General features: G+C 46.8%; 1 protein-coding gene across 9 annotated transcripts; it reads right to left on the reverse strand.

Moving 5' to 3' along the window:
- Window positions 1-1098: 1098 nt before the first annotated feature.
- On the reverse strand, window positions 1099-43049 carry ASCC2 (activating signal cointegrator 1 complex subunit 2). 9 transcript variants are annotated; one of them, XM_025474501.3, is made up of 20 exons: window positions 42894-43049; window positions 37853-37950; window positions 31981-32139; window positions 31437-31607; window positions 29613-29742; window positions 24872-24939; window positions 23499-23609; window positions 22281-22393; window positions 18249-18323; window positions 17757-17864; window positions 17495-17563; window positions 17258-17332; window positions 15712-15892; window positions 14035-14249; window positions 13032-13151; window positions 7245-7338; window positions 7007-7137; window positions 6348-6450; window positions 4398-4477; window positions 1099-3941 (listed from the first exon to the last, which is right to left on the reverse strand). In XM_025474501.3, exons 2-20 carry the CDS (start codon window positions 37931-37933, stop codon window positions 3770-3772), a joined length of 2256 nt encoding a protein of 751 aa, XP_025330286.1. In that variant the 5' UTR covers window positions 37934-37950; window positions 42894-43049; the 3' UTR covers window positions 1099-3769. The 9 variants fall into 9 exon arrangements, with proteins under 9 accessions (XP_025330286.1, XP_025330284.1, XP_025330285.1 ...); XM_025474499.3 differs by having other exon boundaries at window positions 14035-14261; XM_025474500.3 differs by having other exon boundaries at window positions 17258-17335.
- Between the last annotated feature and the right edge of the window lie 15997 nt (window positions 43050-59046).

Genomic DNA, 59046 nt, shown 5'->3' on the forward strand with positions numbered 1-59046 from the left:
TGTCTCCATCTTGGCTGAGAGAGCTCTAGCCTTGTCTTTTCTCTGCTTCCCCTGGACAGGGACTGGATATAAAAATGAAGAACCAGAAGCGCCTAGGGGGCTCAATCAATTAAGTGTCTCACTCTTGATTTCAGCTCAGGTCATGATCTCAGGGTCGTGAGATCAAGCCCCATGTTGGGCTCTGTGCTCAGCACAGAGTCTGCTTGAGATTCTCTCTCCCTCTCCCTCTGCCCCTCCTGCTTGTGCTCTCTCTCATTTATAAATACATAAGTAAATCTTTAAAAAAAAAAAGAAGAATCATTCAATGGGTTTCATGGCAAACTGGACAAACAGAAAGATGAATGAATCTGAAAACAAAGTGAAAATAAAAAAACAAGGGCATCTGAGATCTATGGGACAGTATCCAATAGTGCAACATACATACAAGGTGGGGAGGGTCCCATCAACCTGGTCTGATTTACTAGGATTTCCCATCCCCCTGCCCTACAGCTATGTGACTTGTATTTTCTCCTTTCTTTGTTAAGAACAGTCGTGACAAAGATGCAGATGTGGGGGAAAGAAAGGAATAGCATATGGTGTAGGGGCTAAGGGCGTGGGCTTTAGGAGATGAGCCTGGGACTGAATCCCTCCTTGGCCATATGCTAAGTGTGTGACCTTAGGTCGCCTATCCTCTCTGACCTTGGTTTTCTCATCTGTTCCTACCTGGTGAGAATTAGACAAGGTAAATGCAAGGAAAGAGCCCACCAGAACCCCTGACCATGGTAAGTACTTAGCAAGTGCTTTTACTCTCATTACAAATACGATCTTACTGTCATTTTTGTTTATGCACAGTCCTTTTCAGACTTGGTCTGTATGCAAATTAAAAAAATATTTTCACAGGGGCGCCTAGGTGGCTCAGTCTGTTAAGTGTCTGCCTTTGCCTCAGGTCATGATCTTAGGGTCCCAGGATTGAGCCCCACATTGGGCTCCCTGCTCAATGGGGAGTCTGCTTCTCCCTTTGCCCCTTACCCAACTCATGCTCTCTCTCAAATAAATAAAATCTTAAAAAAAAAAAAAAAAAAGACTACAGATCGAAAAAAAAATTTTTTCACAATCATGGAGCATTAACATCCAATTTATTCTCTTAAAAACAACAACAACAACAAATTTATTCTTCAATATTTAGTTTCTCACATTGCTACCAAGTAAGTATTCATTGACATCATTTTAAAGCAGGGGGGTTCCACAACCACTCCCTGCATTTTTGGTGGGTTTACTTTTGTGTTTTGTTTCCCTCCCCGCATTGCTTAACCCAAGCTCCCAGTGTGACAGGGACAGGCAGGTTCCTGTTATTCACTTACTTTTTCAGACTACACCTGGAATTAAGAAAGATCTGTATCCAGGCTCTGCTGCTGACTTGCCATGGGCTTTGGGCAAGTTACTTGCCCTCCCTGGGCTCCTGGGTCCCTTTTTTATCAATGACAGGCTCTGCCCTACCCACCTCTCAGAGGCACAGAAGCACTGTTCAAACAAACACGTCCACCATCATTGCCACTCATGAGCTAGGAAGAAAGACACTCAAAGTCCTAAGTCCTCTTGGAGGCACTAGGTTGTAAAAGCTTCTTGGGAAATGCCTGTGATAGTCATGTTCTCTAACAGGGTGCAGAGAAGGCACTTAGAAATTCCTGCTTAGGAGTAGTAGTGGGGTGGTGGGGCCCAGTGATCAAGTGAACAGGGCTCAGGTCTCCCACCCATTTCACTTGTAACACTTCTGCCATTGCCCATCTTAAACCTTGAGGCCTCCTCAGAGGATCTAATTGGCACTGAGTGGAAAGGAACCACTCACCCGGCCCAATATACCCACTTTGCAGATGGGAAAACTGAGGCCCCAAGAGGTGAAGAGGTATGCCTACCAGCACTGTTCTGGATGACTCCTGAGTGAGGCGTTTGCAAAGCATCCCTGAAAGGGTGCCCTCAAGATCTGAAATGAGAAAGAACATAGTTCTTCTAGGGAGATCAAGTATGACCTGGGAGTACATTCTGGAAAGTCTGAAAAATCGTTTATCTTCTCCAATCCTTTAAACCAGGATGCCAATGTGAGGCCTAAACACCACTCCCAGTAGTCAGGAGGTATACATATGACAAAATGAAGGTGAGAGGGGATGTGTGAACAGTAACAAGTAAGGTAGGTAAAGCCCAGAGCTCCCCCAACTCACCTCCCCTTGCTCCAGGGCCAAGAGCTGGGTCTGAGGTGTTCAGGGAGAGAGAAAAGAAATGACCCTCCCTGGCAAATGCCTCTAGGAGGAAACAGAGTCTTCCTGCTGCCTGTCAGAATGGCTGATCCTGAGCCTGATCTCAGCTAATTCGGCAGCTCAAGGGGAAGACACCACTCCTGTATCTGCTCTGCATCTCAAATGTACCAAGAGAACCGGCATGACTCAAAGGAATTGTTATTGATTTTCACTTGTGCAGCTGACCTAACAAAACCAATTCGTCAAGTGCCTGTCTGCCTCGCTGCTCCAGACACTCATCCTAACCTCGTGCAAATAAATTACACAAGCATCTAGGGTGATTTGTCAAGGTCCAGATGGGCAGGGGCCCTGGCTCTCATGGAAGGACTCCAGGCTACGCTGGGTAGGATCAGGCCAGCAAATACCCCACAATCGATCCTCTGTTGATCATTCTGGGGGGGCCCAGGAATCAGGATACCTCGCATCTGCTGCTACACTGCAAACCAACTGGCTGTGCCCAGGAGGGGGTTTTAAGGAACAAGGCCCAAGTCCTTCAACAGGGCTTAGCAGTGACATTCTCACTAGTGTCTTCTGGTTTCTGACTCCTTGATTCTGGAGGATTTGATGGAGCGTACACACAATCAGGAGGCACCGAGCTCTGGTCCTGGCTCTGCTACTGGAAAAGTATCCTTGGGTCAGCTATGAGATGGCGATGATACCACCAATGGGAATCTAGGACTCTATAAAGGCCAGGGGTTAGACTGAGGGTCTAATCCTTGTTCTCCCACTTCCTGGATGTTGCCAGGGCAGGCACCTTCACCTTCAGTTTACAGCGCTTCACCTATAGCATAGGGCCTGGAAAAAGTACCTACCTCCTAGGGTGGAGGTCGTACAGACAGAAAGAGAACATGGAAAGGACCATAGGGCCTCACACCCTTATCTCTTCCTTCTGCAGGCAGGGACTAAAGGTTCACAGAAGGAAGTAATGTGCTTAGGGCCACACAGCAAAGTAGGGCAATATCAGGAGGGGTTAAAATGAGAGGCAAGTATGACAGGCTGATGAGCAGGGCAGCGATCACCCTGCTCTCTTGCTCTCCTGATGGTGGCTGTCGCTGAAGGGAGACAGGCGGAGCAGCCAGGGGCACATCATGGATCACTGCTTGAAAGGGTCAAAAACTTTATTTGCAGGCCTTGTCTTTGTTTTTGAATTTAGAGGTTTCCTGCCATCTAGGGTAAAATGGTAGTTGGTGTCTTGCTGCATGAGGTTTGTGGGGCTTGCCTTGGGGCTCTGTCCCCATCCCTTTTGCCTGCTCTCTGGGCCCAGGGGTTCCTCCACTGTGGGATAAGGCACTGTGTGTTCTGCAAGAAGGCGCTCACGGCTGGCTGGTAGACGACGACGAGGCGGCCTTCTCAGGGGCTGCAAAGCTGAGGCTGTTGAGGGGTGGAGTTGAATTTGGGACCCTGGCAGGAGGCCAAGTGGTGAGGAGACCCAAGGCTATGGTAACTCAGCCTGGCAAGTCTGGTGCTGCTGCCTCCCGGCTGGCCCTGACATGACAGCCTCAGGATGGAATCATGCCTTTGCTTCTTTTGCGGTCAGCCATGGTTCTCCGGTTGTGGTTGGCTCGTGTGGCCTTGTTGGCTTCCTTCTTCCTGCGTTCCTGGGTAGTCTCACGGCTCTGCCCGTGGCCCCGGGGGCTGCCGGCCACTGCAGTCGAGCTGTCATGCCGGTACCTGAGGGAGGAACAACCCACCCCAACATATGGGAAGAGCCCGCCACCTTTCTCAGAGGACCCATGGGAGAGGACATGCCACCTGGACCAGGACACCCATGTCCCCACTTCCAGTGGGAGAAGAAATGGAGCCCAGCAAGGGCAGGGCTCTGGGGGCTCTGGCTGGTCCTGTGTCTGGTGAATTCTCTTCCCTAAGCCCTGCCTCCAGGGGGTCCCTGGCCTAGCTGTGGGCTAACCATAGCCTGCAGCAAGGAGAGGAGGGCCTGGGTACAGGGATGGGCCCGTTTCTTCCTCTGTAAGAGGATGATGATAAAGTGGCTACTTCATAGGGTCCTCCTGCGGGTTACATTAATACATGTAATACACTTGGAGTTTAGGTGTGGGGTTCCTAGGTGGTTGACTGAGCCGTCTCCAGATGGGTCCCCTCCCACCAGAAACAACTCTTTGAAATGCTCACCCCTTCCTGGCAAGGAAGGCCATCCGCCTGGCTTCTGCTTTCTCCCGCAGCACTGCAGGGTCCTGTACAAAATGGTCGGGCTGTGGACGGGAAGGGGGAAAAATAGTCTAGAGTCATGAGCCTCCCCATGTCCTGAAGCTGTGGTAAGGCTGCGCCTGACTGAATCTTGCTGACGCCTCCAGGCCAGGAGTGGGAGAAGCCACAGTGTGGCAGGGTGATGCCCTAGAAGGGAGCTGCCCTTGTTTGGGTACAAGGTTCCCATCAGAAGCCTCTCTCCTCTGTCCCTCCCACCTCTCTCGTGATGGGAAGGCAGCTAAAGGGACTAAGGCTTCCTGCACAGACATGGTGGGGCAGGTGGATCACAGTTGGAACATGGATGACAAATGGGGGACAGGCCAGGATGGCCACCATGAGAGGCCATCTTGAAGGCCCAGATAGCTGCCCATGGGAGTTGACTCATCCTTACTCTAGTGCTGTGGGAGTTCCCAGTCTTTTTTTTTTTTTGTAAGATTTAATTTCTTGGGGCACCTGGGTAGCTCTGTTAAGCATCTGTCTTCGACTCAGGTAATGATCCCGGGGTCCTGGGATCAAGTCCTATGTTGGGCTCATGCTCAGCGGGGAGTCTGCTTCTCCCTCTGCCTCTCTCCCCTGCTTGTGCTCTCTCTCATTCTCTCACAAATCAATAAATTAAATCTTAAAAAAAAGATTTAATTTATTGATTTGAGGGACGACTGGGTGGCTCAGTGGTTGAGCATCTGCCTTCAACTCAGGTCATGATCCTAGGGTCCTGGGATCAAATCCCGCATGGGAGCCTTACATGGGGCTCAACCCCAGGACCCTGAGACCATGATCTGAGCTAAAGTCAGATCCTTAACCAACTGAGACACCCAGGTGCCCTGGGACTATTCACTCCTGAAGACCATTTTTTTTTGCCAGTAAGCAAAGGAGCCTGGACTAGCGGCTGTGACTTAAGGATCACAGACAGCTCTTAATGGCCTATACTGTTTAAAAAAACACAAAGAAAACAAGTACAACTGGTAACATTTAAAAACTGGAAGATTTTACATAAAAATCTGGGCTATAACTCTGGGATATGAACTAGGGGTGGTGGAAGGGGAGGTGGGTGTGACTAGGTGACGGGCACTGAGGTGGGCACTTGACGTGATGAGCACTGGGTGTTATTCTATATGTTGGCAAATTGAACACCAATAAAAAATAAATTTATATATAAAAAAAAAATCTGGGCTAATCCTGTGCCTGGGAAGAAGAGAAAGCCCTGAAGTTTTGGGCCTATGTTTATGCTGAGAAGCCCCTTGGGCAGGTTGTATGTGTGCTTCTACCACACTGACCATAGTCTCCATCAGTTTCTGCTACTCATTTACATTGGGTAGCCTGCATTTGTCTGGACACATCTGAATTTGTCACTCTGGTGGGAGGGTACGAGGGGATCCAGGGGTCCCAGGGTGCCACTCTGTTCAACCTGAGCAACACTGCCCTTATCTGTTTTATATGCTGAGGTTCTAGTTAAGGCTTTATTTGAAGAAAAAGTTCAGCTGCTAAAAAATAGAAGTTTCAAACCCACCAGCTCAGATGACCTCCAAGGGCCCGTGGGCTCTAACATCTCTGAGTTTCAGAATTGCTATCCTAAGCATGGTGGCAAAGAGCTACCCTTCTCTCAGCCCTCAGGCTCCTGGGCCTAATGAATCCAGCAGCTCAAAGGCTTGGCCTCTAATCCATCCCCTAAGCCCTCACTAGGTAGTGGAGGGGAGTTCTAAGCCAGCAGCTCTTCAAAAAGGCATCCTAGGCTCAAAGGAGCCCCTCTTCTTCCTGGGTAGTGATCCAAGGGCCGCCTTAAAGCCAGATGCAGGCAAGCAGGGGCGTGGTGGTCCTCCTAATCTGCTCCTTGGGAACTACACCCTCCCCTTCATCTTCCACCTGCAAAGGAAGTACCTTTGGAGCCTCGTCTTCAGCCTCCTCCTCTTCCTCCTCCTCATCCTCTTCCTGCCCTTCTCCAGGCACTTTGGTTCTCAGCACCTGAGGGATGGTGAAGGGCCTGAGGGTTTAGAGAGAAAGTGAGATCAAAGACTAGATTAAACTTGGAGAGGGAGCCTCGGGGAGGAGGGCATTGGGCTGGGTGGGAGGGGGTCATCAGGATGGGGATGGGCTCAGGCAGCTGGACAAAAAACCAAAGTGCTTTTCAAGCCAGCTTTGCTCCAGCCCCCTGACGCTCTGAGGGTACCAGAGTCTGATGTGGGGGCTTAGGGGAAGTTGAGCTGGGGCAGCTCTGCTTTTATCTGCATTGGGAAATCTGAGATCCCACTTCAGAGAGTTTTCTGCAGTTAAGAAGAACAATGTAAAAGGACTGTGAGAAACCAAAGAAATGCCTCCCCATTCAGCATGGGTTGGACCAACTAGTTGGCCAAGGGGCTGGCTGATGGTGGAGGGAGCACTGGACTAGGAGTCAAGAGGCTTCAGTTTGGGCCCTGGCCCTACCTCTGACTTGCTCCCATGATCAGGGCCTTGGCCTCCCCATCTGTATAAACAAGAGGGTTCAGGAGTGCCGCTGTGCCCCCCCAGAACTCTGCCCTCTTAGGGCCCTGCAGCCTCACCTGCGGCTGATGAGCTCATCATCTGAGTCAGCATCATTGGCGCCCACCTGGTTGCCGTCATATGTGTCATCATACTCATCCTCATAGTCGTCACCACGGTAGGGCAGGCCCTCGCCAGGCTGCAGTGGCACCTGCAATGGCAGAAGTGTGGGGCAGAAGGACCCTGAGCTGGTTGGTCCTGCACAACCTGCCCCCACCCCCACTGCCCCCAGCAAAGGCCTGGCTTGGAACCTCCTACCTCCTCCACCACCACGCTGTACTGCTCGTAGCGCTGCCGCTGTGCCACCACCTCCCGCTTGTCGTTTAGCAAGCTCCGAGTGTTCTCCTCCTTCCTGGTGTTGAGAGAGGCAGGGGACAGGGAGGAAGGAAAACCATCAGACTTTGAAGGCTGTGAGGGCAAGGGTCCAAAGCACCACAGGCTCAGGCTGGCACAAACTGTGACATATAGTGTCAAACACCAGCGTGGGGGTGGGAAGGTGGGACTTGCCACTGCCAGTGTCCATATGACTGGGTCTAGCCACTCTGGAAGGCCTTCCAAAGGAGTTGTTGCATGGTAAAACGTGCCCATCCTTTGGCCAGGAAATTCCTCTTTGAGGCGCCCACTCTGGGGAAACGCTGGCTGTGTGCATAAAGAGGTCTGAGGGGGAATGTTCTTTTCAACATTGTTTGTGACAGTGAGAAATGGAAAACAACTAATGTCCATCACAAGGGAAATGGCCAAATGATGTCCCACATCTATATTACAGAACGCCAGGCGGCTGTTATCAAGAATGACATTCGTCTATTTGTGCTGATGCAGAAAGAATTCTAAGACTTATTCCTGAGGAAGAAAGCAAGCTACAGAAACATGTATACAGTAGGATCCCATCTGTAATAAAAAGCATAAAGCAAATCAGACAATCTGTTCCCATGAAAACACAGATTATAGTCTACATATATCAATGCACAGAAAGAGCTAGTAAGTCCCTGCCAAATGACAATGGTTACTCCTGGGTAGGGCCTGAGATTATTTGAACCTTTTAAGAAACACAAATTTATGGCAGCCCTGGTGGCGTAGCGGTTTAGTGCCGCCTGTAGCCCAGGGTGTGATCCTGGGGACCTGGGATCGAGTCCCACATCGGGCTCCCTGCATGGGGCCTGCTTCTCCCTCTGCCTGGGTCTCTGCCTCTTTCTCTCTCGCTCTGTGTCTCTCATGAATAAATAAAAAATAAAATCTAAAAAAAAAAAAAAAAAAAAAGGAAACAAAAATTTAGGGGCTCCTGGGTGGCATAGTCAGTTAAGCCTCACACTCTTGGTTTCGGCTCAGGTCAAGACCTCAGGGTCCTGGGATCGAGCCCCTCATCGGGCTCCTTGCTCAATGTGGAGTTTGCTTGAAATTCTTTCCCTCTGCCCTTCCTGCTCATGCTGTCTCTTTCCCTCTCTCTAAAATAAATAAATTATTAAATAAAAAATTAAAAACAAAAATTTAAGAAAGAGCAAGGTCCCATGTGGCCCTCTTCCTGAACTCAAGGGAACCACAGGGGACTTCAGGGGTATGTGGAGTGAGTAGGGGTAGCTAGCTGTCTTCTTCCTCCCATCCCTGCTTTCATCATGGTGGCCTTCTGTCTGTTCTACAGTTCAATCCTCCATGTCAGATTGCACTGGAAGAAAAGGTCCAAAAGTTCAACTCCTATTATATATCACAGGTGAAGATATTCGGGTGCAGTACAGGGAAGGAGAGGGACGTGCTTGGGATCGGTGATCCGTAGCACAGCCTCAGTGGGGACTCAGGCCTCTTGACTGTGGCTTTGCAAATCTGTAGAAAAACCTGGCTTGTCAGACACATAGACAGGCCTGTGGAATGTAGTTTCTAGCCCTGCAGGGGAAAATCAATATGAGATGCCAGGCAAGAAAATCCAGCTTAGCTGTGAAATCAGTTTTCTGGAATGTATCAAGGGTAGGGGAAAAAAAAGAAGAAGAAGAAGAGATACAAAGTCATATACAACTTCCACAAAAATCTTCTATTAACTGGCTTTTGGTGCAGGGAGAGACAGGGGCCTGAGTGTCTCAGGCTGTCTGCCTGGAAGCCTGGGGGCAGCTCAGGATTTGGCTTCCTTTGACAGTTTTTACTAAGGGCCTACTATGTGCCAGAGAGGGTACTAAGGCTGAGTTGTGGGAGAGATTGAAAAAAGAAGATCTTGATCTGTCCTCGTGGAACTCACAGTCTAATGAGGGTTACAGGCAAATGGCGGCTTATGTGAAATATGCTGAATGGAGGTAAGCATGCCCTGGGAACATAGAAAAAGGAAACTTTAAAAAAAAGAAAAAGGAAACGTGAACTCTGGCTCAGGGGGTCTACTGGGAGGGTGGGGAGGAAATGGAGGCACTGTGGGGTAGGGGGCATTTGATCTAGACCTGGGAAATTTCTTGGTCCACAGGAAAATTTTATATCATGCCAGGAAAGGGGGCCTGTGACTGCAGCCCCGGCCCTTACCTGGCTCTCTTCACTAGGCTAGGGGCTGAAGAGGAAAGAGGCCAAGAGCAAGGCAAAGTTGCAGGAGCTCGTGCAGGTGGTTGGTGCCACTGAAAGGAGCACATCTGCCCTTTCCACACATATTTCCTGAGGGCCTAGTAAGTGCTAGGACCTGTGCTGAGCCAGGCATCCAAGGATGAATGAGAGATGTCACTGTCCTTTCTGTCACACCCCACAGCTCCTGGTCCATCTGATCCCTGATTCTGGTGAGTAAGGTCCTGCTGTGGGTCTCTGGTTTATGTGGATCCCTGGCAGGGCCAGAGAAGCCCTGCAAACTTTACCCACCCAGGGTCCTGGGAGGTCACACAGGCAGGGATAGTGGAGCCTAGTGCCCTGGGCATCCCACCCAAGGAGGGGCAGCCTTGGCCCCATGACCCCATTCAGAACCAAGAAGGAAAAGAAAGTCAGGGGCAAAGCCAGCCAGGAAGCCATGTGAGGGCCAGAACTCCAGTCAAGTCTGGAACACAGGTAACCATGGCCTCAGAGACTTTGGAGCAAGTCCTTCCTTGGCCCCCTACAAGATGACAGGGGGCCCCCTGAAGGCTCCCCTAAAGCCCAGACACTCTTCCCCCTCCTCACTTCTTCCACCCTATCCTTTGAGTTCCAACTCAAACTGACCATTGGGGGGTGACTACCACCTTTAAACTTCTAAAGGACTAGTAGGGCAATAGGCCCCTCCTTTTCCAGGTGAGGAAAGGGAGATTCCAAGAGGCAGGGTGACTTTCCAAGGTCACCCAGCTTCTACCAGCCGAGCCAGGGCCAGAACATAGGTCTACTGGCTCAAGTCTGCTCAGGGTCTTCCTGAGTGGTGTGACCGATCACAAGCAAGCCTCTTATCCTTGCCAAGTCTTAATTCTACATCCCAGGAATGAAGTAAGGTATGACTAAAAGTGAACCTGGCACCTGCTGAGCTCAACAAAGTGAATCCTGTTTCTTTTTTACTACAGGACTTGTCAGAACCATTAATGAGCTAATGTGTTCTGTGACTCTCCAAGAAGCAAAGTGCATTGACATTTTCTTGGCCATGGACACTCTGCTGAGGGAGAACAGTCATAATCTTCCAGGGTGTCACGGTTCACTCCAAACGAGTTCTGGGACCCCACCTATACACACTGCCTCCTTCAACTAAGTATGATATCCCTATAGCACATGTGCTTGGCATCTACCCAAGACCCACCCTCCATCTCACCCCCATTCCTAACAGATTCTCATTTGGTTCAGGTCTTTCCATCTTTCCCCCTTCTCCTGGAGCCTGGGCCTCAGCCCTGTGACCCAGTTCACCACTGAGATATGAGTGGAGTCTGGAGACTTCTGGGAAAGGCTTCCTGGCCTCTAAGAGAGATATAGGAAGATCTGGTCCAGACTTCCTCTTGGCACTGTCATTTCTGCAAGTCCTAGCTGAAATAGCTGCAGTGACCCAGTGGCTTCAAAGGAACCAGCTCCGAGAGACGGCAAAGATGTGTCCTTGATGATGAGGCTGAACCACAGGTTAACCAAGCCTAGATTGTCCTACCTTGCAACTTCCTGTCGTGCAAGGAACAGATTTCCCTGTTACTTGAGCCACTGAGTGCATCCTATTTGATTTAACCACACACATACATTTTAACCCAAGCATGACCTGCCTTGTGCTACTTTTCTCATGTGCCTGCTGACTGTCCTGCCCAGATTAGGACAAGTGTCCCCACTGAGGTCCCTGTAGGCCCCACCCCAGCACCTCTCCCACTCTGTCACTGCTTGTTTAATGGTCTAAGTCTTTCCCACGGTCTCTGTGCTGAGAGCAAGGCCCGGGTGCCCTGCTCACCTTGTCTCTCTGGTGTCTAGCACAGAATCTGGAGCTAGTAAATCACTTAATAAATATTTGCTGAATGAATAAATAAATAATGAACACATGAATGGAGGCTTTGCCTCTTTGCAATCCACAGCCCCCAGGCTACCCAGCACGAGTTCAGTAAACATTTGCCGCCCAGTCTCTCTGCCTGGCAACTTGGAATGCCCTAAGAGCAGGCACAGCCCTCCTCATCTGCCCGTCTCCATAGCCAAAGCTGCAGAGGGTCATTCCAGTCTGGAACAGTGGCCACTGATGCAGGATAACATCTCTAGCCTGGGATCTGGGGATGTCGCAATGTGTGTGACTAAGCAGTTTACAATTGCTTCCTGTCCAGCCAGCCAGATGGCTTTATAGCTGCCCTGTGCCCACTCCCCCAAGCCCTTGGCCAGCCAAGCTTCCAGCATCGGATGGCCCTGGGGTGGGGAAGCAGCACAGGGCCCTCACTTGAAGCAGTAGCTTGCAATTCTGCCACTGGGGCTCCTATCACAAGAACAAGGCAGGTCCCCCACTGCCCCTCTCCGAACTTCCGTCTTTTGTATACATGATGGGGGAGAGGGCAGACTGTACTCGTCTAACAGTTCCCAGATTTCCGGATTTCATGAACCAGTACCATTTAGGGGAACTCTGGGGCTAGCACAGTGTTGTCAACATCTTATTTTGCCTTTTATATTAAACCTCATATTACAACTATTGGCTCATGGTCCCTCCAATGGGCCTCTATTCCAAAGCCAGGTCATCTTTCCAAAGCATAAAATGTGTCAGCTCATGGGACCCTCACCATGTTCTCCACAACCTCAGGGTCACTGCCCATTGTTGTTCACTCTGCCTGGAAGGTTTCTTCTTCCCTGCTCTTTGCAGAATTGGCCCTTTAGCCCTTCCTCATCCTTCCATCCACTCTTGGTTCCATGTCATTTCCTCAGAGTAGCCTTCCTGCTCAGATCGAACCCCCTACCAGAGGCTCAGAAGTCTGCACACCTTCACCTTATAGTCCCTGTTAGATCTGCAATTTTACTTTACTTGTTTGCTGAACTGATTAGTGCAAATTCCACAGGGCCAGGGGCCGTGTCTGTTTCATTGTCCACTACACTTCTAGCACCTCATAAATCCAGGGCCTAGTATGCTGTAAGCATCAGGCAAATATTTGTTGAATGAATGAATAAATCATAAATGGACTTTTCAATGCCAAAAAAGTAGAAAGGACATAACCTAAAAATAAGGAGAAAGATCTTAAAACAGAATATATTCACCTTCTGAAAAGCTTACTTAGTACAGATCCTTAATTTTCTCATTTTGTCACAGAATGGAGAAAATCATGTGGAGTAGCAGCTTCTGGGAAGTACTGCTTAGATTTATTGCCCAGAGATTTGATGGTTGACACATCCGAAGATATAAGAAGGGAAGAGGGGGACAGTTTAGTTCTCTCTGGCCTTTTGCTATCAACAAGGGGATTCATTAAAAAACCATACGGTGCAGAGTCAGAGCCTAATGCATAAGCATTAGAGAACCTGCCCCTGCCTGCTGGGAGCACACAGGTCCTGAATTGCTGGGGTGGGGAGAAGGGGGCGGGGACCCAAGTCAAAACTCAGGCCAGTTCCTTAAAGATGGAGCCCTTATTTTTCTTCCATTTTTTTTCACTGCACTTATGGAGTTGGGGTCCCTGGCACCCCACAGCCCCCTGTACTCACCTCCTGCCCTTGTGCACCCGGCTCAGGTCCACTGAATCTCTGCTAAATACATCAAACTCGTCATTCTGGAAGATGTTGTGACGAGATGTCAGCAGGGGTGTCGGGTCTGGCTTCACCTGCCTGGTTGGGGGGAGAGGGGGTGACATAGAATCAGTTTCAGGGGGATTGGTCGGCTAATGCCCACCTGTGCCCTATGGATCCCTACAATGTTACATTCATTAGATTCTCCATTCCCCTTCAACAGCCACATGAGATACGATCTAAAAACCTGCCCTGTCTGGCTCCTACCTGGGTATGCCACATCCCTCCCCCCTGGTCCCACATGCCATCCACACAGATTTTCTTAAAGGTTCCCTCCCTCACTCAACACTCACAACAGTCCAATGAGATAGGGAGCTAAGATCACTTAATCTTTCTGTGCCTCAGTACCCTCCTCTGTAAAATGGGCATGAAGTGGCTAAGAACTTATCCAAAGACAGAGCTAACTTCATTCATTTAAGAAACATAATTTGTTCATGGAAGAAAGACCCATTTGTAAACTCATTCCTGTGAGCCCCATGGGCCTTCAGGGAAGCAGTGGGCCAAACTCCGAAACGTAGGTGTGAGAAAAGTGAGAAGCTCTGGCCATCCTCCTTCAGCAATCTACTGGAAAGGTGATGATGACAGGGGCAAGCCAGAAACTTCCGAGCTCTGAAAGGCTCAGTAATCCCTTTGTCACATCCTACGTTTCTAATCTCCTCCGATAAGGTGTTTTAGGGCTGTCCAGCTGTGCACACTCTCTGCCCTGCAGGGGGCATGTGAGGACCTCCTGGATGGCCTAAAGTTTTGATGTTTTCCCAAGGAGGGCATTCAATTATATGGTTGGCAAACACTACCGTGGAGAAGAGACAAAGGGCTAAGTTTTGGCATAAGAGTGGGAAGCAGGGGAGCTAAGAAGTGCTTCTGGCCAGGGCCCTGACACAGCCCGGGCGCCCTGAGCCCAGCTCCCACCTATCTCTCCTACCTGTCCAGGCTGCGGTCCAGCTGGCTGAGGGCAGGGGCCAACCGCTCCTCCAGGATGTTGTTGATCACCTGCTCCGGGTTATAGCTGTACTGCTCCAGGCAGGCCAGGATGAAGCCCTCGCCAAGGTCTGGCAGCAGATCCTTCACTTGAGAGATGAGGGAGTCTAGCTCCACACCACACACAGGGGGACCTAGGGCAGCAGCTGCCCCCATACACTGCAGAGAGAGCTGGAGTGAAGGAGGGGAAGGCCAGGCTAGGTGGGTGATAGGGCAAAGGGCCCTGAAATGCACAGGATGGGGAATCAGGGGACCTAGTATGAGTCCTGGCCCTGGCACTCCTGGGTCTAGGAACTCAGCCAAGTGACTCAGGTCTCTTGAGTCTTCATTTCCTCCCCTGGGAAAAAGGGGATTCTATGACTTACTGGTGGAGGTACTTCAAGCTGTGTGACTTTGGGCAGGGCACCTCTCTTCTCTGAACCCCAGCTCCCTCCATATAAAATGAGCATACTACCATCCACCTCATGGGATTGTTTCAGATGGTTCAGAGAGAATCTTGCACCTGAAGCGCCAAGCACAGGGCCTGGAGAAGACTATGAGCTCCATAAATGACTGTGGCTTCTACTAATCCTTCTCCAGCTCTAACAAGTTGATGGCTGACACTGGAGAGGAACAGCTATCACCAGCCCAGGCTGGTGAGCTGCTCCCCTTTGATTATATTCATTTTAATAAGGGGGGATTCAGCTCATATCTTGCTCGATGTGACTTAATTCTGCTAGGTTTTTCATTTAAGGAAATTCACAAATCAAACAAACAACAATAAAAATCATCCAAAAAAAAAAAAAAAACATCCAAGTGTCCAATAAGAAGCCAAATGGGGAAGGGGGTGAGAAAGGTGGGGAGGACTGTCATTTTCCAAGGCCCTGTGACAGTCATGGGCCTGAGTCTAACCAGAAGGAGATTAGAAACTGTTAACAGAGCATAGAGGGCCAGCTGGGCTCCGGCCGCTCCACACAACAGCTCTGGGAATCCCAACAAACTTGTGGAGGCAAGGATGGCGACTGTCCCCACCTTATAGATGGGGAACAGAGGCTAGATGTGAGTGATGTATCTATGGCCGCACAGCTGGTGAGTGGCAGAAACAGGGTACGCCCCTGAGCTGCCTGACCCCAGAAACCATGTGGTCTAACCCTAACCCTATATCATGCTGCCTCCTAGCATGCAGAGAGGAGTCCTGAACTCAGTGGCCAATCTGTACAGCTGGAGACTTGGCAAGTTCTGGAAAAGCCCGGGGGAAAGTACTAGATCAGAGGCTTCCAAACGTGCTCAGAGGAGCCCTGCAGTCCCATGGCAGGGCATCTAGGCTGGCTGAGCAGTGAGACCAGGCACTGCTCTCCACTGCATCCAAAGCAGCTCCATGGTGACTTGTTTAGAGGAGAGCACCAAAGGATTTCATTTGGAAAAAGCTCCACTGCTTCATTATATACAGGAGAAACTGGGGTTTTGGCCACCGAAGCAACTTGACTCTATTAAAGGCAGCACGGAGCAGACCAGCAGCTCCAGCAGCCTGAGGCTGTCAATTCCAAAAGCAACCTTTTTCTCTGAGAGCAGAAACCAAGAAAGGAGAGGTTTCCTGGAAGGAGCAGGAGAAGCAGGGGAAAACATTTCTCCAGACACACACCTCCTCTTCCTCTGCATTTTCCAGATGTGAGGACGGTCCACTGATTGGCTCCACTGTCGCAATGACCCCATTAGGATCCTCGGCCACCGGTGGATCTTTAGCATCTGTGGTTTTCCGTCGGTCCACCCCTTCCCATGCACTCTCGACTGCCTGGAGGATATAGGCAGTCCGAGTCTCATCCCTATGACACGTGTTAAGTTGTCTCCCTCTTCGGTGCCAGAGCCTTTTCTGCCTCCCTTGCTCTGAGGCAACATAATTTCTCAATCCCTTCCCAGCATCTGACCCCAAGACTTGTGTTAGGAGCAATGTGGGCTGTACCCAGTGGGCATCATGGGCACCCAGGCTGCATGGAGAAACAGGCCAGACTATGACCACACTGGCCTTGAAACCTAGTACCTGCCACTCAGCAGAAAGCAGCTCTGGATGAAGACAGGGCCAGAGGTATCCTGGGACATGATATTTAGATGAGCCAGCAACTCCTCCTCTGCACTGACCCCTAGGAGGAGGGCCTGATCGGGGCACTGCCACTGGGCTTCCTGTCCAACTAGCTGAGGGCTTCCTACAAAAGCTGGGGACCCATACAGTATCCCTGAGGCAAGACTGAGAAACCTGGCTGAGCCTCTAAAATGGCCCGCAGGCCCTCCTCTCTGTCCTTCCTCCCTCTCTACCACCCTGGACATTGCCAAGCCAGACATCTGGGAGTTGCCCTAGACTCTTTCCCTCCCCTTCTAATCCAAACCCCCACTAGGCATGCCTGAATGCCAGTACCAGCATCCTCACCAGCCCCTGGGCCTCAAAGAGGTCCCAGGCCAGGCTGTTCTCCTCCCTGTGCCAGATAGAGCTTTTCCAAAGTATAAAACTGACCCTGTTACTCCTTGTTTTGCACCTTTCCATGACACCCAGTGCTCGCAGGACAGAGTCCAAACTTCTTAGTGGGAGTGAGAGCTGTGCTGGTCTGCTCACCCCCGGCTCATCTGCAGTACCATAGCCTCCTTCCACAAGACCTCAGCCCCACTCTGTGATCTACACAAAATGTCTGTGGGCTCCCCAGATGGGCCTCTCTGTCCTCCATCCACTGGGAACACTCAGCTCTGGGCTTGGCCTCCTCCACTTTCTTCTGCTGTTCTCAGCTTGGACATCACTTCTGTCTCACAGCCTTATCCTGAGCTTGCTGGGTGAGGTGCTTTCCTTGGCTTTCCTGTCCTCTGAATTTCTCCCATATGACACTCTAACTGCTTGTTTACTTGTCTGTGTCCCCTCCTGCAATGAGGTCTGTGAGAACAGGGCCAAGTCCACGTTAGTCGCACAGGCCCAGACACTCAGTAAACACCTCCAGAATGCAGGACTCCTACCCCACCCAGCTCTGAGAATTAGAGTAGTCAACTCATCCAGGAACAGGGACTGGGGCTTTGGTGGGCACTCTGGGGAAAGCTGGCTGACCCATGCGTTCTGGAGCCAAACCACTCTCTGCTCCACTGGGTCCTAGCAGCCCATCTCAAACCTGGTCAGGCCAGGTCCTGTCCCAGTGGCTGTGGAAGAAGGATACAAGACCGCTGAGGCCTGCTGTAGCAAGCTGACATCATCAGCCACCGGGAAGAGTGTGTCGTAGTCCCGGAGGAACCTGCTGGGCAGAGAGTAGATGGAAGGGACAAGGCTGGGGCAACAGGAGTACTGGTCTGCTGCCCAACCACAAAGCCCAGAACCTTAGACTATGGTGAGCATACGGCAGAGGCTCTGGTATGTAAGGCCTTGTGTGGACTGGTCCCAGCTTGGCCACACTCACCTCTTCTCCTGCAGCAAGGAGCTGAAGATCTGAAGGAACTCTTCAATGAAGCCCTGAATGTTGTCACAGCTGGAACAGACAACAGGGAAGATGAGCTCACTCTATGTAAATGATCTGTAGCCCCCCTCCCTGCCTACCCGCCTGGCTCCTCTGCAAGGCCTCAGGCCAGCTGGAGGAAAAGAGGCATTTGTCTCTTTTTCCCCATCTCTGCTCAGCAGGGAAGGGGCTTCTTCCACCCAGGCAGTTGCTCCCAAAGGTTCACCTGCTTTCCAAGACAGGGAGAAGGCAGATCTGGTTCATGATGATGTGAAAAATCTCCAGTAGCTTCTTCCTGGAATGGGACAGCCTCTGCCACAGGTCACCTAGCAGCCTTTGAAGGCCAGAGAGAGAGAGAGAGAGAGGGAGAGAAATAGAGATCTAGGAGATCAAAAGGCCCGGAGGGAGCTTATTTTCAACAGTTGCAGGTGCCCCTCCTCTAGGCTGAGAAAGCCTCACAATTCACTGTGGACAGCAGGTGGCAAAAGGCTACAGGCCCTGAGAGGCCAGCTGATTCCAGGGCTGCTTCTTGTTTAAACTGTGGATGGGAAACCAGTGTGCCAATTAACACGAGCTTTTAGTAAATACTGAGGGAAAAGACTGCGAGGTAGGGACACTAAATCTGGTCCATGGTGTCACCCCCTCGTTCTTAGAGATGGGGACACTGAAGCCAAAGGAAGGCAGGGCCTCCCTCCCTCTTAGTTTGTCCCCTGCTTACTTGCTGTCTTCAAGCCTCCTCTTCTTAATTGCAGACTCTAGTTCAGGAACTGCTATTTCATAAAAGGAAGCCAGTCTGTGGAGGCACACATGGGGAAAAAAGGTGGGCTTAGTTAAAAAATACCACACTTCTATCAGGAAATCACAGCAACCCATGGGACGGCCCATTTCTTGCTCCCAAGTGGTCACCACAGCAATCTGCTTCCAGAACCACCCTCACTCTTCCCCAAGCTCACCCCCAGATCAACCCACTGTGGCTGGTCCAGGAAAAGCCTTGTGAGAAGTGACCTGTAGCTACATGCGCACTGCCCCCCTTCACATGGGAAACAGGCCCAGACAGGCTCCTTCTCACAGAGCAACCAGAGGGCTACTCAGAACTCACTGAGGTCTGAGAAATGAACAAGGTCATTTTTTGTTTGCTCAAACCTGCTAGTGGCTCTCCACCTACTAAGACATTAAACTATAATTCCTCTCTCTGGTACATCCATAGCTTGCGTGGAGTAGCCAACCTTGCTTCTCACCTTAGCAACCTCACACTCATCCCCTTTCCCAACTCAGATTCCAACTCTGTCCCAACCACACACTTCATGGTGATGCTCACCCATGTGATTACCCCTTCCCAGAACTAGGTGCCTAGCATTCAGAATAGTTACCCTTACAACTTACAATGGTGCTGCCCCTCTTCTGTGGTCAATTCTTCCTCTGAATATCTTATGCTTCCCAAAGCCAGAACTGTAGCCTTAGGGCCTGGGAGATGCTGAATTTGTAGCAGGTACTCTATAAACACTTAACTACTGATTGACAGGATTCTGGGAATTTCTATGCTAGTATAATACTCCCATACACAACAGAGGGTAACTAGGCCCGAAGAGGCAGGCTTTCTAGGCCCATGGCATGGCACCCAGAAAGACAGACTGAGTTTGGCCCAAACAGATTCAGGTGTTGCCAGGATACATTGCTGGTGGGAGAGTAAACTGGAACAAACCCTATGGAGGGCGATTTGGCGAGATCTATAAAAATTTAAAATGCACAAACCATCTGTTCTTGTAATCCTACTTCTAGGAATATATTCCTCAGATATCTTGCAAAGGTGCACAATGATGTATGTACAGTTATTCTTTGTAACATTTTTCTGTGATAGCAAACAACTGAAAAAAAAAACCTAAAGGTTGATCTATGGAGTCTAGTATTCCATACAGTACAACAGAATTCTATCTAGTACCAAAGATTGTAATTGCTTTGTATACTTATACACATTAAATTTAAAAATAAAATGCACCCAGCCTCTAGAACTGTGAGAAATAAATTTCTGTTGTTTAAATAAATAAATAAATAAATAAATAAATAAATAAATAAATAAATAAAACATATATAATACATATAATACTCATAATACGTCAGTAGTTAATTTAAAAGATAGAGGGGTGTCTGGGTGGCTCAGTCAGTTGAGCATCTGACTCTTGGTTTCAGCTCAGGTCATGATCCCAGGGTCACAGGGTTGAGCCTTACGTCAGTGGGGAGTCTGCTTGAGATTCTCTCTCCCTCGCCCTCTGCCCCTCCCTCTGCTTGCACTCTCCCTAAAAATAAATAAAATTTTTTTAAAAAGCAGAAAGGGTGATATGTAATGTGCATATCTCCTTATATTTATATGCATATCTCTGAAAAATTACACACACACAAATAAAACCCCTAACAATGGTGGTATGTGAAAACAGGACTGGGGACAGAGGAGACATAGATGGCTTTATATGTATGTAATAATTGTTATTTTTTACATTTTTTTTAAAGTAAGCTCTACACCAAGTGTGGGGCTTGAACTCAGGACCCAGAGATCAAAATTTGCATGCTCCACTGACTGAGCCAGCCAGGAGCCCCTCAGTATATATTTTATACCTTTTGAGTTTTGAACCATGTGAATATATTATTTATTCATAAAATTAAGTGACAGAGAGATACTCAGATATACTTGAGGATGTCTGGGAGGATGGAGTTTGTTCTGAGAGGATCAGCCACAGAGTTGTTTGATGGCTGTAGCGCCTTCCAGAAAGTTGCTAGGAGTGAAGTGGCTGCATTTGCTCAGCGGGCATTCCTGGGCTCTAGCACAGTGTGAACAGGCTGGGCCAGCCCCCTTGCTCTTTGTGGGTCAAAGGCATTGTCACTTATAGTCAACAGTGCTTTTCTTTCTTCCTCCTCACTCTCAGATGGGTGGAGCCACTCCTCTCCCTTCACTATGGCTTGCAGGAAAGTCAGTTCTTCCAAAAATTACCCTCTGTTGCCAAAGACCCTTTCAAAAGCAATCTATGCCATGTTTGGGAAGACGCTTTAACAAAATGGGAAAATGCCTATGGGGGTGCCTGGCTGGCTCAGTCGGTAGAGCATGTGACTCTTGATCATGGGGTCAAGAGTTTGAACCCCACATTGGGGGTAGAGCTTACTTAAAAAAAAAAAAAAGAAAAGACAATGCCTATGGTAAGTAAAGATAAGCAGGATACAAAATCCTAAGAATAGCATGATCTCTCATAGTGATTTTAATTTTTTTTAATGAAGATTTTATTTATGTATGAGGGAGAGGAAGGAGCAGAGGGAGAAGTTGATAAGCAGACCCTGCATTGAACATGGAGCCCGATGTGGGGCTCGATCCCAAGACCCTGAGATCATGACCTGAGCTGAAACCAATAGTCAGCCGCTTAACGGACTGAGCCATCCAGGCACCCCTGATTTTAATATTCTACCTTTAGGGATTTTTCAAATTTCCTATGAGCATTTGCCACTTTAACTGTGAGAAAAGACACCTTTTTCAAAAAGTGGACAGCTACAGGGCAATCCTAACCCCTTTCTTCTGGGGAGAGTGCTGATTGGTGCTGTATTCTAACATCCTCTGGGAGGCTGATCAGTCCTCACATCAGGAGCTGAGAAGACCCAGGAGGGGTCAGGGAACCGGTACCATCTCTGATGCAGGTCAGTGCTGGATACATGTTTTGTTGAATGGGCAAGTGAATGATTGAATGGACTGATAGCAGAGTGGATGGAATTGGGCAGCTCCCAGAAGCTCCTGCAGACAGTGGGGAGAGATGTCTGGCAAGAGCAATAGCCAGAGGCCACTGAGAACAGGCCAGCCCCCGCTGTTGCCAGGCAACATGCAGGTTACCAGCCCAGGCCTGTGCACCCTTTTCTCATCGCCCAAGAAACAGATGAATGCTCCTGGTGCTAAGTGGGCAAGGAGGGTCTCCCTCCCTACATTTTTCTTTGCTCATATCCTCCTCTACATCTTTTCTCATCCTGTCAGGATCTTTCTATAACTCCTTTGCAAAAAAGCTTCCAGTGGCGCCTACAGAATAAAGGCCCACTCCCTGCCAGCGAGGTCAAGGCTCACAGTCTGGCTTCTACCAACCTCTCTGAAGTATCTTTTCCTGTTACCTGCTCCTGTTCCTGCTGCCCTGGGCGCCAAATCATCCCACTTCATTCCCTGGCTCTCCTTGGACACACTCTGGGCCTTCCCACCTTCACTCCGCCTGCTTGGAATATCCTTCCTGCCACTGTAATCTTTCTGTCTAGAAGGTTCCTCTTCATTTTTCCAGATCTCATGTAAGGGCCATCATGAAACCTCTTATTCCACCAGACAGAATTTTGCCTCCTTCCTCTGGGTTCCCAGCCCACATGTAGCATATCTGCTTGTTTCTTTGCACGTGATCTCCTCTAGACTTGATGCTTAAGTCCTCAGGCCACTTCTTATGATCTGTTAGTCCTTTGTGCCTGACCATGAAAGGAGATTTGAAAAGAACAGAGCTGAACTAAAACTGTCCTATTTTTTGTTGGTGGTTTAGGTTTTTTTTCCTCCCCTACCTAGTTCTTAGCCAAAAATGGGTATACTCTAAAATGCAGGCTCAACACAAGCAGGAGCCTTACTTGTCTTCTTCACTACTGTAACCCCAGGCTGGAAGAGTGCCAGCACATCCTAAGTACCCAGTAAATGTCTGCTGAATGAGGATGTCAGCTAGAATCTCTATTTTAGCACTCAGGACTACTGCTGTACCTGTAACAGAAGTCATGTTTCTGGAAGGTTTGGCAAGCCAGGGGGAAGATATCCAGAAAGGCCCAGAGCGTAGTGCAGGTATCACAAAGGTAGAGAACAATGTCTTTTAATTCCTGTTGCCAAAAGAAAACAGTGCATTATTCTCCTCCGCCCCCAGACACAACTCTGTAGTGGGTCTGAGACAAAGCTGACAAAACCCGTGGGAGTCAAGAGGCAGATGCCTTGTGGGGGGAAGAGATCACTGGAGGTCTGAGCGAAGCCTGGCCGGTCCATCTCTAGGAGCACGGTTTGGACAAGTTATTCAATCTCCCTCCCTCAGGTCTTGCTACTGTAGCTCCAACAGGCACCTACCCAATGATCTCTGGGGTTACCTCTCATTCTAGGATAATACAGTTCTCTCTTCTAAGCTGAAGGAGAACCAACCCCTAAACCTGAAGACAACACCTGGGGTCCTATACAGAAAGTACATCCCATCAAGAACAAGAATATCAAGCCCACACTTTTCGTACATTTTGAAGAGCATATACAGAACACAGAGTTCTTTTTTTCCTCTTTTTTTTTTTTTATGGAGTGCTTTCTTACACACGTTCCTGAGGCTCCCGACTATTAAAAGCAGGCTGAGCAGTTGTTAGGATCCCTATTTTACAGATAAGGAAACCGAGGTTCTGACAGGTAAAGTGACTTGCTCCCACAGTGCTTGGTGTGCCTCTTTCTGAAACACTTGTTTTTCCACAAAAGCGCAAATTCCAAGAGGGTAGCTCACAGCTGCCTCTTTCCTGCTCTATCTCCAGTGCTTAGCACAAGGCCTGACACATGTCTAGGCTCCTTACTTTCCTCTGCCCTAGACTGTAAGTTCCATGAGAGCAGGGGTCCTGTCTGCTTTTGCCTGCTCCTTTACCCTGAAGCCTCAGCACATGGCAGAGCATCCTCAGTACAAATCTGCTGACCAAACTCAGGGCTCAATGAATAACACAAATGAGTTCACTGTGCTGAACTAAGTGAGGACTGAGCCCCCATCCTCTGCACTCTAGTTCCCTGTTCTTCCCACTACTCCCTAAATGAAGCTCCCAGAGAGAAATAGAAATCTCACTGAAATGCTTGAAGCCCGTGTGATGGGAAGAGTGGCTTATGGAGTTGGGGCAAAGGGCCAGGAGCAGGGGAAGAAGCTGTTGGGTCCCCTACTAGCTAAGAAGAAGCTGGGCTGACAGGCAACCTCACCAGGAGAGGCATGTCGCTGGGGGTCAACCGGCCCCTCTCTTCAAGCTTCTGGGGTGTGGCACTGGCTCCGTCCCCTTGCAAACCACAGTGCTGGAGGATATTGCTGAAAACCTGTGAAACACAAGAAGGAGGTCTCCCACATGCTGTTAAACCAGCAGCTGGGACCCCTGACCTGCAGTCGGGGGTGGGTGATATGAAAGCTGCCTTGGGATCTCTCGAGTATGTGCCAGCATTCCCAAGAAACCAGCCAAGACTACAACAGGGCCCAGGGTCAGAGTGGAAACTGTAAAATGGGGATGATGAGGATTATTCTTCTTACAGGATTGTGGTGAGGATTAAAAAAACAAAATGTAAAGGGGCACCTGGCTGGTTCAGTCAGAAGAGTGTGCAGCTCTGGATCTCGGGGTCGTGAGTTTGAGCTCCAAGTTGGGTGTTGAGGTTACATAAGCAAATAAAACTCAAAAGTAAAAAAAAAAAAGACAAAATGTATGAAAAGCCCCCAGAATCCTGTAGAAATTATCTGAATGGGTGGATATGTTGGGCAAGTGTGTGGTAATGATTATTTAAGATACACATTCAACAATATATATTTTGGATCCTCTGGAGATGGTGATTTATGGAAATACATTGAAATCAAAGACAAATCAACAGTGAGGAGAAGGGATGCCTGGGTGGCTCAGTGGTTTAGCGCCTGCCTCTGGCTCAGGGTGTGATCCTGGTGTCTTGGGATCGAGTCCCGCATCGGGCTCCCGGCATGAAGCCTGCTTCTCCCTCTCCCTATGTCTTTGCTTCTCTCTCTCTGTGTCTCTCATGAGTAAATAAATAAAATCTTAAAAAAAAAAAAAAAAACAGTGAGGAGAAAACAGCCCATTGTAATATCATGCAAGTCTAACTCACTGCACCATCTTTAAGTATGCTAGCACATAACTGTCCTAAACGTTATCGTGAATAGTGGAATCTCCTGGCACTGGAATTATGGGTTAATTTTACTCTTTCTGTTTTTTTTCTTTATATTTTCCAAATTTTCTACAATGAACATTATTTTATAAAACAATTTTATAGAACTTTAAAACTCTCATTTGAGAAACACAGGTCTCTTGGAAGGGTATCCATAGAGGTTATGGCTGTTGGCAAAGAGCACACAATTTAAGCTCTTTTAGTATAAGTGCTAGATAGCCTTTAGATTTTAGTTTTGTTCAAGCAGGGAAAGGGGCGAATTTGAAAGGGTGCGCTGTGGGGCATGATGCAGAGATTGTCTAGGGATAGGACTGGAGAGGGGTGGTGGGTAAATGTTTCTTGGGGCTCTTCCAGGAAAGTCCAGGGATATACCATCAGGTTAGGGAGGGGATCTGGGCAGGACTGAGAGCTGGTACCTGAAGGATGGTGGGCATGGTTTCATCCAGGTCATTATAGTAACTTGGCTGCTGGGTAAAGATGTTTCCTGAAAAGAGAAGAGAAAGGCAGGAATTGGGAAAAGAGGGTGAGGGAGGGGAGGACACATTACAAATAGTTGCCAGCATGTTCTGTGACCTTTCTTCCCTTTCCTAAGCCCGTCTGCACTAGAGCAGTCCTGGCCCCAGGCCCTGCTGGCACAGAGCTTTGGCCCAGCCTAGAAACTTCCCCAGCATGAGGGAGGGACTTTATTCAGTACAATTTAACCTTTTAAACACCTCTGCTTAACAAATTACATAAAAGGCCAGCCCTGGTCAAACCAGCTCATCCTGATGTCCCCAGGGAGTGATCACACTTGGGCACTGTGCCTTGTATAACAGCATTGGCTTTGCAAGTGGGTATTAGTCATCCAGGAAAATCAGGAGATACGATCTCTTTGCTCAAGAAACCTGGATGCTACAATCCAGGATTCTTGCCAGGCCACGCCTCTAATAATGTGAGGAGACTTTAGGGAGAAATTTGTCTGGAAATTCTCTTACCCTCTGCTTTTGAATACACTAGCCATGCTAATCCATCTTCCTCCAAGAGGAGAGGTCTGGGAGAGACCTAGAGACAGGTTTACCACACATTTGCAATTGTTCCTATAAAACAAAGCTCCTTCCGACTGTCTACTACCTCTAAGCACTGCTGCTGTTTGTGAGTGCGTAGGTTAGAGCATATTGTCACTGGAACAGAAACCAAGTGTTCCGGCTGCCGAAATGGTGAGGGAGGAAGGGAAAATCATAGCTAGCTAGGAGACATGATGATGCAAAATACCAACACCCTTAAGAAAAGGCCAGGGTTCTTCAGCCCACCATAATCCTAACATCTAATGCTGGCTGACTGTCAGGCTGTGCTGAATTCTAAGCATCTTTTATCTTTGGGCAGGTCTGTCCTCGGTTTCCTTAATGAAAATGCTGTAGCCCTTGCCCCATCCCAGAGGATTTGAAAATCAATGAGGTCAAAGGCCAGATGGGACTGAGTGAGTAAGCAAATCACTATGTAGCTGGACTTTCTGTAAACACTTTCTTGGATGCTACTTCGTTCCTTGATTCCAGAAAGCTGAGTTTTACCAGCATGAGCTTGCTCAGTGCATCCCACCTCCAGATGAGTACTGATCCCTCAACCTGTGTAGGTACTCCCTGACCATCTGTGCCCACCTCCTACTCTTGACAGCAAGGAAGAACTGAGCTGTCTCCCCACCAACCTCTGTTCTTTCTCAGAAAACCCTCCCATCTGACGGTATCCTCAAGGTCAAGTCTGAACTCCTGGCCACAGCACTGAGGATTATGTGAGATCTGGCCCTGATGGCATTTCCAGCCACCCTCTCCCCATTTCTTGTGCCTGCATTACTCTCTTGTACCTCCTCAACCTCAGAGAACAAGCCGTCTCCTCCTTCTGCCTAGAGTGACTTCCCAGAGCTACATTCACCATAAGGCAGGTGTCACCTTCTCCAGGTAGTGCCTCCTGACTCAGGCATCAGGAGCAGGTCTCCCCCCAGTGCCATATGGTAGACCCCACTATGCCCCAACCACCTGGCCCAGAGTAGGACACTCTTTCATAATCCTTCTAGTGCCTATGCCTGAATAACAGAGATCTTTTATAAGCATCAAAACAGATAACGTTTCACAACTGACCCTTCCCTCTCCTTTATCTGATCCGGTGATGGTGAAGATCTGACTTTCGATCTCTTAAAGAAACAATTAAGAAGTAAGAGACAACAGTGGCATCCCTCCCAGACTAAAGCAGTTCAGAAACCCAGGGTGAATGGAAGGTATTACCAAAGAGATTGGAGCAGTCCTCAATGGGGCCAAGGCCCGATGTCCTCCTGCTTTCACAAAGTGGCTCACTGAAAGACCCCACTTACAAAATTACACTTACTGACTCAGAATGCCAATTTTGAGGGTGAAAAAAAAGCTAGGTGTGTTTGTGCAAGAAGGTTGGGGAGGGAGGTGGGTGCCAGGTAAGGACTGGGCTTCTGGCCAAAGGATGATCAGCCAGTCCCCTTGTTTCCTCCTTCCTTCTCTCCCTTGTCAACACTCCTACTACAGCTAATCTTTTTTTTTTCTTTTCTTTTTTTTTTTTTTTAAGAGAAGTAAGCCTTTATTTCTACTACAGCTGATTTGCTTTGCTCAAGAGCTTCTGGGATAGAGACAGTAGAGACTGCCCCTTGTGCCTTCTGCTCAAGGGTTGGAAAGAGCTGCTCTGTATGTGTGTGTGTGTGCGCACCTGCATGCATGTGTCTGTGTCTGTCTGTCTGCAGACCTGTCCTCCACACCCCCCTCAAAACACACACCCCAATACACACACAATGAAGGGGCTCCACATGCCTGTCCTGCCTTCTTTTCTATTAATCGCCCTCTAAAAGACAAAGAATGGACTGCCCTAAATAAGCCAATTAAGGGTTCCCAATCTGGGAATAAAAACATTCTAAAAACACCTCAAAATCTGTAAGGGGGTATGTTTTTCTGGGGAGAAGCTTTCATTTGATTCTCAAAGAAGTGAGTAATTCAAATGATTAGGAGTTTTCTCACTCCACCCTTGCCTTCCTGGAACTGCAGCCAAAAGTCCTCTCCCCGTGAATCTGCACAGCTTCTCACACCCTACAGATCTAAATGGACTATGCCTCCACTTGCAACCCACCCCCAGCCCAAAAGGCCCCTTTCCTGCACCCCACACCAGTTTTCTTCAGAATTATTGACTTCTCCCTCCAGCTGACCTTCCCAAGCCCTGCTTTATTCTACCTCCAGGATGTCTTCTTCAGCCCAACCAGACTCTCACCTTCAAACCCACACTGAAGCACTGGCCTCCTACTCGGTCTCCTGTCACCACCCTTCCCACTGGCAAGCTGCCAAATTAACCTTGACACCAGATAGCTCCTCCTAGTAGCTCCCGTGGCCTCATCACAGTAAGAGCTCACAGTCACTAGGCACTTATAAGGAGCCAGGCACTGTGCTAACCCTCACAATCATCCTATAAGTTACATAAGGCATTAGTCTTCCCATTCTTCAGATGCAAAAACTGAGGCTGTGGGCGGCTGACTTGGACCAAGTGACACAGTCAGGAGTAGAGCTGGGGTGTGAATTGGCAGAGCGTACCTTCTGAGCCAACGAGCGATACTACTCCCCCAAGTACTAATGGCTGGCACAGAGCCCTCCCCAATCTGGCCCCAGCTGCCCTTTCCCATCTTCTGCTGCTGCCTTCCTGGAATGCTCTGCTCTAATCAAACTGGCCTAATAACTGTTTCTCTAACTAATCATGCCCAGTTTGCTCACTCACTCCATGCCCTCAGTCTATAGTAACATTATGAAGAGTCTTTCTCTGGGAAAGTAAAAGAAATGAACTGATGATCAAGGAAAAAGATTTGAATGAGAAACCAGATGCTGTTCCAATGAAAAGGCTGGATATGAAATTTCATGTTACGGCCTGACATGTTTTCGAAAAATACACAGAGAAAAGACTGGAAGGAAATAATCACCAAATGATTGTCTCTGGGCACAGGAATTTGGTAATCGCTTTTCCACTTCTTAATGCTTTATATTCTTCCCAAACTTTCTAAATTAACATATATTCCCTTTATTATCACCTTTATTATTAGGAGGAAGGAAAGAAGGAAACCATTTCAAGAGAAAACTTAGTTTTGTAATTGGGCATTTGGAAGACTATATCCTATAATCTTAGGGTGAGGAGGGCTGACGGTGGTGTCCTGTCTCCATGTCCGGCCCAATGCCATCAGCCATGATTCAGCGAGGAATTTGCTGGGGCACTATACCCTCTGCAGCATCTCAACCAAGCTTCAGGCTCTGATGGAACCCTCCAGCCTGCTGCCTCCTGATGAGATCCAACTGCTGAAGTCACTCCTTTCGCAACCTAAAAGAATCCTCTCTGAACTCGGTCTCCAACTGTCCTTAGCAACAATGCAAACTGTGACACTTTTGAGGCAACCCCATTATCCCTGAGGCAGGGAGTGACAAAGAGGAAGAGTCAGGCCTATGTGACGTAAATCCCAGCTTGGGCACTTATTATTAGTCATGGGCTCCCAAGCAAGTCCCTTACATTTGAACCTCAGTTTCCTTGTCTGTAAAAAGGGAGGATTACAGGAGTCTCATCACAGGGCTGCTGTGAGGATCAATTAAGATCACATACAAGGGGGGCACAAGGGGGGCACCAGGGTGGCTCAGTGGTTGGGCGTCTGCCTTTGGCTCAGGTTGTGATCCTGGGGTCTTGGCATTAAGTACCACTCGCAGCCGGGAGTCTGTTTCTCCCTCTGCCTCTTTCTCTGTGTCTCTCATGAATAAATAAAATCTTAAAAAAAAAAAAAAAAAAAAGATCACATACAAAGAGCTCAACAGAATGCCTGGCCTCCAGTGGGCACTCACCTAAAGGTTAGCAATCACTGCTATTCCTATACTCATAGTTAAGGCAAATCTCCCCACTCCTGCAACTGTTTGACATGTGGCCTAATACCAAGATCCTTGAGGGAGTGTGTAGTACAATGTTGTCTCCACTTCTCCATGGCCCGCCAGTTGTGTCTTTCAGAGTTGACACACATACATCTGCAAAGTCATACCCAACCCCTGGCTGCCACTGCAGTTCTGAATCCTCCTACACTCATCTAGGTGCTCTAGTTTGGCATGTGGGGGCCATCTCTGTGCAGCCCCTCAGGCCATGTGCCCCACATACCTATCATCTTCTGGAGCAATGGTGAGTTGCCTTTTCCAAAGAGTACACAGAGGTCCAGGATCTTCGGGATGTCAAACAGGAAGTTATTGTAGAGGATTTCTCCAAATGCAGAGGGGGAAATGAAGTGATCCTAAGGAACAGTGCAAGGAGAGAGGATGAGAAACTTTATGAAAGTGTACTCTTGGTAAAGTAATAGCAAACACGCAAGAAACAATGGGAGACTGGCTAATAAATGAAGGTCCATCCACACTATGAACATATCTGAGCCTCATATATTGACCTGAGGCAATAGCTATTCTTCATTTTAATGTAAAAAGAAGCAAAAATATACTATAAAATAGTTGGTTGAGCATTCATTCTAGAATATTTATGCATTGGGGTACTTGGCTGGCTCAGTCAGAACATGCAACTCTTGGGATCTTGGGGTCATGAGTTCAAGCCCCACATTGGGCATAGAGCTTACTTTAAAAAATAAAAATAACAATAAAATATTTATGAGTAAATTATCATGATGTTTGGAATTGCTATAAAATACTCCAGGAAAGGGGTGCCTGGGTGGCTTAGTCGATTAAGCATCTGACTCTTGATTTTTGGCTCAGGTCATGATCTCAAGGTTGAGATCAAGCCCTCCTTGGGCTCTGTGCCGAGTGTGGAATCTGCGTAAGATTCTTTCTCTCCCTTTCCCTCTTACCTCCCTCCCCCACCCACTTGCACACTTGCTCTCTCTCTGTCCCTCAAAAAAACAAAAACAAAAACAAAAACAAATAAAAAAAACTCCAGGAAAAAATAAAATAAAATAAAATACTCTAGGGAAAAAAAAAAAGAAAACTCAGGGGAAAAAAGAAAATAGAATTGGCAAAATATTGACAATTGTTGAAATTGAGTAATGGATACATGGGGTTCATTATGCTTTTGTATATATTTGAAAATTTCCATACTACAAAAGTTTTTTAAAGGGCAAGTAGGGACGCCTGCGTGGCTCAGCGGTTAAGCACCTGCCTTTGGCCCAGGGCGTGATCCTGGAGACCCGGGATTGAGTCCCACATCGGGCTCCCTGTATGGGGCCTACTTCTCCCTCTGCCTATGTCTCTGCCTCTCTCTCATGAATAAATAAATAAAATCTTTTAAAAAAATTTAAAAAGCAAGATCCTATTATAAAAATATATTTTTGTATATATTTGAAAAAAAAGCAAGATCCTATTATAAAAATATATTTTGGTATATATTTGTATATATTTCAAAGTTTCCAAACTTCAAAAGTTAAAAAAAAAAGCAAGATCCTATTATAAAAATCAATGTGTGCGCACATACACACACAAACACACACAAGTATATTGAAAGAAAAAAAATTCCCTGAAGGAACATGCACCATAATGGTGGGGTTTTTTGGAGAAAGGGATTTTGTAGGTGACATTCACTACCTACAAAATATTTCTGTACTGTTTGAGTTGTTTAGAGACAGTATTATTTTTAAAACCTGGAGGGGAAAAAGTAAAGGTTTTTAAAAAGCACATAAAAGTTCCTTTAACAAATCAGAATCACTGTTTTCACCCTCTGACGCATGAAAAAAGGCACAGTCACACATCAACTGGCAAAGGGCCCTCTGCTCCCATTGATGAAAACACTGGACGTAACACAGACCCAGTGAATTCACAGATAAGGGGAGGGGCGCCCACAGATTTCTTCCTCAAAGGTGGGAATAAAGGCAGAGGAGAGAGACAAAGAAGAAACACGATGCTTTCAGGGCCTTCCTTCTCAGGGGCAGGAAAATCTGGCACAGAGGTGCTGGGTGTTGGGTAGCGCCCTGTGGGATCAAAGGCTTACTTTGGATTCCTTGTGAGTGGACATGCGGAGAAAAGTGAGGAAAACACTTCGATGGAGGCGTTTCTGCATGTCAACAACCTCAGGGGCTGGGGCCACCCACTCATCAAACTTTCGGGGGACATAGCGCAGATAGGAGTCCAGGCACTTCTGCAGGGTTTCATCGAAGATAACCTATGGCAGACAACAGATCAGAGCGAGGATTTGTCACTGAGGCCCAGGGGCTTGTGGGTGGACTGTGCAGGGGCTCACAGCCTACCAGCCCTGGCCTAAGGAAAACACTCCAACCCCAAGGGACTAAGGAGGTATGAATGAGCCGAAGGCTAAACACAAGTTTCTAAAAATGACACGTTGGAAGGCGTTGTGTAAACATCATTAAGATCGTGATACAAGACAGAGCAATCCAAACCACAATTTGCTGTTAAGGATCCAGTGTAAGAAGTAGGGAAAAAAGCATCTCCTGGGGGGGGGGAGAAAAACAATAACAGCAACCAACCAACGGCATGTCATGTGCTTTGTCTTAGTGTTAATTTTGATAGAATGTTACCTGGCACCAGAATTTATCGTGAGGCAAGGCCAGGAGCCAGTCGAGGTCATTGGCTACGAAGGTGGCGCGTTCCAGGTACTCCTCCACTAGGGCGGGAATGTTGTCTTTAGGGGGCGGTTTGTATAACACAAAATACCGGTCTGCCTTCTGCTCGGGGTGCTACGGATCCAAAAACCACGTGTTAACGTGGCAGAGGTTAGTCAGCGAGGGCCCATTTGCCAACCCACAGCAATGACAACACTTGGCTGTTCCAACTGGTGACCCTCCAAGGAGTTTTTAAGCATAAAGAACCAAGTGTCTCTAACAAAGGGGGCTTGGTTGCATCCAGGGAACACCAGGCAGGCATTAAAAACCACGTGTTTTGGAGGATATTTAATGACATGGGGAAAGGTCAAGGGAAGAGAAAGCAGGATATAAACCTATTTAATACAACCAGTTTGGGGATTTTTAAAGAAGTATATATTTTTAACACGGGTTAAAAAAAAAAAAAACTGGCGGGGGGTGGTCAACATACCAAAGCTAACAGTGGTTATCTTTGGTGGGGGGGTGATTATGACACGAATATATTTTCCAATTAAAAAAAATATACATGTATTACTTTTTAAGCTATTTTGTAATAATACAAGGGAGACATGCACATCTTTTCTTTCAAAACTTAAACCCTGCAGAGAAGGTGAGTCTCCTGGGACCACACTCCCAGTCCTCATGTCCTCCCAGGAGTGACCGACCACTCACCATCAGATGAGTGTCCTTGCAGACCTTTTCTAGGTTTTTACAGGCAAATATATACCCATAGAAGGTATTTTAGACCTGTTTTCATCTTTCTTACATAAATAGTACCATACTATATGTATGCATCATGTTGTTTCCTTCTTAGAATCAGAAAAAAAAAAAAAAAAAAACCACCTTGGTAACTTTTTTCTTTTAAAGAAAAGATACTAATCAAATAATTGCAGGTCTCAGCTTAGAATCACAAGTTCTCTCTCCCAACCTTTACCTTGTCATAAACAAACCTTACTTTGTTTACCATAAAGAAGAGATGAGCTATTTTCCTCTGACTACATAAGGGCTGCTTTCTCCAGGGGAAGTGGTAATAGGAGGAAGGCCCGGCAACGTCTCGGTGGTTATCAACCACAATCCACCCACTTCCAGGTCTGTCAGTCCAGGGGGACAGGGAAAATCATGACTGATCAGTTTCCTCAAGGACCCTCTATGCTTCCCTATTGCCTGGTGCAAGTTTTCAGACTGTGGAGTCTTTGAGTCCTGCAAGGATTCCTCGGGGGCCCCTATCATATGGGTGATATGAGACCCCTCTCATATCCTTTGGGACCCCTCCCATGGATACCAGAATTTATACAGTGGGCTTCCAGGTACAAACTTTTTGAAAAAGGGAATCCCGCTGGCTGAAACAAGTTCAAAACTTCTCTTTAGGATCTAAATTCGTCTCCTTGGTTTCTGAGCTCCTCCCTTCCTCTATCTGTTGACACCTCATCTCTTAGGTCACTTCTCAAGCAGGGCTACTCATTGCCTCCTACTCCTCTGACAGACAGACAGACAGACAGACACAGACACCCTGAGATTCTACCTTCCTTGCATTCCTACAAACATTTACCGGCACTATTGTGCCAGGTATGGTGAAGCACGTGAAGAAAACATCTGCATGTTCACAGAGCCTATGCTCCAGAGGTGGAGATGCATATCTAAGCCATCAAGTGAGCACAAAACAGAGGAAGGGACAGCTCAAACCTGGCAGAGGGACCGAGAGAGTACAAAAGGTGATTATCTGCACATGGAGGACATCTAAGCTGGGCCTTGGAAAATGAGAAGGATTTTCTTTACGGAAGAAATGGTATTTTATGGAGGCATAAAAATGGGCTACGAAAAACAAAGGGCCCAGATTGCACTGGGTGGTGGGAAAAAGATGTGGAGGAAGAGAACACTGGAATGGTGATGATAAAGGCCACCTCTTAACAAGGACCTGTCCTGGCCGGCTGCTGACTAGGTATGTCCCACAGCCTCTTTCTTTTTTATCTTCAATTTTTCAAAAGGGAAGTAGTGTTCTCCCTATTTTACAGAGGAGGAAACAAAGAATCAGTAAGCTTCAGGAATTTTACTAAGGTCACAGGGCTAAGGAGGCAACTGAGGCAGGATCTGAACCAAAGCTCAGCCTGCAGACCTGATGAATGACCTACAGTCCTCACATGCTATCCTGGTCTTGCTGCTTAGCCTTCTGATCCCAGTTCTGACCTCACCTCCTCCAGGAAGTCTCCCCAACTCCCACCCCTGACTAGGTTAGGGGTTCACCTGGACTCCTCCAACACCTGCACTCTGTGCTTCCCTAACCATAGCACCTGTTGAACTGCATTAAAAGTACTTTCAGATCCATGGCTGCTACACGTGGGGAGAAAAGAAAGGATGGATCACAGATGGGCACAAGGAAACTTTTTGGGGCATGACAGAAATGTTCATTATCTTGATTATGACGATTGGGTGCATACTAATGTCAACACCAACCCAACTGTATACTTTCAGTATGTGCAGTTTATTATCTTTCAATCATGCCCCAGTAAAGTTATATAAAAAGGAAGGGCCTGCCTTCTCTGTCTCCCCTACTAGCTTGTAGGTCTCCAGAAGCAGTCTGGGCCTTGCTTGCCACAGCATTCCCAGTCCCTAGAACAGTGTCTGGCCTCAAGCAGACTCTCTGTATACATTTGCTGGCTAGACAAAGCATCAATGTGGATAATGAAGAGCCAAGTTCTTTGAAGGGCCTTCAATGCCAAACTCAAGAGTGGGGACTTTATTCTGCAGGTAACAGGGACCATGGGAGATTTCAGGGCAGAGGGTAGCAGGCCCCAACTGTATCTTCTACCTGCCAAGCCTGGCTCAGGTCCCACTTGCTCTGTGAAGCTTCCTGGACAGTCTCTGCCCACCAAACACTGTTCTGATCTTGATAAGAAACCATTTTGCACTGTTTTCCACATGTTCCACTTTTATGAGTCTTGTCTTCCTCAAGAGCTCTTTCACTCATTCTTGCCCAAGGCTTTCTTTCTTTTGTACTTTCAATAGCACCAAGTGTGTACTGTGTACAGTTAGCTACTCAATAAACATTAGCTCCACCTGTCACCCTGCAAAGGCAGCGTGGTGGCTGTCCCTCGGCTAAAGATCTCCCTGTCCTAAGTTGGGACTAAAGAGACAAATATACAACGGGTACAAATCTCAACAAGACCACTCCTTCATCAGGCAGCTATCTCCCTCCACTCATTCTCTTCCCACCCTACTCCCCATTCGAACCGTCTGCTACTGTCACTGCTGTCATCATCATTATTACGGAGCGCTTACTATGTTCTGATAACATGGCTAGGTATGTGTGAAATTTAACACAAAGCTTGTGCTCCTTAACTCAATGCTACTGCTTCCACCCCAAGTGACTGGTGGTTGTGGGAGGAGTCGGGCTCTCTCAAGACTCCAGGATAATATACTTGGGTCCTCCTGCCAGGTTCATCCTTCTCCCGTTGCTCTGCAAGGCTAGTGTTTATTCCCCCTTCAAAACCCAGTTTAGGATCCTCCTCCTTCAGGAAGGCTTCCCTAGCTGCACATACCCTCCCACTACCCCCAAGCCCTCCCTGCCCCATAAACCCCTTCAGTTTGGATCAGTGGCTTGGGCTCTGCAGTCATGTGGCCCCTTCTATCACAACCCTATCTGTAGAGAAATGACTGGTCTGCCTTTTTTTTTTTTTTAAGATTTTATTTATTCATTCATGATAGAGAGGGAGAGAGAGGCAGAGACACAGGCAGAGGGAGAAGCAGGCTCCATGCCGGGAGCCCAATGCGGGATTTGATCCCGTGACTCCAGGATTGCACCCTGGGCCAAAGGCAGGCGCTAAACTGCTGAGCTACCCAGGGATCCCCTGAGCTACCCAGGGATCCCCTGGTCTGCTTTTCTTAGTCCACAGACCTTTGAAGGCCAGGAACCATGTCTTTTTTTCTCTGTAGTTCCAGTATCTGGCACAAGGCCTGGCTGGAGTCCTTGACTCATTTACTGAATATTTTCTGAAAGAAACGCAGCTAGCACTGGGAAATGAGAATGAAGGGAAGGGACCAGGTTCCTGTCCTCATGGAGCCCACAGCCTAGCAACCCAGATATTAAATACATGGGGAAAGGAGTGCCTGGGTGGCTCAGATGGTTAAACGTCTGCCTTTGGCTCAGATCATGATCTCCAGGTCCCGGGATCAAGCCAAATGTTGGGCTCTCTGCTCAGCGGGGAGTCTGCCTCTCCCTCTTCCTCTGCCGCTCCCCCTGCTGTGTACTGTCTCTCTCAAATGAATTTTAAAATAAATAAATAGGGACACCTGAGTGGCTCAGTGGTTGAGCATCTGTCTGCCTTTTGCTCAGGGCGTGGTCCTGAAGTCCCTGGATCGAGTTCCATATTGGGTTCCCCTCGAGGAGCTTGGTTCTCCCTCTGCCTATGTCTCTGGCTCTCTCTGTGTCTCTCATGAATAAATAAATAAAATCTTAAATAAATAAACAAACAAATGGGGAAGGACTGAGGTAGAAAATCAGAGTCAACCACTTAAGGAGGTCAGTCTCCACCAGCCCAACAGAACTTTCTGCGTTAATGGAACTCTTCTATATCTTTGCTGCCAAATACAGTAGGCACTCACCACATGGGTTGTTTTAATTTAAATGAACTGAAATTAAATAAAAAATGCAGTTCCTTAAACTATCCGCATTTCAAGTGTGCAATCCCTACATGTGGTGAATGACTATGGTAAATGACTACTACGGTGGGTGGCTACAACATTGGGCAGAACAGATAAAGATTTTCTGATAAAAACCCTCCTCACATAAAAAGGTTATTAAAACAAAACAAAACAAAACGCCACAGGGTTTATAGCAGTTAAGGGTATGAGACCTAGGGTCAGTCTAGCTGGGTTCCCATCCTGGCTCCCCTAATTTCCTAGTTCTGTGACCTTTAACTTCCGGTTTCCTCATCTGTAAAATGGGGACAATCAAAATACCTACTCACAGGGCTTAACATGAGATAATCCAGGTGATGTGTTTAGAAAGGTTTGGCCCAGAGCAAGTGTTCTATAAACGTTAAGTCCTATTATCAGAGAATAGTTAGGAAGTAATAAGAAGCCATCCAGAGAGCAGGAAATAAAACACCAAGCTCTTGTTTCCCACGACTCTACTCAAGCCCCCCTAGAAAATACTTCCTCCCACCCTGTCAAGTAAGCTCATATTCTTGGGAAAACAGTAAGGGCATGTGGGGACTCCAGTCCCCACGTCTGTCTCCTTCGGCAGCCTGGCACCTCTCCGCAGGCCTAATCTCACTCTGCAGCTGGTAATCGGCACACTCACGGCCTCCTTATTTTTCAGTCTCCCAAGCCCTGCAGTTGGTATGTGGCAGGTGGCGCTTCTTAGCCCATGATGATAAAAGACAACCTGACCTCTGAAACGGGTGTTCCCCCTGAAGTGTGGATAGCAGGTGAGATAGCTCTGAAAAAGGCCTACCTGAAACCTGAACACTTCCCGCAGGGTCAAATCCCCAAGCCCGGCTTTGGACTGGATCCTTTTCTAGGCCAGCTCGAGTTGACTCTTAAGAGTCCATCAGACTCTTAATTCAAAATGAAATGCTCTGGGGGGAAGGTGTGGAGTGGCAACATGGAAAGTACTACTCAAATTCAAGCTGCCGCTCAGAAAGGAAACTTCTGCACTGGGCCTGGAAGGATCTGGTAGTGTCCTTGCTACTGAATTACTGACTGTGGCCCTCGGGTCATTCTTGGAACAGATAGAGGAGGAATGCGCTTTTTGCTTTTGAAGTTGCAAGAGGTAACATCAGGCTGAGCAGCCTCAAGGTAACCGGCTCACCAGTGCTGGTGAAGTCCTCAGTTTTCCTGTCTTCAGGTCCGTGTGGGTGATCTGGAGTTGGTCCAAGGGCAGAGCTGGCATTGTGCTGTGTGACCCTCCTGAAAGGAATATGGATGGGAAGAAGAGAGCAGACACATAGGCTCCTGGTGGCAGGGGCCTGCTCTGGAACTGATCCCAGAGCCAGGAGAGAAGCTTCACACTCTGGCCTCAGGAGGCTCCTGATGAACCTTGAAGGCCTGGTTCTTGTACCCACAAATCCACACTGAGGTGACTTTTCTGCCTCGAGCAAAAGCTCTCAGGTGAGGAAGGAAAACACTCCCCAGGTGACTCCTGATATATTCTAACCCTCTCTGAAGGACTGGCTAAAAGTACCTAGATAATCTTTATTATGTGTCCAGCTCTGTGCCCCGCTTGGCATGTAAGCTCTGTGAAGACAGTGCCTGGGCTATCCTCTTGCTGTCTTTTCCATGACCACCACAGGCCTGGTAACAGAGTTGGCCTCATCAACTGTTTGATGACTGACTGAATATAAGGACTTTTCTTATAATTCTAAGCAGATCTGCAGTCTTTTGAGGAATGGAAGGATGGGCCTTTCCTCACAGAGGGTTTAAAAAAATTTTTAAGATTTTACTTATTTATTCATTATAGACACAGAAAGAGAGGCAGAGACACAGAGGGAGAAGCAGGCTCCATGCACGGAGCCTGATGCAGGACTTGATCCCATGACTCGGGGATCATCCCCCCCACCCAAAGGCAGATGCTCAACCACTGAGCCACCCAGGCATCCCAAGGGGTTTTAAAATTTTACAACTACTCTAGGCTTCAGGGAAGAAGGATGTAGATGAATAGAAGGACCAAAGAGGATGACAGAATTCACAGGAAGCTGCCAGTGTGAGCTCTTGTCTCTTTTCCTTTTAAAGATTTTATTTATTTAGTCATGAGAGACACACAGAGAGAGGCAGAGACCTAGGCAGAGGGAGAAGCAGGCCCCCTGTGGCGAATCCCATGCGGGACTCAATCCCAGGACCCCGGGATCACAACCTGAACCAAAGGCAGATGGCTCAACCACTGAGCCACTTAGGCGCCCCGAATGTGAGCTCTTTTCAGTAGAGGCCCAAACCCACCTCAGAGTCAGTGAGTGGCAAATGCCACATCTCTTGTCTTCTCCCATCCAGCGTTCTTTCCATAACTCTACTCGGCCTGCCCCACAGAAGGGACGTGCATATTGGCTGAATCATGGAATGGAGGTGAATTAGGCCCCTTAGAAGACATGCCATATAAGGCCAGCCAGTCTCCATGACAACATAAAGATATACTGAGGCTGGGATGAGGACACCATCCATCACCTCCTAAGAACCTCACAGATGAGCTGAAGGGCAGGGTCAGCCATGAGTTACAGGATATCTCAGATATCAGTCCAGGACCTGGTGTTATTTAGACACAGAGTGATAACACAGGGTCGCCCCACAGGAGTTTCCAGCCCAATAATTACAATGATAATGGCAGTAACAGCAACATGCTTATTATGCGCTGGTGCTTTCCCCAGGGCTTTTCTCAGCATTAACTCACTTTGCATATACTAATGCTTAGGACAACTCAATGGTTAGGTCTATTTTTATCTTCATTTTATCAATGAGGAAATAGAGATTCAGAAGAAAAGAAACTAGCCCTAGAACTCAGTTAGTAGTTGGTGAAGCTGGGGGTCTCTTAACCATTCGCTGTACTGAGCCTAGTGTAGCTGAGCTTGCAGGGAGTGTTGTCAGGAAAGGATTTCTGGGGAGCCAAAATGATCAGGAGAGTCTGAATTGAGTCTTGATAGTGGAGATTAGCCACGAAGGAGAGTGCCCCAGGCAGAGGAAACAGTAGGAACAAAGGTAAGGAGGTAGGAACAGCTTGGTACTCAAAGAACCTTAGTTCATGGGCTGTTTTAAAGACCTTGAAGAGGGATCCCTGGGTGGTGCAGCGGTTTGGCGCCTGCCTTTGGCCCAGGGCGCGATCCTCGAGACCCGGGATCAAATCCCACGTCGGGCTCCCGGTGCATGGAGCCTGCTTCTCCCTCTGCCTGTGTCTCTGCCTCTCTCTCTCTCTCTCTGTGAGACTATCATAAAAAAATTAAAAAAAAAAAAAAAAAGACCGTGAAGAGGGACATCTGGATGGCTCAGTCAGCTAAGCGTCTGCCTTTGGCCCACGTCAGGATCCCAGGGTCCTGGGATCCAGCCCTGTGTCAGGCTCCTTGCTTAGCGGGGAGTCTGCTTCTCCCTCTCCCTCTGCCTGCAGCTCCTGCTTGTGTGCTCTCTTTCTCTCTCTCTGTCAAATAAATAAAATGCTAAAAAAAAAAAAAAGACAGTGAAGATATCCATTCTAAAAGGATGTAAAAGAGATAGGACTATTCTGTTTAGTCCTCAAGGCCTGTTCCAGCTCTAGGATCTCAGTGGGTCTATGGGGTCCCTGCACACGGGAGTGTGGTGTGGTGTGGTGGCCTCAAAAAAATCATAAGGTATGAAGTAATGAAAGGGGCTTGGATGAGCTTTCACTTTTCAGCTTTGCAAAACGTAGATAATGTACACATGTTGCACAGACATTCTCATCAAGTTACTATCTTGCAAGCCTCTCACAACAACCCAGTTACAGACAACAAGGATGATTATGCTCAGATGTCCAAAGAAGGGCTCTGATTTGCTCAAGGCAGATACATTAGTGACCAAGTTGAAACTGAAGCCCAGCCCTTTTGCCTTGGCACCGGGAACTCTTGTGCTGAAAAGACTAAAAATACTTCCTTCCTAACCCCCCAGTGATGCTGGGACGGCAGCTGGAAACACCAGGAGTCTGCTCGCCAGTCCAGAAATCTAAATGACTCACAGGCTCGGTTCTTTCCATGTTCACCTTTCAAAGATGGTCGTGGGAGTGTCCAATGTAGGGATCGAGATTAGGGAAAGAGCCATAGTAGGTGATGGCTCTTCATCCTTTAACTTTTAGGCCCTAGAGGCCAGGCCTAGACAGGTAGAGACAGCACCTGATTTCAGAAGAAATCATTTCCTACAAGCCAGTGCCTATAAAAGCAGTTCAGACTCAGGCTGGCGTGGTTAAAAGAGAGCTTTATAGTTCTGCAGCCTGGGTTCATTTCCTGGCTCCACCTTTTCCTACCCATGTTTGAGACCTGGAGATAGTTCCTTAAACTCTCTAAGCCTTGATTTCCTCATCTGTAAAACTGAGTTTGAGAAGTAACCAATGGTAAATGTTCAACACAGTAGCTGGCACGTAACAAGCACTCAATAAAGTTTACTTGTGATTACAAGTCCCAGCCATAGGCAGACCACTTTGGATTTCATTTACTCAGCAAAAGCTGACTGAATACATTCTGGGTCCTGGGCATGTAAATGACTATGATTCAGTGTGATCAAAGCTGGAACAAGAAATTTCCAAAACAAGCACAACAGAGAAAGGGAGGATGTCACCAAGAAGGTGACCCATAACCTGGTTGTTGAAGGATGGGAGGAAAAGATGGAGGCGGGGGGGGGGGGGGGCAGCATTTCAAGCAAAGAGCAAGTGTGAACACAGGCTCAGAACCAGTGGCTTTGGGGATCCCTGGGTGGTGCAGCGGTTTAGCGCCTGCCTTTGGCCCACGGTGCGATCCTGGAGACCCGGGATCGAATCCCACGTCGGGCTCCCGGTGCATGGAGCCTGCTTCTCCCTCTGCCTATGTCTCTGCCTCTCTCTCTCTCTATGTGTGACTATCATAAAAAAAAAAAAAAAAAAAAAAAAAGAACCAGTGGCTTTAAAGGAAGGGGCATTTGATATGGCTGAAAATACAAGGTCAGGATGATCGGAAGTAGAGAGGTGAGGTTGAATAGAAAGATAAAGACATTTTAAAAGGAGCCTCCAATGTGATGCTAAAGATGTTGGCCTTTCATCTAAAGGCAGTGAGGGAGGAGTCATTTAAGTAGAGAAGAGATATAATAAGTAAGAAAAGACAATAAGTTGGTGGCAGAGAGACTATGAACCCCTAAAGAGAAAAGACCATGTTAATAGTTTCACTTATCCATTCAAAAAGTTTTTGAGCACCTATTATGTGCCAGGCACTGAAGCTGGAGAATACCAAAGTAGGCAAAGAACAAACTTGGTCTTGCCCTTCACAAATTTACAGTTTTTATGGGAAAGATAGATATGAATCAAATAGCCATAAAAACTAGTAAAATATCATGATGTAAGCTATGCAGGTCAGGCCCATCAGGCTATGACTGCATGTAACAGACAGAACGGACTTGAGGGAGGGAGCGTGTCAAGGAGGATCCGAGTTTTCATCTAAAGTATGGGTAGAAATTAACTAGGCAAAGATGAGACTTTAAATTCCAAAAGGAAAAGGATATTACTGGTGATGACATCTGTGCCCACCAGTACATCCTTCACGCCAAGCAGGGCAACAGAAGCCAAAACTTAGAAAAGAGCTTTCTTTTAGAAGGTGAGCTTGATGCAAGCACTAATTATGGTTAAGGCCTGCGCTACTGCTGCCTCGATTTCTCTGATTGTCATCACCCTTCTCTGGTCTCAATTCAATATTCCTTTCCTCAGAGAACTTCCCAGACCACCCAATCTAAGGTATTCACTCTGCAGTTACTGTCTATCTTTGATTATCTTGTGCCTTAGTTTGTCGTTGACTGTCTCCTCCCACTGGACTGGATGCTCCATGAGGGAGGGTGCCTTGTCTGTCTTGCTGTTAGTCTCCCCAGTGCCTAAATCTGTTCCTGACACGCAGGAGGTGATGGACATATATTTGTTGAATGAATGAATGAACTGTAAAGAAACTGAAACCTGGAGTGAGGATAGAGGGCTGTGACTCATCCAAGGTTACTCTGGGGCTAAGCCTCGAACCCGTGACTCCTCGCTCTAGAGGCCTGGCCTCAGGGGCGACTCATGGCCCCTCCGGCAGCGTCAGTCTCGGCCCCGCCAGGCAGGCAGTGAGGCCCGTGGCAGCCTGAGGCATGGCCACGTCTCGTCCCAGGCCCGATGCCCCCTATTCGGCAGGGCCCAGCCACGCACTCACCTCGGCGGCTCCACTACCGGCTCTGTGCCGCCGCCACCACCACCGCTGCCGCCGCCGCCGCTGCCGCGGTCCACGGTGACAGCTCCCAGTGGGCCGGCACTTCCGGGGTCAAACGGCGATTCCGCGGGCGCAGACAGGAAGCTTCGGCCCGGCCCCGCCCCCCGTGCGAACAGCCGCCGGGAAGCTGGGCCCTTGGCCACGCCTCTAGGCTCAAGACTCCGCCCCCACAAGAAATAGGCCGATTGTGACCACGCCCCCTGCTCCCTCCAGTCTCCCAAGAGATTCCACCTCTTGGAAAAATCCAAGTATTCTTGTACCTGGTCTCTCAGGGTCTCAGGCTTCCATCTCTTTCCTAACCTTCTCAATCATCCTTTTACACATTTAATCCAAAAGAGTAGTTTCAACAAATCAAAAGCATGAACATGATGTTGAGCAAAAGAAAGCAAAGTAGAACAGACTACAATTTTGCTTATTGGAGGTTCTGGAACTGGCGAAACTTGCGAGTGGTGATGGGTTAGAACTGTGGGATCCCCGGGTGGCGCAGCGGTTTAGCGCCTGCCTTTGGCCCAGGACGTGATCTTGGAGACTCGGGATCGAATCCCACGTCGGGCTCCCGGTGCATGGAGCCTGCTTCTCCCTCTGCCTGTGTCTCTGCCTCTCTCTCTCTCTCTCTGTGTGACTATCATAAATAAATAAAAATTAAAAAAAAGAAAAAAAGAAGAAGTGTGGTCCCCTGGGGCTGGTGACTGGAAGGGGCCGCAAGTGAGACTGGGACATTCCATGTCTTTATCTTGGGGTAGCTACATAGATGTGTTCAATTTGCAAAAGTCATCAAATTGTACACTTATGGGTTGAGCACATTTCTCTGTGTATGCAATACAAAAAGGTTCTGTTTTGTTTTTTTTCTTTTAAATCAAGAAGGCTGTGATATAGATATCTTAAAAGCAAAATGCAAATTTTCCAGAGAATGTCTTAGGTGGCATAGGGCTGGTATTCCCAATCTGGCTGTGCATCAGAATCAACACAGAGAGCAATCTGGGTGGCTCAGGGGTTTAGTGCCGCCTTCGGCCCAGGGTGAAGTCAGACCCTGGGTAGAGTCCCATATCGGGCTCTCTGCATAGAGCCTGCTTCTCCCTCTGTCTCTGTCTCTGCCTTTCTCTCTCGGTCTCTCATGAATAAATAAATAAAATCTTAAAAAAAAAAAAAAAGAATCACCACAGAAAGCTAGTTAAAAGTACACAACCCTGGTTTCGGCACAATGCCTGGCACATAATAAGGATTAAAAAATCACCACTACTACCAGGATGCCTGGGTGGCTCAGTTGGTTAAACCTCTGCCTTCAGCTCAGGTCATGATCTCAGGCCACTGTCAGGCACCCTGATCAGCAGGGAGTCTGCTTCTCCCTCTCCCTCAGCTCCTCCCCCAACTCATGTGGGTGTACAGACATGCTCTCTCTCTCTCATAAATAAATAAATAAATAAATAAATAAATAAATAAATAAATAAATCTTTAAAAAGAAATAGAATTACAAAGGGTGGGGCACCTGCGTGGTGCAGTCAGTTAAGCATCCAACTCTTACTTTTTGGCTCAAGTCATGATCTCAGCGTTGAGATTGAGTGTGATGTATGGCTTCACACTCAGTCCAGAATCTGTGTGTGTCTCTCTCTGCCGCCACCCTCTAAAATTAAAAATAATAATAATTATTATTATTAAAGGTGCCTGCCTAGCTCAGTTGACAGATCATGTGACTCTTGATCTTGGGGTCTTAAGTTTGAGGCCCATCTTGGGTGTAGAGTTTACTTAAAAATAAGATCTTCAAAAAAAAGAATTATAAGAGATAGAAATTATTGTTATCCCATTTTATAGAGGCTTAGACACCAAGCCAGTGTCACAAACTTGTAAGTTGATGGACTAGGAATTTGAACCCAGCTTTGTCTAGCTCCAGAGCTTGCCCTCATAACCTCCTGACCAAAGGCTTACCCAAGTTCCATTAAACAAGTTTGGGAATCTCGAGTGGCCAAATGCTGCAGGCTGTGTCAAAACAGTGGATGCTTCCTTTAACTGCTTTCATTTTTCAGGCAAAGCTGATCATCTACTGATATGAAAGTGTCGCCAACCTGTCCCCAGGAACTCAGGAAATTTCTAGTAGAAGCTTCTGCTTCACTGTCAATCTTACCTTTTCAGAACTAAACTCCTGGCAGCTTCTGACTAGCTGTCAACCTTAACTTTTTAGAAACAAACAAAACAAACAAAGAAACAAACAAAAACAAAAACTAACAAACTGCCAGAGTGGAAAAGAAACATTTGAGGAAGATCCCCACAGAGATGAATCAGAAAGTGCCAGAAGTGACCAACAATTCTCTCTGCCTCATTAAAAAATTTTTTTTTAAGATTTTATTTATTTATTTATGAGAGACACAGAAAGAGAGAGAGTCAGAGATATAGGCAGAGGGAGATGCAGGCTCCATGCAGGGAGTCACACATGGGACTCAATCCCAGGACTCCAAGATCGCTGCCCTGAACCAATGGCAGATGCTGAGCCACCCAGGTGTCCCTATCTCAGCCTCACTGTAATGTTGAAATCCCCTTTGAATATTCAACCCAAACCTTTATTAAAGGGCCCATTTCCCTTGTTTGGAGAGCCAGGGCTTTGGAAGTTATTCCTCATAATCTCCTTATTCGTACAAATAAAAATGACTGTAAAGATGATGCATATGGCAACTCCAACTCCACCTGATGTAGTCTCTGTCTATAACTCACCAAAGAGCAGCCCCACTTTGCTCTGGTAACAGAAGGGGCAGAGAAGATGCCAGAAACTCCATGTTTTTTCCCTTTGGCATCACACACATTGGGCACCCAAGAAATATAATATGTATCTTGGTGATTGGTTGGAAGGAAATCATGAGTAGCAGCCTTTGGCACAGAGAAAACTTAAAATAAGACTTCTGGCAAAAATGTATGCATGGGTTTTATCTTTCCGCAAGGGTATTAATATCACTAAGGTTTTGGAGCTAAATAGCAGAACTATAAAAAGACCAATAGTCAATAAAACAACTAATTTCTCCAAATGTGTTTCAGTTTCCTCAACTGTCAAAAGGGGTCATTAATACCCACTTCATGCTCATTAGGAGGTTTAATGAGATAACATAGACAGTGCCAGGCATATGATAGGTGCTCAAGAAATTTATTGGAGAGGAAGGGAGACTCCATATCATTTGGAGTATTAACTCTTGTATTTCCTTTATCTCTGTTTTCTCTTCTTTGCCAGAAGAGATTAATAAGGAATGTTAACTTCCAAAGGAGATATCTTTGTCTCGGCTAACATATATCCAATTGAAATTAAGTTTAAAAGCCATTTTAACAGAATAAGCCTTAAGACATACATTAGTCACACATCATGGAGGAATTCTCTGGATTAAAAGAAAAACAACAAATAGCTTACTTTAAGAGGAAATAGTTGGGTTGACAGTGAAGGTGAGTGTCTGTGGTGCCTGTAACCAATCAAGTCTAGGGATAACTTGGAAGAAGAGTGGTTGGTGCTAGAAAATCGGCATGAGAATATCTGGGTGGGAATTCCCCTGGCCCAGATGCTCTGAGTCACCTAAAATGAATTAGTATCATCTTAGTGCTTCATTCTTCCAGCAGGGATGTGTCCATGGAGAACCCCCTGTTGGGTTAGTGGCTGTGTGGCCCATTCAATGTTCATTTCTTCTGTTCATCTTCCCACTAACAACAACTTGATTACTCTTCAGGAGTTAACAGTCCCCATGGAGTAGGACCGGTTCCTTACCCAGAGTTGAGGGGGGTAAGCAATTGTGTTAGTTATGTCCTGCTGTGTAACAAATCACCCCAAAACTCAGTGGCTTAAGGCAATAATAATCATGAGATGCCTGGTTGGCTCAGTCAGAAGAGCACAGAACCTTTGATCTCAGGTCTTGAGTTTGAGGCCCACATTGAGTATGGGGATTACTTTCTAAAGAAAGGAAATTAAGAAAACACGTCTATTTGCCAAAGCATCAAAAAGAATAAAAATACTGGGGTGCCTGGGTGGCGCAGTTGGTTAAGCATCCAACTCTTGATTTTAGCTCAGGTCATGTTCTCAGGGTTGTGAGATCCAGCCCTGCATGAGGCTCCACACTGGGCATGGAGCGTGCTTAAGATTTTCTCCTTAGGGCATCTGAATGGCACAGTCAGTTAAGTGTCTGACTCTTGATTTCAGCCCAGGTCACGATCTCAGGGTCCTGGGATCAAGCCCACTATTGGGCTTTATGCTCAGCAGGGAATCTGCTTGAGATTCTCTCTTCCTCTCCTTCTGCCCCTCTCCCCGCTCTTGTGCTCCCTCTCTTGCACTCTCTCTCAAATAAATAAATAGATAGATAGATAAATAAATAAATACATAAATAAAAAAATCAATCTTTCGGTGTAAAAAAAAAAGAAAGGCAGGAACAACACCTATATGACCTAGCCTAGGAAGTCACAAGGTATCACTTCAGCTGTATTTCTATTGGTCACATAGCCCAGCTTTGGTTTAGTGTAGGAGGGGACTTTATAAGGGCTTGACTATCTGAAGGCAAGATCACTGGTGGCTGTTTCAAAAGCTGGCCACCACATCTACCTAAGATGAGCCTGGCCAATTGGCATTTTCCAAACCCACAGACACAGTGATTTGGTTCAAGAATGGATACATGATCCATACCTATACAACGATCCCTAATTCTGGGATCTTTATTAGAGTCAAAGTGATAGAAAACTCTCTTTCTGATGAGATTGACAGCAGTAAGAAAGAACTAAGCCTAGAGCTGCCAGAGGCCATTACCTGAAACTACAAAGGAAGCAGAACTGAGAAAAGAAATGGTAAGCCGACAGGGGGAGGGCATGAAAGAGCCTGATGATATAATTTGACCCTTGAATCCAAGTGCACCTGAATCCAGATACCCCAGACTTTTCTCATTCTTGTTTCCCCAAGCCTTTTTGAGTTGGGATTCCATTCTATACAACTTCTAGATGCCGAGTCCTCACGTCTAGTTCATTAGCTTTTTCTGAAGATTATGATTGACACCCACTGGGACAAGAAGGATGAGGTTGCTTGTTAACTGTTCATATTTGGGAGTTGCTGGCACTATAAATCACTGCATAGTGATGAGAAATCAGCCTGTGGATTGACCAGATACACTTTAGGTATGCGTCAATTGGTATCCTTTAACCACATCAAGTGTGTTCAGGAAAGATAATATGGTAAAAAAGAAGTGAGAAATAGATTGGTGATGGAGCCTGAAAACCTAGTTTTTGCTACATTGGGCAACTGTGGACAAGCTTCTTAGCTTTTCTGACCCTCCATTTCTTTATCTGCATAATGGGAATAGTAATACTTGTTCAACCTACTATATTATGTCCACTCAGCAAACATTTATTGAGGACCTATTATGTGCAAGGTACTGTCAACAAAGCAATAACAAACTCAGTTCTAGCTTTCAAGGTTTTTACAGTCTTGTCAGAAGTATGAATAAAACAGGGGGCATCTGGCTGGCTCATTTGGCAGAGCATGCAATTCTTGGTCTTGGGGTTGTAAGTTCGAGCCCTATGTTGGGTGTAGAGAGTACTTGAAAATAAAATCTTGGGCAGCCCAGGTGGCTCAGCGGTTTAGCGCTGCCTTCAGCCCAGGGCATGATCCTGGAGACCCGGGATCGAGTCCCACGTCGGGCTCCCTGCATGGAGCCTGCTTCTTCCTCTGCCTGTGTCTCTGCCTCTCTCTCTCTCTCTCTCTCTGTCTCTTGTGAATAAATAAATAAAATCTTTTAAAGATTTTTCAAAAAAAAAAGAAAAAGAAAAGAAAATCTTTAAAAAAACAAGTATGAATGAAACATGAAATTCAATGTGGTTTAATATAGATGTACATAGTGTGAGATGTATACATGATTATTTTGAGGTCATAAGGGAGAAACCATCTCAGATGGTGGGATCTGCATGAACTTTGCAAAGAGGACGGTATTTAATCTGAATTTTCAGGGGATGTGGGAACTTGTAGGTTGGAAGAGAATAGCAAGCAAAGAGCATAGTCTGGAAAAGGACCTAGATGTATAAAAAAGAATAGGCTGATTAATAAATTGCAGGTAGACATATATAGCTTGAATCTTGAGGTTTGAGGGTATCCTGAGGAAAGACCAGATTATAAAGGGCTCTGTGGAGCATGCTATGGAGTTTGGACTTCCTCATGTCAATGATGGGGAAGGCTCTGAAAGGTCTGAGTAGAATTGAGTAATTTCACAAATATATTTTAGAAAGGCAACTTTAGTAGCCTGAAAGTACAGAGAATGAATGGTAGCAAGAATGGAGGCAGGCCTGTATTGCAGTTATCCATTGCTGCAAACACATTACCCCAAAACTTAGCAGCTTACAATGATATATTATTTTTTGTGATCTTGTGAATTGGCCAGGCTCAGTTCTTCTACTCCATGTGCTGTCAGCTAAGGCTATCATTTGGTTACATTCAATTAGGTGTTCAATTGAGGGTGGAATATCCAAGATGGTTTCACTCCTATGTCTGGCTGGTGTGACTAGAACAGCTGGCAGCTGTTTGGGTCTTTCTTACCAATTGGCCTCTCATTCTTCAATAGTCTAGTCCAGTGGTTTTCAAACATGGGTGATTTTCTCCCACAGGGGATGAGTGGAAATGTCCAGAGACATTTTCTGTTTTCACAACTGGGAGCATCTAATAGAGACCAAAGGTGCTGCTAAACATCCAACAATGCATCTGATAGCCCACTACCAACAAAGAACTATCCGGCCCAAAACATCAATGGTACCAAGGTTGAGAAACCTTAGTCTTAGTCCAAGCTTCTTCTTCTTCTTCTTCTTTTTTTTTTTTTTTTTAAGGTTTATTTATTTATTCATGAGGCAGGCAGAGACACAGGCAGTGGGAGAAGCAGGCTCCCCATAGCGAGGCGAATGCAGAACTCAATCCGGGATCATGCCCTGAGCTGAAGGCAGACGCTCAACCACTGAGCCACCCAAGCATCCCTTAGCTCAAACTTCTTTACACAGTGGCTGGTAACCATGGGAATAGCCAGATATTTTGAGGCCTAGGTTCTGGACTCACACATTATTTCCTCCATATTCTACTGGTCAAAGCAAGCTACAAGGCCAGCTCTGATTCAAGGAGATTGGAACTAGCCCCCCTATCCCATCCATGTAGATTTTGGGTGGCCATTTTTACAGGCAATCTATCACTAGATAGTGACTATAGGGAGACTATACAATGAGAGAGATTCGAGTGGGAGATGATACTGGTATGAGCTCTGGCAGTAGCAAAGTATCCCAAGGAGAGAGCAAAAACAATGGCAGCGAAAACTCTTTGTAAAATGTTACATAAAAATACTAATTTCATAATCCACACTGTCCACAACCAGGAACTGCTGTCTCTAGCAGCTTTCTCTTAAGCCTGGCTTTCTCTCAATAGTCCTCTGCTCCATGACGGTCCAATCCCCCTGCCCTCTGTTCAGTTCATCAAAGCTTCTGCTGACTCGAGAAGAATCTAGAGAATGATCACTGCAGTGAAAGTCTCAAATCAGCCCCCAGGGCCCCTAATAACAAAACATCTGCTTGTCATTCTCCCCTACCCCTCTGGGTTTTAGTGAGAAAACAGTGTTAAATGATGATAATGATAACCAAGCCTCCTGGCTTCCAAGAAGGGAAGCCTAATTTGAAGGCAGCTAATTATCCACTCGTTATAATTTACACATAGTGGTTGTCTTGCCTTCTGTCACTGGTCTCAACAACAGTCGAAAATATGGGAAGAAATATCTGAATTAATACATTTTAGGAAGAAGAGGGTAGAGAATCTCAAGTCAAAGAAAGAATCATATCAAACTCGTAGTCTAAATCTCTTAATTTATGGATAAGGAAACTGAGGCCCAGAGAGGGGAATGGAACTTACCTAGAGTTGCTCTGTAGCTGGTGAGTGGCAGAATGGGCACTGGAACCAAAATTTCTGTGCTGGCTCCAGCCTAAAACTCCACCCAAGGAGATGAAAGAGTAGCTCCGTCTGCTCCATGCAGCCTGGAGACTCCGCGCTCAGACCACCCATCAAAGTGGCAATTGGCATGTCCCGGCTTCTCCATAATCATCAGTGTGGGACGATGGAACCACAGAACCAGAAGGTGGAAATAATTCCTCAAAGGCTGGGACATGGTTTAAGTTGCAGAGGGGGCTGGGGCAGGGAGGTCTTTGCTTCACTTTAAGATTAAACAATTTTTATTTGGTAGCATCTTGTGCTTTTCATACAGCACCTGAGAGTAAGGGGTTTTAGTTACTTGGTGTTGGGAAAGGTTTATACTTTACTGTTTTTAACCATTGAACCTGGGGTTTAAAAGCAATGGAAGACTGCCAGCTCTTTAGCTCTCCTAGGGAGAGCATGAAAAAGAAGTTACTAGAAGATATATGCCTTGATCATCACAAAAAGAGGGAAACTCTCGCCTTCTTATGTTTCTGGGCTGCAGAGATCCCGGAGGATTCCAGAATGCAGCCAGGTTATAATTATTCCCTGACATACACATTCCTAGCTAGCTCCCTGCACTTCCCTGGTGGAGCGCTGATCACATCTCATCATCTTGTATTTCTTGTGTGATTGCTTAGTCAGTGACCACCTCCCTCATTAGACTATGCATTCTGACAAGTTAGGGACCTCATCTGTTTTCTTTCCCAACCTCATCCCCAGTTCTTAGTTTGGTAACTGGCACTTGATAGAGCTTAATAAATATTTGAGGAAGGAAGGGTGCCTTGCTGGCTGAATTGGTGGAACATGTGATTCTTGATCTTGGGGTTGTAAGTTCAAGCCCCACGCTGGGTGCAGAGCTTACTTAAAATGAATCTTTAAAAATATACAATACATTTGCAGAAGGAATGGTTGAATCAATGCACCAAGATAATCTAGACCAACTCTTTTAATTCCAAGTAAAGAAAATGTGACACAGTGATGGGCTAGGATTACAGAGCATCTAATAGCTCCTTACTGTGTATTCACTTGCTTAGAGTGAGTAGTGCCTGAAACAGGGCTATTTCATGGAGCAAAGCTGAGACACTGAGCTCTTTTCCATGCTCTGGACAATTGTAGTCCCTCTCCTTAAGAGAAGACTCCCTTTGAGGCAGGAATTCTAAAGATGGGTCCATAAAAGGGCTCCCAGGATCTATGTATCCCCTGAATCATATGCAGACGTATTGGGGATTTTTTTTCAGTAGTGAGGCTGCGAGGCTCTCTTCTGATCCTCAAAAGAGCAAGATCCCCAAAATGCTAAGAATCATTCACACCAGCTCTCTGCTAAACCTTTCATCTCCTTCTAGCTGGAAAAGCCACTCCATAGCCCAAGTATCTCTGGTGGCAGAAATATGGCTTAGTGTGAGTCTGTGAGGTCAGCAGTGTTCAGGGCTAAGTGGCTAACACATGAGATCAGAAAAAAAGAAATTTTCCAAATAAGTAAGTAAGTAAGTAAATAAATAAATAAATAAATAAATAAATAAATAAATGCTCAGGGGCACTTGGGTGGCTCAGTGGTTGAGCATTTGCCTTTGGCTCAGGTCATGATCTCGGGGTCCTGGGACTGAGTCCTGCATCAGGTTCCCCTTGGGGAGACTGCTTCTCCCTCTGCCTATGTCTCTGCCTCTCTCTGTGTTTCTCTCATGAATAAATAAGTAAAATCTTAAAAAAAAAAAAGGAAGGAAGGAAGGAAGGAAGGAAGGAAGGAAGGAAGGAAGGAAGGAAGAAAGAAAGAAAGAAAGAAAGAAAGAAAGAAAGAAAGAAAGAAAGAAAGAAAGAAAGAAAGAAAGAAAGAAGGAAAGAGAAAATGTTCAGCTTCAGTTGGTTGGGGATATTGGGAAAGTTTCCCAGAATAGGTGCCAAGATAGCCAAGCTGGGCTATAATGAACCATGAAGGTTTGAGAGTCTAGAAATGATATGAGGAAGGGGATAGGGTCTCAAATTCCCTTCTGGTGGCCTCAATGTCTTCATCAACTCCCCAAGTCCAAAAGGAGGATTTGTTTAAAATTGTTTAGTATCAAAAAATGAAATACAATAAAATAAAATAAAATAAAATAAAATAAAATAAAATAAACTGTTCAGTTTCAGAGTCATTTTGGTCCAGACACCAGCCTAGCTATAGAATCTCTTTTTCCCTCTTCCTTTAGAAGGAAACATAGGTTTTTTTTTGTGATGACAACCGTCACTGGCGGCCCTTTGTCCCCTCTGTTGAATTATTCATCCTGCAAGATGAATTATTAATTTCCAATTTTGTACAGCAAATGCTAGGCAAACAGGTAGAAATGGAGTTGAGACCTTGGGCACGGAGCCACAAACCTCCCCAGGTCCCCTGAAGCACAGGCCACGGAGGCCAGGAAATTATGCAGGAATCTGCAAGGGGCTCACCATGGAATGCACTTGATTGAGAGCAAAGTTTGCACAAGATCATGGTGCCCATGAAATGACTGGGCCCTATTCTCTTCTGGCTCTCAGGCCCCTTGCTTTCCGGGGTCTTAGCTATGGCACTCCTGCCTGGTTCCAGTGCTAGGCTGCATTACATGTCTAGAGTGGGCTCAGCTGCATTTAGCAGAGTGACTTGGGTTTGATTCTATACCTAGAATCCAGGTGGCCCTGCATTATTAGGCCAGCAGGATTTCTCAACCTCAGCACTATTGGCATTTGGCCCAGATAATTCTTTGTTGGGGACTGTTCTGTGCATTGTAGGATGTTGAGCAGCATTCCTGACCTCTACCCACTCGATGCCAGTGGCACACCTTCCTCTCCTCCTGGTTGTGGCAACCAAAAATATCTCTAGACATTATCAAGTGTTCCCTGGGGTGAAAAATTGCTCCCACTTGAGAGCCACTGGGTTAGTGTTGAGTCTTTTCCCCCCTCATCTATTAAGTGGGACCAAAGTAGTATTTACAAGGGTGCAATATGGTGATCACATGAGATCATAGATGTGATGTCTCCGTTTATTCAGTGTCTCCACCCTGGGACTTATCTACTACATGAACTGATGCTCTTCTTTTGTGCTTAAGTCCAGGTCTTGGTTAGGATTGTGTTCAGTTGCAAGTAATGGGACATTCACTTTAAACTGACTTGGCAGGGATCCCTGGGTGGCGCAGCGGTTTGGCGCCTGCCTTTGGCCCAGGGCGCGATCCTGGAGACCCGGGATTGAATCCCATGTCAGGCTCCCGGTGCATGGAGCCTGCTTTTCCCTCTGCCTGTGTCTCTGCCTCTCTCTCTGTGTGTGACTATCATAAATAAATAAAAAAATTAAAAAAAAATAAACTGACTTGGCAGGGGGATCCCTGGGTGGCTCAGTGGTTTGGCGCCTGCCTTTGGCCCAGGGCGCGATCCCTAGAGTCCTGGGATCGAGTCCCACGTCGGGCTCCCGGCATGGAGCCTGCTTCTCCCTCCTCCTGTGTCTCTGCCTCTCTCTCTCTATGTCTATCATAAATAAATAAATCTTTAAAAAAAATAAAAAAATAAACTGACTTGGCAGTAAAGGGAGAGTAATGGGTTCATATGACTGGAGATCCAGAAGTAGGTTGAGCTCTGGGTTCAATTGATTCAACAACTGGCATATGTCCTCATCCTCAGGAACCAGTTCTTTCTGTGTTTTTTCTCTGCTGTATACAGTGAGGACTGGTCCTGGGACCTCAGGGTCCTTGAATGACCTCTAGCAGCAATTGACACTGTGGCTTTCTTACTCACTTTAGAGTCTGAAAGAACACATCTGTTCATGAATGCCAAGCTGGAGCCCTCAGTGTGTGTGTGTTGGATGGTTTAAGCCCTTTAAGTCCCACTCATGGATCTTGGTATGGAATCACCTCCTGCAGCATATGTCCATGTAGATACTCAAATGAAGATCTAAGCATTGGTAGGATCTAGTGACCATTCCTGAACCAATCATTCTAGCTAGAGGGGAGGAACAGAACATGCAGATTGACTGGATCTGGGACTTGGCCAAACTTTGGAGTTGAGGGTGTGGAGAGGTGGGGAGGTCAGCTTCGCCCAATCACAAGGACTGAAAGTGGGGGAAGCTTCCCAATCCCCAAAAAAGGATGCTGCTACCAGAAAAGTGGGGACAGGTGCTAAGCAGGCAAGAATGAAAGCTGTCCACTGCAGGGGGTTAAGAGAAGACCCATGGGTGGCGGGGAGGAGGGGATTTTTGTACATCTGTAGAGTAGAACAGACATCTCTGTGTGCCCACTTCAGGTCCTTTGGGGCTTACCAGTGATAGGTGCTCTCAGGTGCAACTTGACAATGCCTCACCTCTTTCACTTCTGCCACATGTGGGGCATGTGGGGAGTACTTGCCAGACTCAGTACTCACCATGTGCAACCTGAAAGTGTGAGATATTAATGCCCCATGAAGCAATCCTTGGCCAATGGGAATGGGAGCTGATGGTTAAATGTTTCCCCACTTTGGTTGGCTGTCAGTAGAGCATGAAACTCTTGATTTCAGAGTTGTACGTTAGAGCCCCACATCAGATGTAAAGATTACTTAAAAATAAAATCTTGGGACGCCTGGGTGGCTCAGTGGTTTGGCACCTGCCTTCAGCCCAGGGCATGATCCTGGAGACCCGGGATCGAGTCCCACATCGGTCTTCCTGCATGGAGCCTGCTTCTCTCTCTGCCTAGGTCTCTGCCTCTCTCATGAATAAATAAATAAAATCTTTAAAAATAAAATAAAACCTTTATGGGGTGCCTGGGTGGCTTAGTTAGTTAAGTGTCTGACTCTTGGTCTCAGATCAGGTCTTGATCTCAGGGTCATGAGTTCAAGCCCGACGTTGAGCTCCACACCAGGCACAGAGCCTACTTTAAAAAATTAAAATTAAAATTAAAAAAAAAATTAAAAAAATAAATAGGGATCCCTGGGTGGCGCAGCGGTTTGGCGCCTGCCTTTGGCCCAGGGCGATCCTGGAGACCCGGGATCGAATCCCACGTCGGGCTCCCGGTGCATGGAGCCTGCTTCTCCCTCTGCCTGTGTCTCTGCGCCTCTCTCTCTCTCTCTCTCTGTGACTATCATAAATAAATAAAAAATTTAAAAAAAATTAAAAAATAAATAAAAAATAAATAAAAAATAAATAGGGATCCCTGGGTGGCGCAGCGGTTTAGCGCCTGCCTTTGGCCCAGGGCGCGATCCTGGAGACCTGGGATTGATTCCCACGTCGGACTCCCTGCATGGAGCCTGCTTCTCCCTCTGCCTGTATCTCTGCCTCTCTCTCTCTGTGACTATCATAAATAAAATCTAAAAAATAAATAAATAAATAAATAAATAAATAAATAAATAAATAAATAAATAAAAAAAATAGGGGCACTTGGGTGGCTCAGTCAGTTAAGCGTCTGCCTTCGGCTCAGGTCATGATCCTGGGGTCCTGGGATTGAGCCTCACGTCAGGCTCCCTGCTCAGTGGGGAACCTGCTTCTCCCTCTCCCTCTGCTGCTCCCCCTGCTTGTGCTCTCTCTCTGTCAAATAAAGAAATAAAATATTTTAAAAATACATAAAACTCATTTTAAAAATTAATTAATTAATTAAAATATTTTAAATGCTCCCACCTTTATTCTTGGAGTAGATGCTCCAGAGATCTATGGCTTAAGGCATTTCAAAAGATCCCGAGGAATACTCATGATTCATCCTTGTTCTGGCCCTTGCTCCTTGCCTATCCTTCTCTCTTGCTCCCTGGGGCTACTTCCTAAATAAACTATCCACACAAAAACCTTTATCTCAGGCTCTAATTTTGTAGTAATCCCAGATAAGTCAAAGATTTTAGCTGCTGTAAGATTTAGATTTAGGTCTTTATGCTTTTTAGGCAACATGTGAAAAATTAACAAAAGTGAGAGTTTTATGCCTTTAAATTAGTCCCCTGCCTGCTGACTGGGGGCGGTGCTCAGGAGATAATACACTTAGGGACTGGAAGCCAAAGACTCTTGAAACCCAGTGAGTCCCAGGCCTTTGCTGGCAGAAGGCAGCAGCCTGACAGCTGGGTGGGCAGGCGGGCAGCAGGACAGCCCAAGATGAAACTGCTGCCCTGAAGAGCTGTCAGAGGCTGACTGTAGGCCTTGAGAACTTTATCAAGAGGTTATCAGCCAAACTGGGAAGGCTGCCTTGCCTCAACTGAGACCCTGTGATTCCAGCTGATGTGTCGGGATACTGACAAGTCCCCACCTCCACCCAGACATGCAGTGCTCTTTTTTGGGATGGCCTGCCGGTGACTAGGCACAAAACAAGCCTTTGCAGAGATGGTGAGAGGAAAGGGAGAACCAGCTGTCTCCTTTTCCCTAGGAGCCTTGCCTTTCCACAACTGGCTACAGACATATGTCATAATACGTCTCTACTTCCTGCTCCCCTGGGTTCAGTTTCCTCCACTGATGCCCACTGACAATCCCTGACACTATTTGGATGAAAGCCTCACTTTCTCAACCTTCTGGCCCTTACCCATATACCTACTGTGCCCCTCTCCAGGTAGGGCCCTCACCCCCCCTCTTCTGGGCTCAACCCTTACTCTTAGCTACCAATAAGTCCAGCAGGCCCAGAACATCTTACCTTTGCACAATCCCCTACAGAAAACCACAGGAGGGTCAGCAGGACACAAAAGTAGGCCAATTTATACATATTTGGTCATATCTCAGTTTATGGACAGGCGTATCAGAGGAATTTGGGACAGGACGAATGGTTACTGATTAGCCCTGATCTGACTGTGCCATTCCCTGGCTTCACATTTTTCAGTGGTGCCTCATGGTAGTTCAAGGACCTGTGTAGGGTATCCAAGCCTCTTCAACCGTGTCTTAACTTATGTCCCATAGCCTCCTAACAGTGAGATCCACGACCATCCCACAGATGGCCCCACTGCACAGGAGGCATTTCCCACTCTTATTCCCCTACTACTTGGCTTACTTTGAACTTTTTTCAGGTCTCAACTGACTGCCACCTCTTCCAGGAAGCCTTCCATTCTTTCTCAAACTGAGCGAAGTTTCTCGTGTAAGCTCCCAAGCTGCCTAACATACAGCACATTGCCCTGTTTCTATTTATGTGTTTGTTTCTTGCAAAAGGCAGTAAATTCCTCAACATTCTGGTACTATCCCTAGTTTACCCATCATTCCCTCAGGGCCAAGCACTGTGCCTGACATAGAGTAGGTACCAAGTGAGTTTTGTTGAATAAACATGAGAAGACTTCAAAGTGTCCCATCATTTGAGCTGAGGGTTTATTAGAGGAAATAAAATTTCAGATTGTTTTGTTTTGTTTTTAAAAGATTTTATTTGGGGATCCCTGGGTGGCGCAGCGGTTTGGCGCCTGCCTTTGGCCCAGGGCGTGATCCTGGAGACCCGGGATCGAGACCCACGTCGGGCTCCCGGTGCATGGAGCCTGCTTCTCCCTCTGCCTGTGTCTCTGCCTCTCTCTCTCTCTCTGTGTGACTATCATAAATAAATTAAAAAAAAAAAAATAAAAAAAATAAAAGATTTTATTTATTTATTTATTCATCAGAGACAGAGAGAAAGAGAGACACTGGCAGAGGGAGAAGCAGGCTCCATGCAGGAAGCCCAATGCGGGACTTGATCTCGGGCCTCCAGAATCATGCCCTGAGCCAAAGGCAGACGCTCATGCTGAGCCACCCAGGTGTCCCTCAAGTTTTATATAATATCTAAAAGTAGAAAAATAATTCATGCATCGATATGGAACATTAATAATATTACAAAGTTATAGGGGCGCTTGGATGGCTTAGTTGGTTAAGTATTATCCTTTGGCTCAGGTCATGATCTCAGGGTCCTGGATAGAGCCCCACTTTGGGCTCCCTGCTCAGTGGGGAAGTCTGCTTCTCCTTCTCGCTCTGTCCCTCCCCTCTGGCTTGTGCTCTTTCTCAAGTAAATAAAATCCTTTAAAAAATTACCAAGTTATATTCATACATTAAATATCTATTTGTATAGACAAATATTTTAAAACTCATATGTCCACAAATCTTAAAAAACTGTTAAAAACTGAAAGTAAATAAACATGCAACAACCTAATAACATAAGCATTGTGTATTTTCCTCCAGTCTTTGCCTTTGGGCAGGCATATTTTCCCCAATTACAGCAAGTGCTATTTCTACCCTTCACTTAACATTACAGCATCAACATTTTTCATCTTGGAATCACA

Source organism: Canis lupus, chromosome 26 (genome assembly GCF_003254725.2).
Source record: "Canis lupus dingo isolate Sandy chromosome 26, ASM325472v2, whole genome shotgun sequence".
Lineage (NCBI taxonomy): Eukaryota > Metazoa > Chordata > Mammalia > Carnivora > Canidae > Canis > Canis lupus.

What these genes read in the sequence shown, in the direction of transcription:
- ASCC2 (XM_025474498.3), bottom strand. Translation starts at nt 37,933, where the DNA reads ATGCCAGCTCTGCCCTTGGACCAACTCCAGATCACCCACACGGACCTG. An exon ending in CCAGCGACATGCCTCTCCTG is followed by an intron (nt 22,394 to 23,498) that starts GTGAGGTTGCCT and finishes TTTTGGCAACAG; the next exon opens with GAATTAAAAGACATTGTTCT. An exon ending in CGGGTGCACAAGGGCAGGAG is followed by an intron (nt 7,339 to 13,031) that starts GTGAGTACAGGG and finishes TCTCAACACCAG; the next exon opens with GAAGGAGGAGAACACTCGGA.